This window comes from Lissotriton vulgaris, chromosome 1_1 (assembly GCF_964263255.1).
Source record: "Lissotriton vulgaris chromosome 1_1, aLisVul1.2, whole genome shotgun sequence".
NCBI classification, from domain to species: Eukaryota; Metazoa; Chordata; class Amphibia; order Caudata; family Salamandridae; genus Lissotriton; species Lissotriton vulgaris.
The window spans coordinates 1,236,630,699-1,236,702,787 of record NC_141685.1 but is presented as its reverse complement, the minus strand read 5'-3'; positions in this window follow the sequence as shown (position 1 = coordinate 1,236,702,787).

The window sequence follows — 72,089 nt, the reverse complement described above, 5'->3', positions numbered from 1 at the left end:
CTTTTTCTTTTGAGATACATATAAGAAAAGCGAGAACAACAGGAGCAACTGGTCCTGACCAAATTCCAATCAAGGTCCTCCAGTCTAATCCTAAAGAATGGAGCTAGATGTTATCCCCCCTCTTCAACTACATTTTTAGCACTGGGGAAATCCCCAAGTCTTGGAAGGGGAGCATCATTATACCTATACATAAGAAGGGATCAAGGCTGCAACCCGGTAATTATAGACAGATAGCCCTTTTGGACGCTACAGGAAAGATCTTTACGGCAGCGGGATTAGATCATCTTAAAAACTGGGCCTTTTCATCTGGATTAATTCCTCTATACCAGGCTGGATTCAGACAAAAGCATTCGGTCACTGACAATATTGCGGTGTTGCAAACTATCCTAGATAAATACGTGACGATTAGATCTCAGGCTGTATATGGTGCTTTCATCGATTCTACCACCGCGTTCGATAGAGTGGATAGAGGATCACTCTGGAAAAACTTAACAAAATGGGCATCCCGGACCAGCTATTACGTATATTAATTTCACTACATACAGACACCTGGTGCCAGGTTCAAATGGGGAGGGAAAAGGGCTTAACTAGCCCTATACCGACCCCAAATGGCCTTAGACAAGGATGCCTTCTTGCTCCCCTATTGTTTTCCCTTTACCTCAGCGATATGCCTCAATGTCTTCAGAAAGTATGCAATTTCCCACCAAAATAAGCCCTCCACAATATATATATATACTATGTTATATGCAGACGATATTATTGTATTAGATCTAACCCCATTTGGTCTACCTAATATCACAAAAACTAAAATAGTTTCATTTTCAGGAAGGAAAAAGAGCACAAAATGTACCTGGACTCTAGGGGGAAAAGTGGTGGAAGAGGTAAATGAATATACCTATTCAGGCAGAATTTTCACCAAGTCTCTCCAAAATCGGACACACATTTTGAATCTGACCCGGAAATCTGATGTGCATTCGGGAGATTTATTAAGGTTATACACAGCATCAGGACAAAGGCATTTTTCTTCCCTGCTTAGGGTCTACAGCGTCAAGATTCCGCCAGTATTGTCATAGGCCCTGGAATATATTCCAGTAAGCCAATGGAGTTTCTTGGATTTGAAAGAATGAAAAATTCTACGGAAGTTAACAAAGGTGTCTCAGGCTGTACCAGTACAAGGTCTTCGCCTTGAGTATTCACTAACCAGTTCCTATTCCTGAGGAATCGCTAATATCATCAGGTGGGCATATAATCTCCTTCACGCGGAAAAAGGAACACTTAGATCTCTGCTCAAAATAGAAACATTTGACTGGATTCTTCCAAACATGTATTTTCAAAAAACCCGTTAGCTGCATTTAAGTTATCAGAGACTAACATCAACCTGTTACTAGCTTGGACACCAGCCTAGTTGAAACTCTTTTTAAAGCATTTCACCACATGACTCAGTTACGGTCTTGACTCTCTGTATTGCTCTAAACTGCCTTTATATAAGAATTTTACTGAAACTATAGCATTTAAGAAACCTCAGCAATATATCACTTTTAATCTAAATCATGGGGTTAGGAGATTGATTGTTCTGCTCCGATTCGGGATACTACCTGTAAAAACCGTAACATCCAAATGGCACTCAAAAGAAACCTCTATGTGTAATTTGTGTAACGGCGGGGAGCAGGATTTGGAGTACTTGATGTTTATTTGCCCAAATGCAAAAGTGGTAAGGGCAAGAAAGAGGTTTTTACAACCAGTTTACACCAAGTGTAGAATTAACTCAGCAAAGGATTTGATTATTTTATGTAAAACATCCGCCAAATGAATTGTTTGTTATAATTTTTATAAATTTTTAAAATCATTCTTAACTTTGTATTAGTTTGAAAATTTTAACAAAATGGTGTAAAAAATAGAATATGATGTATTTCATATTTGTGGTTCTCAGTCGAGTACCAAATTAAATAAATAAAAATTAATTGAATTGTCATATGTTGTCATATGTTGTCTGGTCAGCAATCAATTCTTCATCACTTTCGTCACTTATTTCAAGATTTTCAAAGTCTTCCAACACCAGATAAGTCCATTCAGGACTCTGATACTTGTTGTTTAGTCTCTTTATTCGGGCACTTCTTCTCTTAGGCTTTGCTCCAGACTGGTCAACTTTACTGGAGTCTTGATTTTATTGCTCAAGTTCTTCGTCGATAATTTTTAGTCTCAGACTCAGTCTTTTTACAAATCTCGGTACTTTATCTCTTTTCTTGAATCTTTTAACTGGCACTGTAATTTCCCTTTTCAGGCTCAGAGGTTTTTGGAGGTGTGTCGGTAACCTGCTCTGTCCCTACCTGGCCTTCCTCATCATCAGATTTGATTTGGATTTCGATGACCTGATTATCTTCTTCTATTCCTGTCTCGTCCTCACTATCCCACTCTCTATCTAAGTAGGTTTGTCTTCTGGTTCTTATTGAGTCGAGTGTCAGGTCGATTACTGGGACCCAATCATCTTGACTGGAGCTCGGTTGTTCTTCTTCAGCTACTTCAGGACCAACTTCAGGAGACCCCCCAGCTGCACAACCTTCAGCCTCAGTTTCTTCTTCTTCTGTCACTTTCTTCGTATGGCTGGCATGGATCCACTGTGGCACACCTGCACACTTCACCGCTGTTGTGGTAACAAGAATCACCTGTCTTCTTTTTGCCCACTTTGGTGCAAGTCAACGCTTCCGAGTATGTTTCTTAATTACAACCCAATCACCAGGGTTCAAGTCATGGGCTGGAGTTGCTGGTCTGGCGACGGCGTCTTCTCCAATCTGGTGAGAGATAGAACGCACTTGGTCACCCAGTGGCTTGCAGTACTCTAGCACCAAATCATTAGATATGTTTTTCAGTGTGTTTCATGGCACCCATGCTTGCCGCATTGCTCTTCCCATCAGTATCACATGGGGCCTAAAGCCTGTCTTCCGGTCTGGAATACTTCTAAGTCCCATCAGTACAAGGGGCAAAGCATCAGGCCATTCCATTTGAGTCGATTCACACATTTTTCCCAATCTTGACTTGATTGTGTTATTCAGTTGTTCTACCACTCTAGAAGCCTCTGGGCGATATGCACAGTGTAGTTTTTGCATGATTTTGAATGCTCCACAGATTTGTCCTATTATTTCGCTTTGAAAATGCCCACCTCTGTCTGATTCAATTGTGACTGGAAAACCGTACCAAGGTATCAGTTCCCTCAGTAACAATTTGGCTACAGTGATGCTGTTGTTCCTACGTGCAGGATAAGCTTCTACCCATTTTGAAAATAGGCAGACAATGACGAGGACGTACTTCATTCCTCGACAGGGGGATAACTGAATAAAGTCAATTTGTAATCTTATGAAAGGACCTTATGCTTTTCCAATTGTACCTGGTAAAACTACTGTTTTCTTTCCGGGATTACATTGCTGACATATTAGGCACCTCTGACGGAGTGCCTCTGCTATGTTTCTGAATTTTGAATTGAACCATGTCTGTCTGAAAACACGGATCATTGCATCTCTTCCTAAATGGGTATCTCCGTGTATCAATCTTGCCATAGGAGCAAGCATGCAGTCTGGCAACACAGGCATATCATCAAGGTAAACAATGACACCATCCTCATTCCTCCTCCGACAACCACATTTTCTACACCTTTCCTTTTCTTTTGGTTCTGCTGCATCCTGCAAATCTCTCAGTTCTTCCCATGTTTTTATTTCTTCAAACACCATAAGTTGGCAGATGTTTCCGCCTACCCCCAGCTTAGTATTGATTGCTATTTTGTATTTAGCACAATGTTGGGCCAGTTGATCAGCATATTGATTACCTGCTGTCTCTTTGTCACCACCAGATTTGTGAGCAGCACACTTGACCACTGCCAATGCTTTTGGTAACTGGATTGCTTCCAGTAATTCTTGCACAAAATTTCCATTTCTGATAGGAGTACCTGAAGAAGTCAGGAACTTTCTTTGCAGCCACAATTGGTCAAAGTCATGCACAACCCCATAACCATACTGGCTATCAGTGTATATGGTTATTTTCATGTTTTTCCCAAATTTACAGGCCTTTGCCAATGCAACCAATTCGGCTACTTGTGCAGACTTTACTCCATACAAATAGGATGCTACTACTGGACCTCCTAAAGTGCACACCGCATAGGCAGCACTTAAGCCTCTGTTCTCATGTCTCATGCATGAGCCATCTACAAACAGCTCATAATCTTTTTCAGTTAGGGGTACTGCTCTTATGTCAGGGCCGGGTTTTGTGCTGAACTCAGTCAGGTCTAGGCAGTCATGCTCAACTTCTCCCCTCACTCCTGCTGTGAGTGAGTTTGGTAGGAGAGTGGCTGGATTCAAAATATTACTTCAGGCAATGGTTACATTTCCTGCACCTACAAGAATTCTCTAATACTTAGTCAGCCGACTAGGTGTGAGGTACTGAGTTTTGGTTCTGGTCAACAAAATTACAACTGCATGTGGAACATACACAGTTACAGGATGCCCCATAATGATAGACTCACTTTGTTCAAGACTCATGCAAGTTGCGGCTACTGCTTTCAGACATCCAGGTAATCCAGCAGCCAATAGATCCAAAGTAGAGGAAAAATATGCTACAGGACGTCTGGTTAAACCATGACATTGGGTCAGGACTGAAAGTGCACAATTGTTTCGTGTGTCACAAAACAGTGCAAACTCCTTTGAGTAATCAGGCATTCCTAATACGGGAGCTGTACACAGACATTCTCGTCATTTCACAAAAGCTGTCATGCTTTCATCATCCCATTCCACTGGGTCTTTTGCCCCTTTCTTTGTCATTTTTATCAGTGGTCTTGCTAGGGCTCCAAATCCAACAATCCACTGCCTACAGTATCCTACAACTCCAAGAAACATTCTGATTTCTTTCTGGGTATTTGGCAGATGCATGTTTCGAATTATTCTAATTCTTTCTGTGGTAACTTTCCTGATACCATTCTCTATCTGCTGCCCCAGATATTTCACTGAGGAGGTACAGAACTGTAGTTTGTCTGGTGACACTTTATTTCCCCTTTCACCTAAATGGTTCAGTAAGGCAATGGTGTCAATGACACAGTCTTTCCTGCTTTTAGACGCCACCAAGAGGTCGTCTATGTATTGCACCAGGACTGATTCTTTAGGCAATACCAAGGATTCAAGGCATTTTTTCAGAATTTGATTGAAAATCGAAGGACTCTCTGTGTACCCCTGAGGGACACGATTCCAGACATAAACATGACTGTTGAATTCAAATGAGAAAAGAAATTTGGTGTCTGGATGCTAAGGAATTAAAAAGAATGCATGGCACAAATCAAAGCCAGTAAACCATCCAGCATTCCATGGTATTTGGTACAAGATCACTGCAGGGTTTGGCACAATAGGACAGCAAGGAACAACAATTTTATTTACCTTGCGCAGGTCCTGTACTACCCTGTACTTACCACTTGGTTTCTTTTTTCCAATTAAGGGCGAATTACAAGGACTGCTCAATACCTCCTGTATGATGTCTGCTTCCAACAACCTTTTTATTTCAATAGCAAACCCTGCTTTCACTTCTGCACTCATTTTATACTGTTTAGTTTTTGGGTAAACTGCATCTTCTTTTATGGAAATTTTAATTGGGTCAACATGTGCCATTAGTCCTACATCTTTCCCAGTGAAATCCCACACTTCTGGTTTCACTGTCTGTTGGAGCTCGTCAGGTAAGTCTTGTATTGTCAGTCTTTTAATTTCCGAGTCAGGTCTTAGCAGCATTAATTTATAAATTCAGTCTTCATCTGGGGTCTGAATTTCAACGCCATTTGGTTTGCAAAAGATGCTGCAGTTCATTTTACACAGCAAAGCTCGTCCTAGTAGGTCCACAGGACTTGAATCGCAAACAACGAATCTATGCATCTCTTTGAAATTCCCTGTTTTAATTTCCATGGGTTCTGTACCTGGGGTACTAATTCATTAATAGAAACGCCCACTACTCGGATCGCTTCTCCCGAGAGGGGAAGGTTTGGAACGTCTGCTGTTCTCACAGTAGAACGGGTAGCACCAGTGTCCAACAGAAAGGTGACGTCATTCCCTTCAACCTTTCCTTCAATGTATGGCCCTGACTGGTCTACCGGCAAGGAGGCCCAAGCACGCCCTCCTCGTCCTCCCCCCTCAGGCACCATCAGAAAGGTTCATCACAGAGGAATGTATCATTCAACAGAAATTTTCGAAGTTGCTGAATTTCTATCCTCCCTTCCTTCCCAAACCTCTGCTTCCTCACCCTGTTGTGCTTTGCTCCTATTGTCTGGCCTAGGTGCACGAGGCAACTGATTCTGTTTTACCTGTTGCTGTGTCTTCCGTGGTCCCTCATTCTGCGCCTGTGGATTTAAATCATTAATTTTCACATTATCGCTCTGCACAGCCTTACACTCGTCCCTCCAGTGCTCCATCTTTCCGCACCCATGGCATGGGAACTTCTTCCTGCCCTCCTCTTGACTCATTTTTACCCTGGGTTTTCCTCCACCCCCAGTGTTCTGATTCTGAGTATTTGTCATTTTGCTTAACTGCTGTTCTTGGTGCTCTGCTAATTTTACTTGTGCCCACCTGAATTTTTCCTTTAATTCCTTTTTCTTATTTTCTAGCTCATCTTCACAGTATTTTGCATATTTAAGGACTTCATCTATAGGTTTGGCTTGCCAACAGATTTTATTATCTTTAATCTATTGTGAAATTTCAGGTCTTAATCCTAACACAAATCGATAAATGAAGTGGGTCATGTCCTTCATCTCAATATTATCCAGGCCCCTGTATGTCTTAAACACCTGTAACAGTCGTTCATAATATGAATGCACAGTTTCACCTCGATTCTGGGTAGTTCTAGCTATTCGTGTCCAATCAGTTTCTTTTGCAGGCACCTTTCCTTTCAGGTACAGCATTACCTGGTTGTACTTCCTCATCACCTCCCCTGAGGGAGCTCCTGTCTTTGGGTCTCTGGAGTATTCTTCACTTGGCCAATCAACAGCAATTTTACATTCTGTCCCTAAATCTACGGGAACTACAATGTCAAAGAACCCATCTAGATTTTTTAGGAGGCATTTTTGAACTTTAACAAATCTCTCAACTTGTCTATACCACTCTACAGGTTTCTCTCGAAATTTTGGGAAATCATTTGTAAATGACACAATATCTTGTCTGGACCATGGAACATGTACATTTCCTCCACCTGGCACTTCTCTCATAGGATATACATTTTCTGCCTTGTCAGCTTCTTTTAAGACATATTCAGAAGTCATTTGTTTGGATCTACTATCCTCTTTTTTCTTTGCCCACCTGGCTTTCCATTTTTCTAAGTCTCCCCATTTCTGTAACAGGTTTAGCAATTCTCTTATCTGCACCTTTTTTCCTGATACATTCATGTTTTCTAAATCTTTGTCAGAAATTCTGCTCTGTAGGGTTTTTGCAACACTTTAGATCTGCTAACGTCTATCCCCATGCTAGCTGCGGTGTCCATTAATTTTTTATGGAACACCCTGGTGTTTCGAGTAATACTTTTGCAAATGAATAGTAATTCTTCCTCAATAAGGGTGTTCAGCCTGTCCAATCCTACGTCCCAGCCATCAGTTCTTCCAATTCTATTTCTAATTTGTAAATATCTAATGGTTTTGGCTGAGGATTTATTTTCTCTAGTTCTCGGGAATATCGATCTATTTCTTCAGGAGTCACTACTGTGGCACTTCTAGTACCAGACGAGGACTCTATCTGGACTTCTCTTGCACCAATATGAATGTTCTTTCTCTGTGAATTGCCATCTGGTTCCCTTATGGGTAAATCCATCAGGGAAATTACAGATTCGCATTCACTTGCCTGATCATCAACTATTAAGGGCTCTTTTCTTGGCTGCACTACAGATGGAGTTACAACTGGAGTTTTTGGGCTTGCCTGTTTATCCCCGTATAGAGGAACAACTGGGCAATAGTTACTGGAATTGTCAAAGCCTCAGGACTTGTATTTAACTGGGAAATCTTCTGAATAAGTTCAGTTCTCTGTTTAATTAAAGCCTCTCTCTCTCTGTCCTGTAATACCTTTTCCATGGTGGTTTCATGTACGATCTGTGGGATCAAGGGAGGGTAAAGATTCGGTGCACTTGGATTTGCCATACTTGGTCCCTCATTACAGGACGGCCTATAATACAGAACAGTCAGATCAGACGTGCTCGACCCCTCATTACAGGGAGGCCTAAAGAATGGATTTTTCGTATTCAAGGACCTAGGTTCTTCATTATATGGTGGTGGATTTTTCTCCAGGTATTCATCCTCAGAATCACCAGCATTCATTAAGTGTCTAGTTTTCTCTGTCCTTTTACCTCCCACGAGTTCGTCTACAGTTAATACTGGGAATAGTCCTTCTACCATCATGTTCTGTCTCCATTCTTTCATTCTTTTCTCTCAGGTCTCTTTCTTTGCTTTTGGGTAACATTTTGCTAACCCTTTGTCCATTCTGGGTCTGTCTCTCTCAAAAGCCTCTATTTCCCATTCTTCTAGGGCCTCATATTGCGTTAGTCTGGGTCTGGGATGCAAATCTTCATTCTAGTCCTCAAATTAAACAAAATCCTTCCTTTAAAGGTACCTTCTAAGGGAAATGCTAAAATTCTGTCATCTTTAGTGTATTCCACCCACTTTTCCAACCATGCACAAGCATGATACTCGCTGTCAAACATCATAAATGAAACGGGAGTGTTTGGTGGTGGAATGATAACTCCTTCTCTAGTCTTAATTGTCTTGTCTTTCTTAAATTAATTCTTTACTCTGTTTACCAGAGGCATTTTTCTCTTGCTTTTGTACATTCCGTTTAGTCTACGACCTTTCCACTGATCTCTCACAGACCCTTGATATCTTGGATCAGGTCGAGTCTCCGGATGAGTCGGATACCACATATATTCCACAAAGACTTAAATCGTGTAAAAATACGTACTCCTGTTTACTATATTCTTCCAATGCTAGCGCGTCTTTCAATTTTCGACAACCAATCAACACTGTGGTTGCAAATAGTTTTGACCAATGGGAGCGTGGCCTTTCCGTGAGATGCATTCTCACGCCACTGCGCTCACCCCTCCTTTACAATACCAGCTCCGCTACACACCCGCTGCTGCGACCAATACCAGCGCGGCACAGAGTGACGTCAGCGCAGCTCCGCGACTGACTCCCTCCTTCACAAGGTAACGGAAACTCGATTTCTTTTCTTAAAGTGCAAGTGATTTATTTAATTTACAACGTATAACATTCGCCACTGTACTCGAGTGTCTAAAAGGAAAGATTTGTTTCACTGCAAGTAAACCTCTTCTGTCTACTTTTCATATACTGCAGATAGATCCCTTCTGCCTATCCTTCACAGAAGCATTATAGAACCTGCTACTTCTTTGACTCATCCATCTTTTTGGGATATATACTAAGTCTAAAATTTCACTAGCGAACTCTTTTGCTATCACTCAAGCTCAGACGAACCTACTACTCCTCCCGTGTGACCCTTACTAGGTTATATCACAATTGAAGTTTCATTAGCGAACTGGTTACTATCATTTATTCAATTATTCATACAGAAAACCCCTAATTAGCGCTTCCAGTTCTGCCTAACCATGCACTAATTTTCCTCGAGCCAGTGACCTCACTGCGAGGTGGATTCTCCTCACCACCCGCTATTCTGCCCATGGGGGATTCCAGACAAACATATAACAATCACTAACGAGTTGTGTTTAATACATAGATCAATATAACAGTATTTCATCAAAAGTATTTGAAAGACATTTCATAACATTTCAAAGTATTTTTTCATTTGATCGATCAATACTTTTAGCAGCAATAAAATTTTAGCAGCAATTATATTTTACACAGTTATCAGCAAATAACCTATCTACCTATCCTAACTAGAGGAGGGGGATAATCTGTGGAAACCGTGTCATCAGCAGGATCCCAACTCCTCCCCTAAGCCCTGCACATCAGGTAAAAATCCAAACGAGCATAAAACTCCTAAAAATAGAAGGGTACTCTTAAAGACAACTAAAATACTCCCAAAGACTCCCAAAAAGACTCCCACAAAAGACCCGCTAAGCATCTAGCGGAAACATCTGGCTGAAAACACCCTGCAGGTACAGAGAACCTTTTCATCAGTAAATATCAGAACGGTGGCCCTGACAAAGGCAGCCCAGAAACAATCGATATCGTTCTATGCGTTTCAAACGCTTCATCATCAAGAAGAGCCTTTATAACCGGTCACACTACCTAATACCTTCCGTCCTTTTCCCGCTCTCTCTCCCCCAACGGCTTGGGAGGTTTGGAATGTTAGCGCAAGCGTGAGGTAGAAGTGAGAGTGATTAAAGTAGCTAGTAGTTGTCTGGAGATTACACCATTCCTACGCAACGAGCAAACTTGCACCCAGGGATCTCAGGAAAGCAAGCAGGGTGAACTGTGAACTTTACCGCGCGTACGCAGGCATAAGAGTGGTGAACCACACTGAGACAATAACGCCATAAGCAAATCAGCAAATTAGCAATCCAGAGCAGACCAGAAAAAACCATTTTTGGAGAGTTTTGGAGAGTCGGAGCAGAGTGAACAAAAACCACAAAAAAAAAACGTATTGTGCTGAAATACGCCCAAGCCTTCAGAAGGAAACAAAAAACCGTCCAGCGAACAGTGAACAAACAAAGTAAGATTTCAAATACTAATACTAATACTAATTCAAATAGGCCGCTGGACAGAATATCATATATTGGATTATGCGGTCAGGAAAAATCCGACAAACTCCAATACAGAAAATAAAAAGAAGGTTGGTGGTAAAAGAAAAAAAGAAACAAGGAAACAAAAGCAAGTTAGAATAGTCGCTCAGAAAAGAACAAACAGATCTGATACCAGTCCCCATGGTAGAGCCTTTCAAGTTTGGGGAGGAAAAACCAAAGTACAATTTTCACTTCTTAAAAGAGCAAATGGCAGCAATTCACACCATAAGCGAAGAAGTAAAAACCCAACAAAGCCCTATAAAATCACCTTGTTTTACTTTATCAAGCAAAAAACGCAAAAAGAGAAATGAATCAGAAACAAGTTTGGGCACCAATTTCAAAGAAAAATCTACATTAAAAAACTGGTTGCTAAAAACTACGGCACACATCCATGTACCTCTTAGCCAAGCGATGTCCACACCAAACAAAATAATCACTGAGGACAACAAAAAAAGTTTAATACTTATCAAAGAAAGTAAATTAGGATCTCAAATAAAACTGCAGAGAAGCATACAAAAAATTGACTGGTCAAAATCTTTCTCAATCTTTGAAGAAGCAGAACTCCGGAAAATGCTCGAAGACAACACACAAAAGGAAGTTGAACCAGAGCAACATAGTCATGAAAAATTGAGAGAATCTGAAAATCTGGAAAGAAATGAAAATGGAGATAAAAGGGAATCAGCATCTTCTCCAAAAATACTTACATCAAGCCCAATCGGACAACCGGCCAGTAAAATTCGGGTGTCCGACATAGCGAAAGAGGTGATAAAAGAAGACTATCCAATAACCATCTCTTCCACAGGCAGCTTTAATACAACCACAGGGGTACTGACGCAACAAACTGAAGCACAGTCCGCCCTCTGGGGGGACGCTCTTTTAAAAAGCTTACAACAAGCAATCAACGCTTTAAATTTTCAATCAAACAAACTCGACGTTCAGGTAGATCTGATGAACTTAATTGCAACACATATAGTGGGAATAAATTCTACATTGGATAAAATCTCATTGTATCTTACACAAGAAAAGGAGGAAGATAAACAATGGAAAGCTAAGTTAATGGAACAAAATTGTGTCTGTGGGGACATAATAGACAAACTGGCATCATTACCTGACATTCTGAAAGAAATACTAGCGGTAACACATTAAAAAAATAACAAAGGAGATAATTCTAATGATGAGGTCATAAAAGCTGGAACACAAAAAAGAACAATTCCCCCAGTTGAAAAGGAAAAAACCCCAAACGGGTCAGATGAAAATGAACCAACTAAGAGAGGACAAGATGAAAATAAAACAATGGGTCATCAGGCACAATAGAACCCCTAACCAAAAGACAGCGCAAACGGGCAAGGAGGGCAAGGAAAAATGCCATTAAAATCAAGCAAGGAAAACAGATCTTTGCCATTTTTGAACGAAAAAAGAAAGAGGCCCCGAATGATCAGTTTATAGAAAATTCTGTCAAAGAAGTTGGTAACCAAGAGTTAAACACAGAAGAAGTGGAAGAGTACTCAAAATGTACAAGGCAGAACAAAATAATATCAATTATTCAAAGAAAACCAAAGGACGAAGAAAAAGCGAATCAAAATATATTGAATAAAAAAATTAATAAAGAAAATGAGATAGTAAAAATAGATCATGGTGAGGCCATAGAACAACAAAAAGTACAGGTAAATGCATCAACACAAAAACACGAACATGAATTATCCGCACAAAATTGTTCAAAATGGCAGACAGGAGGAAACTCATCACACAGTCTGAACATATTGGAAAAAGAACAGAGCCAAAAAACACATGAAGATCAAGCAAGGGAAACACACACACATGCCTAACCATAACGGTAGGAAAAAAAGGAAGAACATGCAATGACTTACATGGAATTCTATCAAATGACAAGACGGGGCAAAAGATAAGTAACGCACCAACGGATCGAGAATTAATGAATCTTCAAAAAGTGGTGACATTGGTGGATTCCAGTCAACCAGAAAAGACATCAACGGAAAGACAATACGGACAAATACCATATATTCGATTTGATCAAACAGAGGGAAAAAAAGAAGTTTATCAAAAACAAAATTTCGAAACGGCAAGCACAGAAACAGACTGTAAATTACTGTTTAAGCCGGAATACCAAACAAGAGGAAAACTGGACACGCTGAATCGGGGGAATATACTGAGATTGTTTGAAGAGATACCGAAATTAAGGGGAATAACAACAAGTGACCTCAAATCAGTAGAATTTATCCAAACAAATAAAGAGAAAGATGAGGAAATTAGTAGCACCACGTGGGCATCAAAAGATATAGTAGAGCTCATCTTTTCGACAAGGACATCCTTTGCAGAATGGGGAATAACACTAGAGTGCCAAATGCCAATAAAGTACCCATTCCCTTTATTAAACAATAAGGTTTCCCAATCCAATACCATAAATGAAAAAATGCACACAATCCTGAAGGGAGCAAGAAATAAATCAATCACGGAACAAGATCTGAATTGCACAAAAATAAAGCAGTTGAACCACGGTTTGAAGGAAGATAAAGACTGGTCTTGGATAGCACAAGCCCTAAATTCACATCGATCTTGATGGAAGCATTTTTGTCCCAAACAATCAAAAACAAAACATCAAGTTAGACCAGAAACCAGAGAGGAGAATAAAAATGTGCTCGTGGAACGTACATGGTTTTAAAGAAATGATTCAAGATCAAGAGACAATAGACTTCCTGAGCAATTTCGAAATAATACTTCTCCAGGAAACATGGAACAAAATTCCGAGGCAAATCATGGGATATGAGGAACATCATGTAATGGCGGAGAAATTCACAAAGTACGGACACCCAAGGGGAGGATTATCCACTTTCATAACAAATGACCTAAACTGGAAATCTGAATCGCTCGATCTAGGGGAGAACTGGATACAAGTTATCAAATTAGAGAACAAAGCAAGCAAAGACAGTTTAGGATGGAAATTACTGATCATAAATATATACATCCATCCAGACAAGGCCACAAAAATCAAAAAACTATTAACGCTATTAAATTTGATAAAAAACTTTACAAAAAACTCACCAATTCCATGGGATGTTTATCTCAGGCGATTTCAATAGTAATATAATAAGAGCCATGCAGCACAAAAATAACATCCAAAAGATATGGAACGAGCTGGAATCACTAGGACTAAGGATCTTAAATGGAAACATGAAGGGAGATCGACCTGCAAATACCACCTTCTCCAGTGGAAAGAAAAATGCCACACTAGACTTTACTCTAATTAGTAACAATCTAATAAAGATGGTTGATCATTTTGAAATAAAAACCCGACCGGAGAGTGATCACTTTCCACAAGAGACAACACTGAGAATAAATATCGAAGAAAAAACAAAGATAGAATTTTTCGCCGCTATTCCGGAAATACACAAATTGAAGAAACTCAAATCGAAAGGTCTCACAAAAAACAAGATAATGGAAATGGTGACCGAACAAGTAAAAACAATGGAGAACATTGAAAACCTATCACTCGAAAGAAAATGGGAGAACTTACACAAACTTGTGCTAGGAAAATTCTCGGTAAAAACACCAGTAAAATATGGACAAGAAGCTAACAAAGAGCCATGGTACACCACTAAATTAAGAGATAAAAAAAGGGAAATCGCGAGAAAAACTAAGAACAAAGGCTGCAGACAAGAGGTTAGGAAAAGAAGTAGATAATAAGGAAATACTGAAAATGAGAAAAGAATATAAAAAGGAATGCAGAAAAGTGAAAAGATCGCATATGGAGACAATCTGGGAAGATTTGCTAAGGACAAGCAAACTACCAAATAGTGGTGAATTCTGGAATATAATTAATAAATTATCAAAAGGAACGGGTTGACAGTATAACATTGGAATCAGCGAAACAACATGGGTTCATTATATTGAAAGCCTATATAACATTCACAGCAATCATCCCCACAAAGAAATAAATAAAGACTTCAAAAAAAGTTTGGATCAGAAAGAAGCAGAAACCAGACAAGAAAAGATGATCAGCATGAAAGTACTGACTTAGAAGAACTAACTCTTCTGACACTGTTAAACAAACAACCACCTTGATAAAAAAAACTGAAAGCGGAAGGAGCAGCAGGCCCCAATGGGATTCCAAACGCCCTATTCAAATATGATCCCGATTTTTGGGCAAAATACCTGACGCCGCTATTTAATCATCTATATAAAGAAAAAAAGATACCGCAGTCCTGGCAGGGTAACATCTTCCACCCAATATACAAAAACGGGTGTAGAACGGAACCCGGGAATTACAGATTGATAGCACTAATTGATGTAGAGGCAAAGCTCTTCGCATCTTGTATATTGATTCACCTCCGGCACTGGATAAATAAAAACAAAATAGTACCAAAATTCCAAACGGGTTTCATGGAAGGCACGGGTTGCACAACTAATCCTTCAGCACTGGCACTGCTAATCGAAGGAGCAGGAAAAAAGAAGACCAGACGACTAGCCTGCTATATAGATTTGAAATCCGCCTTCGATCGAGTTCCAAGACACCGCCTATGGAAAACACTTGAAACATGGGGTCTCCCGCTGACTTTAATTGACATTATAATAGCCTTATATAGCGGAACGTGGGCAAAAGTAAAGCTTGGGGATGGGAGACGAATATCCGCAGAATTAAAAATAAGAAATGGCGTCAAACAGAGCTGCGTTCTCTCTCCAAGCCTTTTTAACATATATTTGGCAGATTTAGAAAGTCATCTGCAGAACGTGAACGGACACCCACCAAAATTGGCCAACGAAAGCATCCAGTTTTTACAATATGCAGACGACATTGTGGTTTTAAGTCAAACACCGATAGGTCTCCAAAGAATAATAGCCAAATTAACGGAGTACTTTGACTGTGAAGGTCTGGAATGAAACATCAAAAAAATGAAAGTGGTGAGATTGGCGGGCTCAAGCAGACGATTATTCAAAAGGTATACAAAGGACAAACATCTTGAGGGAATAACTACATATAAATACTTGGGGGTTACAATAAGCAAAAATATAATAATAATATAATAATAAAGAGGTTTATAAAGCGCCTGGTGACGCCATCTCGGCGTGTCCCCGCGCTATGGAGATGAGATAAGTACAAGCGGGTTTTAGAAGGAAGGTAGGCACGATGGACCAGGTCTTTCGCTTTTTTGCCATCTATTGGAAGGCGGTTACCATCAAGAAAGGCAGTTTGTATATGGCCTTCATAGATCTCAAGACAGCGTTCGACCTGGTCCCTCGTACAAAACTTTAGGAGATACTTGGAGAGATGGGTTTTCCCAGTGGTCTTCTGAACCTAATCGTAAAGCTGCACGAGGGGAATTATGCAAGGGTTAGATGGGGATCCCAGGGACAACTAACAGATAGGATCCCAGTGCGGAGAGGAGTACGTCAGGGCTGTGTTATGGCTCCGACCCTTTTCTCCCTATTTGTAAATGGAGTGGTGGACCATCTGAAGGGGGTGGAGACGGATGCCCCATCCCTGGCGGGGGAAAGAATCCCCACACTTCTCTTCGCCGATGACACCTTATTAATCTCCAAATCCCCAGTGGGCTTGCAAAAACTCTTGAATCGGTTTAGCTCCTTCTGCACTATCCGAGGCTTAACCATCAATACATCGAAAACCAAATTGATGGCTTTCGCCCCCTCAAAAAGATTTAAAAATAATTTTGTGCTCAATAGTGCTCCCCTCGAGCTGGTTGAATCTTTTGACTATCTTGGTGTCCGGATAAACAGCCGCATGACCTGGAAGGACCATCTTTCCAAAATGTTACTCAGTCACCGAAGAGTATCCGGGGTGACGCTGAAGGAGCTCCGTGAATCAAGTAGCAAACCGGTCTCCCCAGCCATGGCCATCTACGAGGGACAGATTCTTCCTGCGGCACTTTATGGCTCCGAACTTTGGGGGTTTGAAGGTGTTTCAGATCTGATGACAGCGGAAAATAATTTCTTTAGAAAGGTGGTAGCTCTTCCCGCTTCCACCCCAATGATTCCACTAAGATTAGATCTGGGCAGAAGAACACTAAAGGACTTGGTGAGGCTACGCCCGTTGCTCTTCTGGTCCCGTTTAAGAAGAACCGAGGAGCTCGCAAAGTATGCAGAAGGGTTGGACGATCTCCTTTTACTGGACACGGGTAAAAAAATAGGATGGCTAAACAAACTGAAAGAACTGGCTTTCAATTTGGGTCTAATAGAGGCATGGGAGTCACAATCGCCGCCACCCAAAGATGTGATTAAAAAACTATACTGGGACTGGGTACAGAGTAACGCTATGAGGGTTACGAATGTGGGCTCACTTACTGATCAATTTTTGTTATTTAAATGTGTGAGAAAATTGGAACCCTTTCTCGACCTGATAACCAAACCGTTGGATCGAGCGTTGTACCTAAAACTGCGATATGGGACGCTCCCGGTGCATGACTTTACGGTGAGGTGGTCGAATTCAGATGCCCTCTTGCGCGCATGCCCTGGCTGTGCGGCACCAAAGCAATCGGTGGCTCACTTGTTTTTCGCCTGCCCAGCCTACAAAGGGGCGCGGAATTTCTGGTTGAAACCCGTCTGCAGGGAATTAGGGTTGAGGTGCCATAGCCAGGCACTACGCGTCCTCTCTTCAGATTCTTCATCTTCCATTATGATTTGTGGGGTGGCTAAATTTTTGGGAAGTGCGTGGTTGACACGCTCCCGCTTACTGAAACTGCACCCGGGGGGTCCTACAGGCTGATGATGAATACGCTGTTACCAAACTAGTGAACGAGGTGCCCATCCTTCTTTTAACTGTATTTTATAATCTTTTTTATTGGTAAATTGGAAATGTTATGTATATGTATTCTTTTATGGTGATCAATTTGCCGAATAAAGATATTCAACAACAGATAAGTACAGTGTAGGGTAGACTCCGCTCTATAGATTGTAGAGGTGTGTTTTTAAGAGTTTTCTAAACTTATCTTCTGTTTCTACTAGCCTAAGGCCAACAGGGAGTCGATTCCAATTAATGGCTGCTAGCACTCTGAAAGAGCGGCCTCCCAGTTTAGCTTTTTTTACACAGGGGATCCTCAGTAAGCCTGTTCCCTTTGAGCGAAGTGCTCTGTTTGGCTCGTAGATATGGACAAGGTCCTGAAGATACTGCGGAGCCCTGTGCCATATAATCCTGTGGCACATTAAGAGTGCTTTGAATATGATTCTCTTTCTGATTGGGAGCCAGTGTAGAGCAGCAAGAGAGGGTTTAGATGCTGCTCTTTTGGGGAGTTTTAGGACCAAACGTGCTGCAGTATTTTGGAGTACCTGCAGGCGCCCCAAGCTTTTTTCAGTGGTACCTAGGAATAGCACATTACCATATTCTATACGGGAGGTTACCAAGGCTTGAGTCATGGTCCGTCTGGCCTCCAACGGAAGTAGATCCAAGGTGCGATTGAGAGTTTTTAGCACCCCAAAGCATTTTTCCACTAGTCTATCAATATGGCCATCATAGGATAGTTTGGGATCGACCCATATACCCAGATTTTTTGCCTCTTTACAGGGAGTGGGCGTTGGGCCCAGGCAAGTTGGCCACCAATCAACCGTCCAGCTAGAGTCATTCCCTCCGATTACCAGTACCTCGGTCTTGGAGCCGTTAAGCTTCAAGCAGTGCGAGTTCATCCATCTTGCTAGGTCTTGCATGCAGGCCTTGAAGTTTTCTTCAGCACTTGTTGGGGCTTGGGACAGCGAGATCAGCAGTTGGGTGTCGTCGGCGTATGAGACTAATTCTACACCGTACGTTTGCACCACATCCGCTAGGGGGGCCATATATAAGTTGAACAAAGTGGGGCTCAGGGCAGAGCCCTGAGGCACCCCTTGCTCTAAGGCTATCATATCCGATGTACAAGAGCCCCGCTGGACCTGAAAGCTACGATCTGTAAGAAACGCCTTCAGCCAGCCCAGCGCGGATTCAGTGACACCTGCTTTGTTTAGACACTGTAGCAAGATGGAGTGTGCTACAGTGTCAATCGCCGGACTGAGGTCCAGCATGATCAGTGCCATCGTGTGTCTGGCATCTGCCCCTTGTCGCAGGGTCTCAGTCGCTCTCAGGAGGGCGGTCTCCGTAGAGTAGACCGGCCTAAAGCCAGACTGAGAGGCGTGTAGAAGGTTGTTCCTTTCCAGATGTGACATTAACTGACCTTGTCCTTATTACATCAAAAAAGAAACATAATTGCAAAAGCACAGTCGCTAAGTTTCACCTACAGAACACTTCAAAAGAAATTGCAATGCCCGTCACATGACCATCTCCTAAAAGTAATGGCAGCCCAAGTATTACCATCTCTCTCCTATGGGCTAGAAATATGGCACGGGAATGAAATTGACATTTTAAACACACTCCAGACAAAAATATATAAATTAGTGTTTAACCTTTACAAAGGATCAGCTCCAGCACAAATAAGATTGGAATTTGGCTTGCAAAATCAAACATATCAAAGGAAAGAGGTCTTAGCGAAATGGTGCTGGAAACTAAGATCAGCAGAACTAGGATCACTAAATAACCTATGTTGGCTAGAAATCAAAAAACAATATGATCAGCAAGAACCCAATTGTTGGGGTGGCGATATGCGTGCATCCTTAGAAACCCTCAAAATAGAGGAGATCTGGAACAGCCGACTGGAAGAAGCATCCTTTAAAAAGATTTGCAAACTAAATGCAAAAGTTCTATCTCTGATAGAAGACAAAATGACTTTGGACAAACGTCGACACGCATGGACTGTATTAAATTCATATAAGCGATTAAAACCGCAACCATACCTCGTCGCACACTTCCGGCTATCTTTAAAAATGAAATTCATGGCTTTTAGACTGGGCAACCATTCTTCCAAAGACTTGATTCCGTCATGGAAAGATACACACCAGGGGTCAAGATGTAGACTATGCGGGTACCATACGGAAACGTTGTGCCACCTATTATGTACGTGCGAGTCAATAAAAGACGAGAGAAGAACTTTGCTGAAACCAGTCCTAAATACCCTTCAGATCCGCACCTGGACGCAGGCTGTCATCAGCTGGATGGGAGTGGGTTCGAACATTTTAATATGTCGCGGGGTAAAATTTATGAAAATAGTAGAGACTTTGTTTTTAAAAGCCGAAAAACCTAAAAATGGGGTCTGGAAAATAATGTTTTACTTTTTAAGAATCGGAAAATATATTTTAAGAAAATGAATTTTATCCTTTTTCTACTGAATTGAAATTTGTATATTTATACTTTATGGTTGTGATAAACCAAATAAAGTAAATTTTTGACTGACTGACTGACCATCTACCTATCTTAACTAGTCCTTTACCATAGCTCTGCTACCAGAAAATTACTGATAGAGCGCGCAGGTCACCCGACTTATTTCCAAATATGCACACTTGGGCCCATACTATATTTCAATCACTTTTATTTAATCGGGTAACCTACACTCTACTACCAGTAACCCTGTTTCTTTCTATTTATCCCAATATACCTGACTTACCAATCCTTGTCACAGGTACCTAAGATCAAAATGGATCAAGGAGCTAGCTGTAAAATAAGTAGTCAACACAATACAATATCAATTTAATAATGTTTATACTCATTAAAATGACCACAGACTCAGGAAGTTTTGAAAACCTTTATCTAATCATCATCATCATCATATGGCATGAGTAGAAGATTAACACAGACCAAACTATCTATAACTAGAATTAGAAATATCGTATAGCTATGAATAAGGCAGGAAATATTAATCATTTAGAAATCGAAAATTAAAGGGAAGGAGAAAAATAAGGAACACGCTATTTTAGATCAACAGTCTTTCGCAACTTCACTAAAGGTGGGTAGAGAAAAGGACCATGCAAAATCAAAGTAGACTTTCAAAATTCAGTAACTGTTCAAAGGAAATGAAACTTATTCAATTTGATTTATCCAGATGTGCTTATTCTCTATAGGGAAGGTAAGAATGGAACATAAACTATAAAATAACGATTTAGCAGAAAAGTGGAACATGCTAATAGACAACTAATGCATGAAAATCTCATTTATAAAGGACAGGGGAGAAAAGGAACATATGCAATTAGGCTTAACAATTATTCGAGACGTTAGGAATGCAAGTTTGGATAAACAATCACCCACACAGACTTTATATTTACCTAGGATAGAGTGAAGACCAACCCTGGCCATGGGTCAGTTTGGAAAGACGGGAAAGGACCCTCAAGGACTTAGATGCCAGTAGGCGAGCAGGTACAGCTCATGGACAGTCAGGACAGGATAACCCCAGAATTTGGATCAGGACCGGGTTCACCAAAGGGGACGACAGCTTCGGTTGCAACGCCTGCGCTACTCCCTCTCTGCAAGGAATCTGCCAATACCCCCGATTGGGTTCTCGAAACTCCCAGCAAAGTGCTTCGCCAGCACTTTAAGTCTGCATAAACCCCAAATGGGTTTCTCGAACCTCCCAACAGAGTGCTTCGCAGCTCTCTGAGTTCAGTCACCTATAGAGTGCGTTGGGTCAGTAACAGGTCAGCTATTCGGACAAGTTGGACAATTTCTCTAGCTAAACCTAGGCTAGTTATACTGTTTTTCGGGTCAGTGTACCACCCCCCAATGTTGCAAGTGTAAGGATCCCTAATTTTGATTGGACAAAGGAGGAGGTTAAGTCATCACACCACCTAAATGTTAGACTTTCTCAGGCTTAATATTCAGTTTTCGTACCCACCTCTTAAATTCTAGCTTCCCATGACATATGTTTTACAGTGAACAATGGGGAATACAGCAGTTATTACAAATTTAACAAATTCTAGTACAGTTCAGCTTCTTCGGCTAGGTTGGAGTTCAGGTTCCAGGAGCATCTTGGCAGTGGCTGCCAGCTGCCAGCTGGCTGGGTTCCACTGCTGCATGGTTTTCTTTTTCCCCATCACGTGACTGGTACTATACGGGCTTCCAAAATGGAGTAGTAAGCACCTCCCAGGCCCAAAGAATACGATACATGAAAAGCAAGCAAAAACAATTTAGAAATACAGAATAGAAGATTTCACTGTATACCATGAATGGCTATACTACATCCCTTACTTTATAATAACTATAGCGTTGTGAGTAAGTGCAGAACAACCAGCTTTGCAAAAGCGGCAATGCAAGCTCAGAGCATCTGAGAACACAAAGCGGCCATATCAGCTGTATTGCGCATGAGCAACAAATTCCCACCAGAACTGAGAGTACGTCACGTCACATGGGTATGACCGATGCATGCGCAGAATAAATTCCCGAGTAGCAGCGACCATTTTAATGGAAAGCGTATTACTATTAGTAGACACATAGGCAAGCTTCACTGGGACACATCGTGTAGTGTAAAAAACATGTGCACTATTAGTAAGACAAACATGTTGATTTAGTCTATTGACATTATTTGAGGTTCTTCATACAAGAAAGTCGCTTAACGTGCAAATCCTTGCTCCATCCACCATACAGGCCGTCCATAAATCACACCTCATGAAGATTGTGAACAGCAGCACTGTGGAATATTTGCTAGCAATAATTGAGGCAGGACTACCTTTTACTCTGGTTGGACACTAATAAATACCCAATAAAGAATAAAAATATGCCTGCTGCAAAGAACGTGTGAATAAGCACTACTGGGTATGGGCTCCCAAGCAGCAAGGCCAAGCCACAGCCTAATATATCAACACTAGAAAAAAACACCAATGCTGCCTTTCATTATTTATCACATAATCTAAATCTCACCTTTGATTGAAACAAGAAGTGAGGTGATCTAAGTTCATTGAATGAATCTTTAATTTTTTATTTTCTTTTTACTTCATTTGAGTTTTTTAATTTTTCTCAAGAGTCATTTTTCAGTTTGCAGAGGCATATAACATACAAAATATGAAATACATTATATGCATTTAAAACACTCCCCTACCCACATTCTCGCATGCACTCTTTTGTACAAAACACTCAAACACTCTCACACACTCTACAATAACAGGTACAAATTAGTAATTCTACAAAAAACAATATCAATCAATAATGCCATAGATTGGCAATTTTGGGAGGAGCTACGCGGGCATCCAAGATGGTCGCGTGAGCAGAGAGCTCCCGAGACCCGCGCCGCCCTTCTTTATCTATCCTTCACCTATCCTGGTCATTTTGACGGGCTTTTGCAGCGATATCCTCACTGATACTAACGATCCTTTTTTGGTCGAAAACGGACCCTGGGGACCATTTTTCTGACATCTGCAACTTTTTGGCCTGCCCACGGGCGCGACCGGGGACTCGGCTACCTACTGTGGCCGACCCGTAATTGAACAACAACGGCTGCCTGGCATCTGGCCCACCGGAGGTGTACTGCTTTCACTTTCGGTTTCCAGCCTCATTGTTCTTGTCTCCTCCTACTCTGCCTTCGCCTGCTGCCCTCACAGCCCACACTTTCCTCCGTAGGACTGGCACGGTGGCCGCGATACTCTCACTTCACTGGCACGTCGGAGTTTCGGGATTTTTCCTCCTTCTCGCCGTTTCTCCGGCTACTTGGCCAACATTGACCGCGAGATGGCAACGAAAGCGGAGGCCGAAAAACGCCGGAAGGCTGCAACCCGGGGGGGATCGATCCAGTCTAATATGTTCGAACGCTACACCCAGCCGAGAGGCTCCCCCGGGGTCACGAGTGTGGGTGCTGAAGGACTTCAAACGGACATGCCGTCCTCTTCGGAAGTATCGCTCCAAGATCTTTTGGCTGCCATCACTGGACTTAAGGCCGATATGAGTCAGCAATTCGAAGCCGTAGTGTCCAAAATAGACACGGTGGCGGTGGATGTAACTCTTATTCGGGCCGACTTAGCTAAACAAATGAGCGGGTGACGGCTTTGGATCTTAAAACGTCGAGTCTGGTGACGGACATGGCTGAGGCGCAGTCTGAGATTGGTAATCTGCGTGCCTCGCACAATTTGCTGCTCAAGCGGATGGAGGACTATGACAACAGGGCCAGGCGGAACAACATACGCCTAGTCGGAGTGCCGGAATGTGATGGTGCTGTATCGACCGACCTGTTGGTCGAGGAACTTATTGTCGCTCAACTTGCTCCGGCAGGGCTCAGTAAGTTCTTTGCCGTAGAGCGCGCCTATCGTTTTCCAGGAGGACAAGTGAAGCCAGGAAACCCACCGAGGCCTATCATTGCGAGACTTTTTCACTACCGGGACAGAGACGCTATCCTCCAGGCCGCCCGTAAGCACGGCCCTTTGAAATACGACAATAACTCTGTCTCCATCTATCCTGATTTCACTCCCCAAGTGCAGCGACAAAGATCAGGTTTCCTTGGAGTGAAGCGTCGTTTGAGAGATCGGGGCTTGAAATACGCCATGCTGTTTCCGGCCCGACTACGGATCGAATTTCGAGAACGTGCCTACTTTTTTGATCAGCCTGAAAGTGCTGCCGACTGGTTGGACTCGCTGCCGGCAGATGACTCTGGAAGTGGAGGCCCTGGTGGTGCTGAAGGTGGTGCAACGGCCCAGGAGTAATATGGGGCCCCAGAGGTTCTGATTGAGACTATGCATTGTACTGTGTAAATTAACTTCGTGCTTTATGGTACTGCCCGTGGCGGTGCGGGAACGGGTGATTTCTCCCTTCCTCCTCGGGGGGTTCTTTGTGTAGATAATATGGGGCGACAGGCACACTGCAGTTGGGGGTGGCTTTTTAGTCAGCAGGGGTGCAGGGAGGGGGGTGTTGTAACGGGTTTCGGTTTTGGGGTTGGTTTCTGGGGACTGGGTTGTGTTTCGTTTAGTTTGTTCTGTCTTGGTTTTCATGGTATTTCACATTTTGCAATGACTTTGATCCGTGGGTTCTGCTGGGGGTGGAATGTCTTTGTCGCAATGGGGGGGGGTGAAATGCGGGTTCTTTCTTGGAACGTAAACGGATTGGGTGATAGGATCAAGCGGGGCATTGTACTGCAATTCTTGAGGCGCCACACCCCAGATGTTGTATTCCTTCAGGAGACCCACTTGATTGGAAATGCTTGCAAGGCCTTAGACCGCCGGGGTTATCGCCTGGTTGCACATGCTGGTTTCACTTCAGGTTCCCGGGGTGTGGGTATCATGATAAAGTCTTCCCTTGCTCTTGCTATTGACGAGGTTATCCTTGATGACCGCGGGCGGTATGCTGCTGTTTCTGGGAGGTGGGAGGGTAAACAGATCGTGTTTGTTGTTGTCTATATCCCCCCGGGACTGCAGGCTACCACTTATGCCGATCTTGGCAGGACTCTCCTTGGGCTTCCGGACGGATTGTTGATCCTGGGCGGAGACTTCAATTCTGTAATGTCCGGTGAATGTGACCGACTTCCCCCTAGGGTATTGTTGCAGTCCCAGATGTGGCTCAGTGAGATGGCTGATACTTTTGGCTTGGTAGATGTCTGGCGCTCACTACACCCCACACTCCAGCAATACACTTTTCACTCTGGTGCACATGGTAGTCTCTCCCGTATCGATTATTTTTTTATGTTGGCCTCCACACTGTCCACTGTTCGGGAGATGCGACATCTTCCCCGGGGCATCTCGGACCACTCCCCCTTGCTGATTACGATTTCTGTGGGCGGTCTACTTGGCAACAGGGTCCCCCCGATTCCTTCCTGGCATTTCCGAAACCCCCGGCTCCGCTCAGATTTGATAAAGGCAATAGATTGCTACTTCGCTGAGAATGTGGGCTCGGTCACTTCCCCCACTGTTCTTTGGGAGGCCTTCAAGACGGTTATTAGGGGTTCCGCCCTATCATTTATTGCCGCAGAGCGTAGGGTGAAGAGGGAGGCTGTTGTGGCTCTTGAAACTGAAATTACTGCGCTTGAAAGTGAGCTGGGTGGGAATGACACGCCTGCACTGCTGCACACTCTGGAATTGAAGCAAGCAGACTATAAAGCCTGTGTCACGGATGCTGCTAAACTGTTGCGAGCGAATCAACTAGGCCGACTGTATGATGTGGGTGACAAGGCTAGCAAGCTCCTTGCGTGGCTGGATAAGACTGAACGTGCGAGTCGAGTTGTACCGGCCATTGTTCGTGAATCTGGTGAGAGTGTCTCTGATCCGGGTGAAATTGTTGATTGCTTTGTGGACCACTTCCGGACGGTTTACACGCCTGTTAGTGATCGAGATGAGGCTGATTCCAGGCTACTGTTGCGTGACATTGCCCTACCCACTGTGTCGGATGAGGACTGTCTTGCCCTGGAGGCCCCTTTTACGGTTGATGAGATTGCCCTCGCTATCCGATCCTTGCGCTCGGGAAAGGCGATGGGCCCCAATGGACTCCCCATTGAACTTTACAAACTTTGTCCCGATAAGATGGCCGCCCACCAGCGTCACATGTTTCTCGAGGCGGTTGAGGCTGGATGCCTCCCCCTTGAGCAGCGCCTCGCTACCATAGTCGTCATTTATAAGGACGGCAAACCTCGTGACCGCTGCGCCTCGTACCGCCCTATTTCCCTCCTTAACGCGGAACCCAAAATCCTTGCCAAGGTACTGGCTAATCGGTTGCTTAAGGTGATTTGCGACCTGATCCACCCGGATCAATCCGGTTTCATCCCCCATAGGAACACGGCCCTCAATCTGCGTAGACTCCACAGCGTTCTCGCGAGAGCTCCAATTCTCGCCGAGCCGGCAGTGGTCGCTTCCCTGGACGCCACAATGGCTTTTGACACTATCGAATGGCCCTACCTATGGGCGGCCCTCGCTAAATTTGGCTTTGGCCCTAAATTCATCGCATGGGTCAAGCTCCTCTACGAACGGCCACTTGCTCAGGTCGCGGTGAATGGTAGATGCTCGGACCCCTTTCCCTTAGGCCGTGGCACACGTCAGGGCTGTCCGCTCTCCCCGCTTCTATTTGCATTGGCGCTCGAACCCCTTGCCGCATGGCTCCGGTGGGAACCCTCTATTAAAGGGATCCGATGGTCCCCAGACCTTGAGGATCGTGTCTCCTTGTACGCGGATGATATCCTCCGTTATCTCACATCCCCTCAGAAGTCGCTTAACGTTCTTTTCGACGTTCTCACGTCCTTCGGTAAGAACTCGGGACTCATCATTAACTGGACCAAGTCCTGTGTTTACGTTATAGCTGGTACTCTACCGCCTCTACCCCGCAGGTTTCCCATTCTGGTAGCGGCCGACGGCTTTAAGTATTTGGGGATCTATGTATCCATGACCTCATCGGTCCGCTATGAGCGAAATTTGTATGCTCCGCTCCGTAGACTTAAGCAAGACGTTCGACGTTGGCGCGATTTGCCTCTATCTCCATTGGGCCGGGCGGCTCTCTTTAAAATGATGTCGCTCCCCCGATTTCTTTACGCCCTACAAAATTTTTTTGACCCTGTTCCAGCTCGCTACTTCCGTGAAGTCGAGAGTTTACAGCGACAACTGATTTGGGATGGCCGTGCCCGCATTGCCTTGTCCAAGCTCACGCTCTCCTGGTATGATGGGGGTATTGCGTTGCCGGATATTAGACGGTACTACTGGGCCTCGCACCTGAGCGCTATCAACCATGCGATCTATGCTCCGGAGCCCACTCCCGCCTTTGCCTTGGATAAGCTATCGTTGCCCGGTGGCAATTTTAATAGGGCTCTGTATTCAAAGGCACCCTTTCGACTCCTTACGGGCCCGACGAAATGTGCAGTGCGGGCATGGAGGGACGCTACCGTGGCCACGGGCTGGGGTGGTAGGCTGACACGTAAGACGCCACTGTATGATTCGGAACGGTTGGGCAACCTGTGGAAGACAAAAGGGTTTGAGAAATGGGACATGATTGGGATCAGCACGGTGGAGGACCTATGGGCACGGGCGCGGTTAAGTCCTTTGAGTCGTTGAAACTGGAATACCGGCTTGATGATAGAGAGCACTTCCGGTACATGCAAGTGAGGCACGCCTTGTCTTCCGTCTTTCCACCTGGCACCGACATTCCGCAGTCCTCCCCCTTGGAGGATCGAGTTCTAGACGGCCACGTCCCGGATAGTACCATCTCCTTAATTTACAAAAAGCTTATTAACAACAGAGCTGACCAACTCGAGAAGCTCCGGACTGCCTGGACGGCTGACGGACTTGAATTAGACGACGAGGACTGGCAGTCAGCTGTGTCCTCCCCTAAGGAGGTGGCTATTCCGGCACGGCTTCGCTTTGTCCAGTTGAAGGTCCTCCACCGTGTGTATCTGACTGGAGTGCGTCTGGTGCGAATGGGTTTGGTTTCGGATGGACGATGCAGGCGTGGGTGTGGGATGGATGGTACCTTTCTTCATGTTCTGTGGGAATGCCCGATGATTGCAGCGTATTGGTCCAGGGTGCATGATGTTATGAGTCGTGTCACTGGGATCCCACTGCTTCCCGAAGCACGACGTTGTCTGTTGAATGTGTGGGAACCGTCTGATTGTAATGCTGCCCAGACACTTTGGGTTACCCTGGGCAATATGGTCGCAAAGAGGGACATCGCGCAGCTCTGGGGCTCCCCTAGATTACCATTGCTCAGTGCCTGGAAAGAGAACATGGACTGGTCCATGTTCCGAGAGAAGACTGTGTATGAGGCTCGGGGGCGTCCAGGGAAGTGGTCCAGAGTTTGGGCTCCGTGGAATACTTATCGCGGAGATATCTGCTCCCCTCTGCTTGACTATGGGGTCCCTCTCCCCTCCTCTCCATGATTTACGTTCCTCCCCCAATTTCACTACATGTTTTGTTTTCCCGCTCGTGCTCACCCCCCCCTTGCCAGAGTCCTTTTATACCGCGTCACTTTCCCCCCCCACCCCCAGCGACCCTTGCCACTATGATACCATGTGTTTGTGTGTTGTTGTTCTTCTCGACAAAAACATAAAATTAAACCTTTCTTATCCTACTTGTATGATACTATGCTCTACCCGATAATGTGGACTTGAAGGATTGCTTCGGCAACGTGCTGTCTCATAATCTACTTTTCACTCAGCCTGTTTATGTCATAGCGGCCGGCCCTGCGGGGTTGTAGGCAGACGCTGTGTATTGTGCATTCGTAAATAAAGGTTTTAAAAAAAAAAAAAAAAAAATAATGCCATAGATATTCTTTTTGACCTATTTGTAAATTTCACAAGCAGTTCTTATCTTTGTTTACAATCTCATGGCATAGAACAGTACAGGGTCTACGCGTTTCGAACTCCTCATAGTTTTCGAGTTCTCATCAGGACCATAAACTGTGAAAAGGAAGGGAGACCTGAGTTAGGTTGTGGTTCTAAACCAAATGTAGAAGTCAATCAGTGGCTCAACAGCTGTCTCTCGGCCTCTTACCTCTATCTCAGTATAACCAAATGAATTAGTCGAAGTCCTCAGGCACACGGCGTGGGACAACCTAAACAACATTCAAACATAAAGCTCTGCCGAGCTGTATATGTATACTCAATATCTAATAACATAATTCACAATCACAGTCTAGCTTACCAGTGTGTCTTGACTTATACACCACTGTATGGACAATGCGGGTTGTATTATGTGAGATTGTTATTTGGGTGAAAAATTAATGAGTTTTATCTCATAGAGTCATTCTTACCTATAGAAATCTTTTTGTTGGCAGGGGTTATTTTGTTTTAATGGTACTAAAGATCCCTCCTGTAAAGCAAAGGGGGTATTGTTATTATATTCAGATCAATCTATAGGATAACGCATACCGTTGTGTGTCCGTTGTTCATATACCTTGGGGATAAGGAGTCTTTATGGGGAGCCGGAATTTATGATGTCCTGAAATGAGAAAGAGGTGTCTCTGTATCAGTTCCCTTCCCTTTCGAGTTCGCATTAAACGTCTGTTTTCACTAACACAAGGTCCAGTTTAGTATCTTACCGTAAATTTAGACACTTAATCCGTAACGCTCCGGCTCCTTGGGGGTCTGTTTCCTCGGAGGTACTCGTACGGCATGTTCCGGGTTTACGGGCCGTATATACGCCACTTCCGGGTCGCGCCATCTTTGAATGTATTCATATAATGTGATTTCTCTTCGACAGCTTCTTTCCAAACTTCTATGTACCCGTTATATAAATCCGGCCGAAATGTGGGTCCCGAGCATTATTATGATTTGTATCCATTCAGATATTATTATATAAACGCTAGTGCCACCATCTTGGAACAGGGTCGACTTTCAACAAGGGTTAGAATGCTCTGTTCTTCCAGGTCGCGCCATCTTTGAGTGTATTCGTATGCTGTGGTTTCTATTCTACAGTTTGTATGTACCAGTTTTTTAGTTCAAGCCGAAATGCCAATCAAATTTTAATTTGTATCCATTCGAATATTATCACCTTGACTCTGTTGCCGCCATCTTGGAACAGGGTCAATTAACATTGTCAGTTAGGAAGCTCATTGGGTGTATTGTGATTGGATATGTCATCAAGCAAAGTATTCTCCTGAAATCAACTTCTCTAGCCGTAGTAGCATCTCATATCTATGATAGTTTATACATTTCGGAAATTTCATTTAACCCTTCAGTTGCTGAATTAAATTTGACAATCATCATTGCCTCATAGCGGGATAATTTGGCTTCAAGGTCTCCTCCTCTCTTATCTTGTTCGACCATTGTTATCACCGTCCAGCGAAGATCAGTTTCCAGATGATTTTTAGCTTGCCAATGTTGCACCAAAGGTGCATTGGGTACCTTCCGTTTTATTCTTGATTTATGTTGTTGGATTCTGGTTTTAATCTCTTGATTGGTTTTTCCCACATACAGTAAGTCGCATGGACATATTATGCCATATATGGTGTACCGCGACTTACAGATGGTGAAAGTTTCATGTCTCAATGTGATCTCCTTATATTTGAAGGTTGTCCCTTCTTCTGTGGTCGCACAGCAGTTGCAACTGCCACATTTATGATGGCCTTGGATCGGGGGTAGGCCCATCATAGTTCTCAGATTGACTTGCTCTTTTGCAGGCATGGACGCTCTTACGTGTTTATTTGCAATGCTTGCTTCTTTGCGAAAAGCAAATAAAGGGACTTTAGAGAATTCCTCATTCAAGTTTTTTATCACATGCCAATTGCTTTTAAACGCTTTTTTTAGCATGTTCGAATTTGGGCAGTATGTGCTGACTAGTACCATGCGATCCATTTCTTGTTTGTTTTTCTTCTCTAAGAGGCATTCACGTGGTGTCCACCATGCTCTCAACCTACATCTATTGAGTAGTTTTTTTGGGTATCCACGTTCCATCAAGTTCACTGTTAATTTCATAGCATGTTTCATGAATTCGTCTTTATGTTGACAATTTCTACGGATCCGTAAATATTGTCCGTATGGAAGGTTTTCCTTTAAGCTACGTGGGTGGTTGCTGGAAAAATGTAATGATCTATTTCGGTCGGTGTCTTTCTTGTATAAGGTCGTAATGAGGCCCCCCTCTTCTGATGCATAAATTTCCACATCAAGAAATGGCATTTTGTTTTTAGAATAACTAAGAGTGAATTTTATTTCTTGTGTTTTGTTATTCAGCCTATTGTGGAAATTTGATAGTTCTTCTTCTGGGCCTGTCCATACAAAGAAGACATTGTCTATGAAACGATTCCAATTATTTATCCATTGGGCGAAGGGATTTTGGTTGTAGATGAATTTCTCCTCGTAGGCAGATATGTATAGAATCACTAGTTGCGGCGCGAAGGGACAGCCCATAGCTACACCTTCTACTTGCAAGATGAGGGGCTGGAAATTCTGAGACAAATACTTGAAAAAAGAGACAAACTACAGAAGATACCAACAGAATTCATAATCCAACTGGCTGAGTTTGCATTGAAATGAAATTACTTTAATTTTGATGGAGATTTCTATTTCCAAGTAGGAGGTGTAGACACTGACCGAAATAGATCATTACATTTTTCCAGCAACCACCCACGTAGCTTGGACTGGTCTGAAAACATTTGCCACGGCTGCTTTGGGTTTCCTGGCAGAAGCCTTGTACTGCAAAATAAAACTAATCATTAAAAGTTAATCACAGAGATACAGCATCAACCTTTCCATTAACATTTTCACTTTTTTTTCATACTCTTTGAATATAAAATACTAAAATCCTTAGTAATTCGAGCATTTCTTTTGTGTGCAAGTGTGTTTATTTTTTGTAATTACTCTTTTAATGTTTGAAATTTAAAATCATACAAATTGCTGGGGGTCTCCAGCTTCCAGTGGTAAGTCAATGGGGTTCCTTAGGAGTAAAACATTTGGGAACTACTGCTCTAGTGTGTTACAAAGAGAGGACTCTCCACTAATAATTCCGGGACTGCCAAATTGCAAGGCTGCCTAGTCTTGGCTTTACCTGATTCCTTTTTTATCCACCACCCTGTCCTTCCTGTCTCTTTATCTCACTCTTGCAGGCTCATTTTCAAACCAGATTTCTCTCTTTGTCAATGTTCCACTAACTTTTATTTCCTCCTTATTTCTCTCTTTTCCACCTTACTGTCTTTTTCTCTGGGTCAAAGTCCGAAGATGGAAGAAAAGTATCAATCTTTAGCGAGAAACGGCAGTGTCTACCCTCAATGACCACCAGCAAAAACTAAGCTTTGTTTGAGGACATTCTGCTCCTCTCTCAGCCATGACTCCTTATGTCAAGCCGCATTCTCAGTTCCAAGATATATTAATCAGGCTTAATATGAGTAATGTCATTTACAGGAGAGGTAATGGCATTGACACGGTCATTGATCACTTTTGAAGTTGACCGTACACCTGATGTTTTTGGTTTTGGTTCTGGGGTTACTGAGGCATATTAATCCAAGCTACCTGTGCAGTGACATGTGAGTTGAAGACTGTGCGCAGCTCTGTCTAAAAAACTGTAGTAATTTAGTTCTATTAACAGACCATACTTTCTTCCATTAGGGAAAATGGGTCATATGTTCAATGATTGTGGATCACGACCAGGCATCCCAGCAGGTTCTCTTATGTTATTATACTTTGTTGTAGTGTTTAAGTGTTGGGCCTTATGAACTTTTTTATTTAAATATTTTTCTCCTATCCCTAATTATCCTCAGCTACCATGCTGAATCTCTAAGGTCCTCCGATGGATCTTGTTCAGTCCTGAAAGGGACTAGAATTATTTTAAGATGAATAATTATCAAATGAGGACCTGTAATTGTTAACATTCAATATAGTGTGTACACTTCCAAATAATCCCACCTCTAGTTTTTAGCTAAACCACCAAATCAAATTGAGTGTAGCCCCAAACAAATATTGAAACAGAATCAGCAGAGTAATTTATCTTAAATTGGATTCCTATATAGATTTATATAATTAGCATACAACCTAATTTTAAAATAGATCAGATTTAATAAGCTTTTGCAATCTCTGCAAGATCCAGATATGAAGGAACTATCTTCCTCAGCTGAGGAAGAATTTTTTCCTAAGGAAAGCGAAGTAGTAGGGAAATCAGTTGTGTCTCATACTAACCCTTTTAGGAAAGTTCAGTCAATTCCAAACGACCAGTTCCAGTTAATGGACAGAATTATCTGCCTCTGTCCATACTGCTGCGTCAATGCCAAAGCTGCTCTGAAGTAAGTCCTTTCATCCGAAAAGGTCCCACTGCATTAGCATACCAGCCGGCAGAAAAACGCAGTATTTTTGCACAGTCTGCGTTGTATCTGTAAGTCCCAGCCATCAGTCTCTGTACCGCAAGATGAGTAGGGGGGAGACGCCCTACAATTCAGAATTTAGGCAATTGTACTCCATCGATTCCAGGTTTACACGCCTTGACATCACCAAATTTGTCACACCACTTTGTCCCATCGGTTGCTCACTATAGGATGAGATGATGTAGTAGGTAAAAGTATACAGATCTAGTAGAATTAAGAAACTCATTACTCACCATTTCCTTATAGTTACAGGTGAAGGAATAGCTTGTGTTACAGGGGGAAAAATAGCGATTATATATCGTAATTATTTTAAAGTGCATTTTGAAACAATCTTAAACCTCCCGGCGGAAGCATTGCACTTCTGCATTAAAGCAAACAACTTTCAGATCCTCCAAGGGATATTGATCTACTGTCCACCTGGAAATAGAGCAGCCTTTTCCCAAGCCATATTGACAACTTTGGAACGTTACACAAACTCGCTCCCTCTTACCATTTTAGGAGATTTAAATTATCATCTAGAAGCACACAATACCACTGACACGGCCAGATTGATCGACAATTTAGATGAGTTCAATCTTAAACAATTAGCAAGAGAACCTACTCATCAGGCAGGTCATACGCTGGACGGAATTTTCACCAGTGACCCGGATGTTACAGTCCTCAATATACAGGCCTTACCAAGGACAGACCACAAAGCCATTCACTTTAATTTAAAATCTATTAAACCAGAATCTGGAGCACAAATGATATTCCTAAGACACTAATTAGACGATGGGATAAAATTAAGGAAGCAGACTTGGAGTCAGCGCTTGATTCTTTTCACATCTTTCAGGAATGTGATAATAATAAGGCTGCCCAGCATCTAGATGAGTGGTTAACGGCAGCAGCGGACAAGATCACGCCTAAGAGATTAATGGCCAAAAAAAAAGCAAAAACATCTTCTCCTTGGTACACCTCAGAATTACAAGCCTTAAAAATTGAATGTAGGAGAGCAGAACACCGATGGTGGCAAAACTACGACATCTTAAAACAAGCATTTGCAATGCAATATGTTTTGCATTAGGAAAGTTTGAGCTATTGGCATTGTAAATTACAATTTTTTTATTTATGTGTTGGTTATGAAAATAGATACATTAATAGCATTGTCATTTACAATGTCAATAGCTTAAACTTTCGCAAATGTGACACCTATTGCATTTGTAATGCAATGTGTGTTGAGAGTGAGTCAGTGAGTGAGAACGAGTGGGCGAGTCAGTGAGTGAGTGAGTGAGTGAGTGAGAGAGATTGGGTGAGTCGGTCAGTGAGAGTCTGGACAGTGAGTGAGTGAGTCAGTGAGTGAGTCAGTGAGTGGGGGAGTCAGTAAGTGGGAGAGTCAGTCAGTGAGAGTCTGTTAGTGACAGTGAGTGAGTGGGAGAGTGTCAGTGAGAGTGAGAGATTCAGTGTGAGTGAGAGTCAGTGTGAGTGAGAGAGTCAGTATGAGTGAGAGAGTCAGTGTGAGTGAGAGAGTCAGTGTGAGTGAGAGAGAGTTAGTGTGAGTGAGAGTGTCAGTGAGAGTGTGAGAGAGGGAGAGTCTGCGAGAGTGTGATAGTTAGTGCGAGTGAGTCAGCCATTAATCAAGGCATTTGCAGGTAGGGTGAGTACTCTAAAGCTCAACTTTAGATTTATAAATCCGGATGGGAATTTAATTAAATATTTTACCATTTGTTTTTTGCTTGATTTATGCTTGTTTCTTTATTTGTGCACATTGTTTTGTGTTTGAAATCATCACAATTATAACCGTCAGGGTCTCACGTTTTCAGTAAAGGCTCTGGATACTATTATAGATTCAGTGGTGTTTCAGAAAAGTCAAAAGGTTTAGAACCGCAGGTCACAGACTTCTTTTTAAAGATTAAGCAAGCATAGATAAGCAACCACGGATGACTAGGTGGTGAGGATATATGTCATGATCCCAAAGTGGAATCAGGTGCTCAATGCTTCACAGTACTGCTTTTTGTTGACCTAGATTGCTGGTCGAGGCACTCTTCTGATGGTACAAACTAGGCAGCAGCCGTGCAGGAACGTGGGAAAAACAAAATGAATCCAAGGAGAAATCAGGTCCTGGTTCATTGTGGGTTTCAGAAGAGGTACTAAAGATCAACTTTGAAATTAAAATCCTTCTCCAAAGGAAGCAAAGTGCAATGCTTTGAGTCCAACACTTAATGGCAAGAACGAAAAAAAAGCAAGCGATCAACAAATGCTACTACCATACATAAACGCTTGCTGGCAATAAAACCAACTGTAACAAAAAACAAAAACAATTGAAATAGGCCTCCCCGATACAGACAGTACTATGTAAGCCGTAATACCCATTTTAAACAAAAAACGCAGCTTGGTTTGGGAGTTGATAACAATTGTTTCCTTTTGGAATGAAAATGCTTTGCTTCAGTTTGTATAAAACCAAAAACTCGAAATGTCTGAGGTGGAGCAGGCCGTGGGTAAATATAAATCCACTGTTCCAGTGTGAACAACTGGCCAGATAATTAACGGTCTCAGAATAGTACTAGTGTCTGCATTTGCTGCCTGACAGAAAAATGTAATAAGTCTGCTTTTTGTTAGTTCCTTATCCGCCACTTTACAGACCGATATAGGATAGCACAAGTAGGTAATACTTGCTGCAAAAAGGTGATTAACCAATCCACTTTCCGGTCTACTTGCAAAGTTAGGCTTCCGCACGAGGAATAGGATCAAAAACATATTTGAAGTGCAGCTCAGCTGACAATTGACAAATATTTGGGAGATTATTAACGGTAGAACACCGAAAACAAAGCCATCAAAATGGTTCCACCGACGACATGTGTGGAATACAAATATTACAAAGCAACTCCTTGGATGCTGTCTAAAGAGCCATGTATGGAGTGCATTTTTGAAAGCGCATTTAAATTATTTTTTCCAGTTAGCCTTAGACTATCTCAGACTACAACAGTGATATCCAAATTGTCATGATAGCACCAATCCCTAATTAACTGCCTAAAACATGCTGCAGCTTCCATGCATTGCCCTGTTAACCCAACTCCAAACCAGTTCTTTGGCCATGATCAAGCATGTCTTTAAAGACAACGCAGGGGGCGTGGCCAAGATGGCGGGGTGAGCAGACGCTTCTTCCCGCAGCTTCTCCGGCCCGACTAGGCCCGAGCCCTTTTTCGTCAGCTTCTCTCCCCCCGCTGAAGCTCAGCGACCGAGGGACGAGTGGCATAGACCCTGGGGCACATATTGATGCAACTTTGGCCCGAACGATCCGGCGGAGGCATGCTTAGAAACGATAAACAAACTGCGGAGCGCTTCGGGGGCGGAGCGGAGCGGAGCGCTGGCCTGGAGGCTTGGATAGATCCTGGTGCTGATAACTGGTGGCCTGGCGTGGAATTTGCTTGGGTGCCCGCATCAGATGGTGCCCGATTGGGAACGACGGATGGCTAGCTGCCACGGGCTGCTGCAAAGAGTGGACCCTGTTGTGTGATCGTGGTGGCCCCTGGATCTGCAGCGGTGGCTTGCGACATTGAGTGAACCCTGGCCCGACCCCAGTTTGAGACACTGCTCAGAATCTGAGGCCAGGTTTATTGTTTCTCTTCGTTGGCTGGTCAGCCTTGGCTGGGACTCCTATCAGTGACACTGTTTCCTGGTGCCACCTTGATGGCGCCGTCGGGCTCGGACGGTCTACCCGGCTACGCCCACCCGCCATCTTGTCTTCCAGGCAACGGTGACGAAGCCCTCCGGCCCTCCTACAGTGTTGCCCGGGGACGACTCCTGCACCCCTGGCCCAGCAAAGCTCTTCCTTCCTGAGGGACGTTGCAGCCTGGGTCCCCCCGGTGGGGGCCAGCGTCTGACTTTTGGCTGGGCTGTGAGTTGCCTTCTACGACAGGACTAACCCGCCGTTTTGTCCTCGGTGGCGCAGGTCCCTTGGTTTCCCTACTATCACAGGCGTTCCCCCTGGCGGCGCTCTGCCGGCTGTTGGCGACTCATCGGAACCGAGTCCTGCTGCTAGTGGCCCGAGCCCGCATTCCCGACTGAATGGAGTGTGGCAGCTTACGGGGCTCGAATGTCGGGGAACCGAGGATCAAGGAAAGGGGACGCACCCTGCTGGACATGCTTGGCAGGGCCCAGCAGCAGCGGGACAGGGCGCAACCGTCCCCGAGCTCTTCTAGGGCTGCAGCGGACCCGACGGGAGGCGAGCCCCCCGTCACGAGGTCCTTCATGGAAGATCTGTTCAGCTCGCTTAAGGCCGACTTCCAGACGCTGAAGCAGGAGGTGGCCAGCGAAGTGCGCGAGGTCCGTAGAGAGGTGGAGGGCCTGAGCGAACGGGTGGAGTCGGCGGAGGTGGCAGCTCAACGAAGGGACGAAGAGATTGTCCATTTGCAGCAAGATGTTCTCCGTCTCAGGGAGCAACATGTCGAACTCCAAGCGCACAATGAGGACCTGGAGAACAGGTCGAGAAGGAACAACATCTGAGTTCGGGGTGTGCCGTCCGCAGATGAGGGGACAGACCTGACGGGCTACCTGAGGGACTTGTTTCGAGAGATTCTGGGAGAACCCGCGGATTTCCTGATCCGAATCGACAGGGCCCACAGAGTCGGCCGACAGCGGCAGTCGACGGCACCTCCACCGGACATCTTGGCCTACCTCCCGGATTTCCCGGTGAAGGAGCGCATCATGGCCGAAGCCCGCAGAAAGCAACCATTGACCTTCCGCAATCGACCTGTGGCACTGTATCAGGACCTGTCCGCTATCACGCTACAGAAGCGCAGGTCCTTCAAAATTGCAACAGATTTCCTGCGAGAGCATGAGACGCCGTACTCTTGGGGGCATCCCTTTCGCCTGATATTCCGTTGGAACGGAGTGCCCCACCAGCTGCGTTCCTTGCAAGATGTCTGCGGTGTCCTGGGCCTCACGGCCGCGGAAGAGGGAGAAGCAACACCGAACTGGAGGCGTTCAGATAGAGAAGGACGGCGGCGATCAGCAAGGAGGAGGTCGGCGGCGAGTGCTGGACGGCCGGACTCGCCCACTATTAGGGCAGACATGGCCAGTGCCCTGAGGGAAGCGGCCAGGGACTCGGTCGCCACGAACGGTGTCGCCTTGACGGCGTAAACTCACTCCGGGGGCAGATGGACATAGCTTCTTCAGTGCCAGGTTTGGGGGCTGGAGGGAGGGTCGGGGGGGAGGCGGGGAGATCGAGTGGCTGGACGTCCACTTTTGCTACTTTCCACAGACTTGTTTGTTTTGGGACTTGACTGGGACAATGGGTTGTTTGTGCATGGGTGGGGAGTTGGCCAGTTGCCATGGGTCTGTTTTGGGGGGTTGGGAGTTGTTCAGGGGTTGAGGGGGTACTGTTCAATATCTCAAATGTTATTGCTTGGCTCTATTTTGCTTGTCCTGCGCTGCTGGCCCGTGCCCCCCTTTCGCTTATAGTCTGCCCGTGGCTTGGCGTTTCCGGTTTCCCAGGGATATGTCGTCACTGAAGGTAGTGACCCTTAATGGGGTAGCAGGAACTGCCCTCGAATGGCTGAAAAACTTTCTAAGCCATAGGAGACAAGTAACCGTGCTAGGAAACTACTGCTCGGATGAAAAAACCATAAAAACAGGGGTACCACAAGGCTCAAGCTTGAGCCCGGTTTTGTTCAACCTTTATATGACCCCCCTGATAGAACTCATCACATCCTTTAACATCAGCACGATATCTTATGCTGACGACACCCAGCTTATCCTAGTACTGGATAACAACTCCTCCAAAGCGGAGAAAAATTTCAAAACCTGTCTGACGGCAACCTTTGATTGGATGCGAACGAACCATCTCAAATGTAATTCAGGTAAAACTGAAATCCTCCCTTTCGGCCAAAACAACCTCTTCTCCCCCTCCAATTGGTGGCCTCAAGACGCCGAAATTCCCCCTAACACCATCACGTCGGCCCGTAACCTAGGGATAAGGTTTGATGAAGCCTTATCCTTCAAGAAACAAGCAGGTACAGTGGCAGGGTCCTGTTTCAATATCATCAAAAGTCTTAGAAGATTCTTCGACCTCCTTCCCCTAACAGCTAGAAAGACTGTGGCAGTAGCCCTCATCACATCCCGCTTAGACTACTGCAACAGCATTTATGCAGGCTCAAACAGAGCTGTTCTGCACAAGTTGCAGATGCTTCAAAACGCCGCCGCCCGCCTGGTGCTAAGACTACCCAGGAAATCATCTGCCTCAAAAGCACTCAAAACCCTGCACTGGTTACCCATCCACAAAAGAGTGCTATTTAAAATCCTGCTCATTACGTTCGGAGCCTACCACCAGTCAGGACCGACATACCTGTCCCAGAGGTTTGGAAGATACACTCCCCCACGGTCACTCAGATCATCCAACCTAAACCTACTCGCAGTCCCCAAATTCAGACTTACCACAAAAGGTGGAAAATCCATCGGAGTACTTGGAGCCAAAGCCTGGAACAAGCTCCCATCACAAATGCGCCTGATCCATTCCGAAAAACTGTTTCGTAAAATGCTCAAAACATGGATCTTCAAAATCGAAGACTCACTTTGCTTAGCGTTAATCTAACCCACACTTTACTCATAGACCAGGATCTACATATAGGACCTACCTTAAGCAGCATCCGTACTTCTTCTCTGTCGGGACAGCGATGTCTAGCGCCAAGATGCTCCCTGGAGTGTAAGAGCGCTCTATAAAAGCCTATTCACATTCACATTCACAATGTTAAGGGTCTGAATAATCCTGTGAAGCGACGGGCGATCTTATCTCTGCTGGAGGGGACACAGGCCGATATATGCCTTCTGCAGGAAACCCATTTACTATCAAGGGATTGTCATAGGATGCGCTCTGCGAAGTTCCCAACTCAGTTTTTCTCCTCTGCTGCATCTAAGACTGCGGGGTAGCCATCCTGTTAGCGAGTTCCTTCAGGGGGGAGGTATTGTACAAATTTGCGGAACAGAAGGGGAGGCTATTGGCATACCGCCTCCGCCTGGGTGACACGACGTTCACTATTGGCTCCCTATATAGCCCAAATGACCACCAAGAGCACTTTCTGGACTCAGTGCTGGTAGATGTGACTGCCTCCCCCGATCGCCATATCATACTGGGGGGGGATTTGAATATTGTCTTTGATTCTACACTAGACAGATCAGCGCAGCGATACCCACAGACTGGGGAACTTTCACAGGCTGGGAAGGCCTAAATCACTGACATGGATTTGCATGATCTTTGGCGCACCCTCCACCCCACAGACACGGACTACTCCTACTATTCCCATGCGCACCGGACCTACGCACGGCTGGACTACTTATTGGTTAGTGGGCCGATGCGTGCCGCTGCTTCGGCGGCGGACATTGGGGTCCTCTCGCTATCTGATCATGCGCCAGTCGTGGGCTCATTTGCGTTGCCGACGGCCTCCCCCTCCCGGGGGGTGTGGCGCCTCAGGGACACCCTCCTACACAAAAAAACGGTGGTGAAGCATATTGGGGAAGCGATTCGGGAATACCAGGCACACAATGATAACTCGGACACCTCGCCAGCGACACAGTGGGCGGCACTGAATGCGGTTCTTAGGGGGGAGTTCATATCCATCTCCTCCGCAGAGAATAGGGAGAGACAGCGCAAGAGGGAGGAGTTGACTTCCCAGGTCCGGGAATCGGAACAGGTCCATCGCCGTACCGGAGCTCCAAGGGTTTGGAGGCAACTGAAGGCTGCTAGGAAGCTCCTGTCGGCATTGGACATGGATAGGGCGGAATACGCAGCGCTGCGTCTAAAACATGCGTTTTACACGGGAGGGGATAGGTGTGGCAAACTCTTGGCAAATAGGCTTCGTATCGCGCACCAACGTAACGTGGTGAAGTAACTACTCGGTGCTGACAGGGTGGCGGTCTCTGATGACGCCGCGGTGGCAGAAACGTTCTGTAGTTTCTATGAAGCGTTGTACACGGGGGAACCTCCCTCGACGCAAGATGCCTCGGAATATTTGGAGTCAGTGATCCTTCCGGCGCTGGACTCTGCTCAGGCGGAACACCTCGAGCGTAGCATCCACGTGGAGGAGGTGGTATCGGCGATAGCGAGGCTCAAACATGGGAAAGCTCCAGGCCCGGACGGTTACACACCCTTGTTCTATAGGACCTTTTGCCCGGTCGTGGCCCCTATTCTCACCCGCCTGTTTAACTCCTTTTCAGAGCCGGGAGCCATCCCACCGGACCTGTTAAGAGCAACGGAATCAGTGATCCCGAAACCTGGGAAGGACCGGGCCCTATGCGGCTCGTACAGGCCTATCTCACTCCTGAATGTCGACCTTAAATTGTACACAGGGATTTTAGCGTCTAGTCTGGCCCTGCATCTGCCGGGACTGGTTGAGGCTGATCAAGCGGCCTTTGTGCCTGGCAGACAAACGGTCGATAACACCAAGAGAGTGGTTCACATTCTAGAGAAAGCTTCGCGGATCCCGGGCGAGCGGATGCTGCTGGCGGTGGATGCTGAGAAGGCATTCGACCGGGTTCACTGGCCTTATCTCGAGCAGGTGCTCCGGAAACTGGGTATTGGAGACAAATTCTGCTCGATGGTCTTCAACTGCTACAAGTACCCGTCGGCGACAGTGAGAGTCAATGGGTGTAGCTCCCGTAGCTTTGAGATCGAACGGGGCACTAGGCAGGGGTGCCCGCTCTCCCCACTCCTCTTTGCTCTTTACATGGAGCCGTTTGCCCAGAGAATTCGTCAGAACCCAGATGCGGTCGGGATCAAGATGGGGCAGTATACCCACACGGCCAGTCTTTATGCGGACGACGTCCTGTTAACTTTGGACAATCCTAGACGGGCCCTCCCAGCTTGTATTCATGAACTAGAAGCTTTTTCGAAAGTGGCTGGTTTTAAGATGACATGGGCAAGTCGGTGGCTTTGGATGTGTCCCTGGCCGCAGATACTAGACGAGATCTGCAGCGGCTTTTTCCCATGCAGTGGTCTTCATCTCTGGTGCCGTACCTGGGGATTCTGCTAGCGCCAACGTTGCCAGCGATGGTAACGGCCAACTATGCCTCTCTCAGCAGAAAAATCAGGGAGGAACTTTGCCGCTGGAGTAAGAGCCTATTGTCTTGGCTCATCAGGATTGCTGCGGTCAAGATGACGGTTCTGCCCCAGATTCTGTACCTCTTCAGAGCCCTGCCGCTCCAGCCTCCCGTGGGCTGGATTAGACAGACACAAGCTGACATCGCGCGCTTCGTCTGGCAAGGCCGCAAACCGAGTATGAAGAGGGTTCTCTCCACGCTGGCTCCGGAGGCAGGGGGCCTTGGCATCCCGGACCTCCGGAAATACTTCCAGGCGGCGCAGTTGCGCTACCTAGTGGAGTGGAGCAGGTGGGAATCCGACAAGGATTGGCTTTTTCAGGACCAGGCAGTGGCGGGGCACACCCTCCAGGAGGTTCCATTCATGCGCCGGGCTCACCGCCCCCGTAATCTCTACGCTTCCTTCGTTACGCGAGTTCCCTTAAGGGTATGGGACACAGTCAGCGAGGTTCGTGAACTCACTACGTTCCACTCACCTTTCACACCGATAGCGGACAATCCTGACTTCTCCCCCGGGATGGAGCCAGGTGCTTTCTCTCACTGGAAGGCGGCGGGCTGCCGAGCGCTCTTCCAGATCTATGGGCCAGAGGGGGTAGTCCCCTTTCAGCAACTGAAACAGGAGTTCCATTTGTCTGAGTCGGACAGGCTGCGATATATGCAGGTCAGACAGTGGGCGCTTCAACCCCAGGTGCGGGACACTGCTGATCGCCAGATAACGCCATACGAACGGTGGTTGGTGTCACGCGCCTCTGACGCAATGCTGATCACTGATCTTTATAAATTTCTACAGCCCCCTCCGTTTCACTTCTATAACCCGGGCAGGGAACGTTGGAATAGAGAACTGGGTAAGCATGGGCGAATTTTGCGAATCTCGCGTTCGCGAATTTTGCGGATTTGCGAACTCGCAATCCGCAAAATCCGCGAATTCCCGCGAATTTGCGGATTTTTTTTTTTGTGTTCGCGCGTGTTTCTGCCAGTTCGCGAGGGTTTTTACAATTTCGCAATTTGCGAACTTACCTGTCGGGTTGCAAGTTTTGCGAACTTGTTGTTTCTACGTATCCAGCCTGTTTGGGACACTCTTCTTCATCACTGCCACTCTCTGTCACCACTGCCACTCTCTGACTACTCATGCCACCCTCTGGCCCACCCATGCCACCCTCTGTTTCATCACCACACCCTCTGGTTGTCCAGTGTACATTATTTTCGGCAAAGCAAAGCACACCTTCCCTGCCTCAAGTGACCTGAATTAATTTGGGGCTGATTAATGTGTCACAGAATATTTTTTTAGCTGGCACCTGCTTCCTTAGTGCTTCCTGATTAGTGATCTTTTGCACTTGCTAAGTGCTTTCATTGTTGCAAAATTAGTTACAACACCTGCCCTGCCCCAACTGACAATAATGAATTAGGGGCTGATTAATGGATTTTAACTTCCAGCCTGGCTCCTGCTTGTCTCCCTTAGCTGTAATTCAGGACCTTTGTGGCATATGTGTAACTATTCTGAGGTTCAGAGCAGGGTCACATAATAGTTGCAACTGGCAACTGAACTCTGGAGGGGCCCCTCAGGAAGCACTACAGGAAATGGCTACTAATGATGAGCCTGAACTTTTGAACCTGGTAAGTAGTTTCAGTTTTGCTAAGATCGTATTTCTGCAATTTAGCACTTACTCGCGGGGTGCGAAGTTGTACTGGCAAGCCGCGAACTCACGCGAACAGTGCGAGCAAGCCATAAAATCCGCTGCTCGCGGATTTGCGGATTTTGCGGGAGATTCGCGGATCTCGCAGATTGCGAATTTACGCAAAATCCGCGAGCGAAACGGATTTTCCGCCCATGCTTAGAACTGGGTAGGACGCTTAGCCATAAGGAATGGGATCAAATTGCGCACCGAGCGAGATACTCTGCATATCATACAGGCCTCACGGAAACACTCACCAAGGTGTCCACGTATTGGTATTACACCCCGGAGAGGCTCCATGAAATGAACAGGCATATTGAGCAGGCGTGCTGGAGTGGTTGCGGTCGGGTGGGGACCCTTACACATATACTTTGGGATTGTCCTTTGTTAGAAGCTTACTGGAAGGAAGTTCTTGACGAGATTGATGTTCATTTTGCAACTGAATTGCCGCGCTTCCCGGCGTATGTATTGCTAGGCCTTCCTAATGGCCTGATGTACCCGCTGAAGTCCCGTAGGGGCAGGCAAATTGCGATAGCGCTGGGTTCAGCGATTCAGAACATCCTGATCCACTGGCGTACCTCCACGGTCCCCTCCATCACAGGCTGGCTGCACAGGCTTTGGCACGTGCTAGGTATGGAGAAATTATCGCTTATGGTGGCGGGGGACGTGGACCAATTTGATGAGCTATGGCAACCCTTCCACGCGCTTCTGACTACTGAATTCAGGGAACTCACTTGCCCGAGGTACCTCAGACTTCTGAGATTAACACCACCGGTGATTTCAACCGACTAAGGAGACACAAGAGCTGGGCTCATGGGGAGGGGGGCGTGGCGGGCGGGCAGGTTGTGTTATCAGCCGAGTATTGGACGGGGGGAGGCGGGGGGGTGTTGGGGTGAGTTGGGTTGTTTGGGGGAGGGGGTTCTGGGGGTGGTGGGGTTGGTCTCCTGCATTATAGCTTTTCCTTTTCTGGTCTGCTTGATGGTGTCGACTGTACTCAGCTTTTATCATTCGCCATTGTTTTTTTCTTTGCAGTAGCCTTGTCCACCATCGCACTCATAACTTTATGCTCAGCTTTTCTCACCTGATTGTATGTAACCCTACCCCTCATGTTCCCTTGCCTCCTATTTTTTGTCCTTATAAAATGCTTTAAACCTAAAGACAACGCAGGCTTATGTATGTATGCATGATAAGCACAATCGAAAACAAGACACATTTATATGTACACAAAAGAAGTAACTATAAAACTACCTACGCTTTTGTGGCTAGGTACCGAAACATGGACCACAGGATAGGCGCGCTACAAACCTAGCAACCGGAGGTTCGGCAGCGTGAAGCCGGTCGTGGTATTTTAAAGTGCATTTTGAAACAATCTTAAACCTCCCGGCAGAAGCATTGCACTTCCGCATTAAAGCAAACAACTTTCAGATCCTCCAAGGGATATTGATCTACCGTCCACCTGGAAATAGAGCAGCCTTTTCCCAAGCCATATTGACAACTTTGGAACCTTACACAAACTTGCTCCCTCTTACCATTCTAGGAGATTTAAATTATCATCTAGAAGCACACAATACCACTGACACGGCCAGATTGATCGACAATTTAGATGAGTTCAATCTTAAACAATTAGCAAGAGAACCTACTCATCAGGCAGGTCATACGCTGGACGGAATTTTCACCAGTGACCCGGATGTTACAGTCCTCAATATACAGGCCTTACCATGGACAGACCACAAAGCCATTCACTTTAATTTAAAATCTATTAAACCACAATCTGGAGCACAAGTGATATTCCCTAAGACACTAATTAGATGATGGGATAACATTAAAGAAGCAGACTTGGAGTCAGCGCTTGATTCTTTTCACATCTTTCAGGAATGTGATAATAATAAGGCTGCCCAGCATCTAGATGAGTGGTACTTCGTGGGACTTCCACCTTCTGCGTGAAGCCCGCATCCACGGAGTGCCAGAGAGCAGCATTTGTGACGCGGGCGGGGCTCCCATGCCTGAGGGAGAGCCCCGCGGTGGCTGCCGAAGTTAGGAGTGGCGGCGATGCGGTGAGTAGGACTTAGTTGTAAGGGGGGCAGGGTGTGTGTCTGTGTGTGTGTGTGCAGGGGGGGTTGGGGGCTGCGGCGGGTGTATGCATGCGTGTCTGTGTGTGCGTGTCTGTATGTGTGTGTGCAGGGGTGGTGGGGGTGGCAGCGTGTGCATGTGTGCACGCGCCTGTGTGTGTGCAGGGGGTGGGGGCTGGCTGTGTGTGTGTGCGCCGTGTTTGCATGCAAGCCAAGCGAAAGCAGGGGCTGTGTGTGCGTCTGCACAAGCGCGGCTCGCTCCCGCTGTGAAAACTGAGAATGGAAAAGCACGCGGCACACTTGTGTCTACATTCCCAGATACGGGCAACAATAGGTCTCGAGCAGACTCTGCTGCTCGACCTAAAAAGACATCTATAATGTGACTATGGCACATTATAAAGAAGCAATTATTTCCACAAAGAAACAATTCTTTACCGTGAAAATAAAAGAGGCAGACAACTCTGTCAGGGAATTGTTTAGAACTGTTAATTTGTTAGTCAAGCCACAACAAGACAAGAGATTCAAGACTGATCAAAAGCTATGCAATACAGTGGCAAACTACTTCCAAGAGAAGGTGTGGGAGATTTACAATAACTACCCAAGTTTGCCTACTTTTCAGAATACACTAACATCTAATATTAGTCTACAATGTACGCTGTCCGGTTTTCAGCCCATGAATAATAAAGAGGTGCAAAAGTTACTTCTCTCTATAAAATCAGGTGCACCCACTGATCCTTGCCCCCCTCCATTATACATCAAGCAGCTCAGAAAATTGGCGAAAAACTTACACCTATTTTAAATCAAGTTATAGCCACTGGTGTATACCCGATTATCTGGAAAAAGGCAGCTATTCAACCTCTATTGAAAAAAACAAATTTAGACCCTAATGAGCCCAAAAACTATCGACCTATAGCTGGTCTACCTATCATGGCAAAAGTATTGGAAAAATAACTCAGCAGAGAGTTAACTGAGTACTTTGATGTAAACAACTTACTCGATAGCTCGCAGCATGGGTTTCGTCCACGTCATTCTACAAAATCAGCACTAATTCTAGCAGCTGAGGAGATCCGTAGAACAGTGGATGGTGGAAAGAGGGCGGTCCTCGTACTCTTTGATCTCTCCGCCGCTTTTTATACTGTAAACCATGTGGTTTTGCTGCAGCGGCTGAGGGATGCAGGAGTTGAAGGGACTGCTCTGTCCCTAATGTCCCCTTTTCTGGAGGCTAGAGAGCAAAAAGTGTATTGGGATGGCATACAGTCTGAGAGTTTTCATCTGCCTTGTGGAGTGCCTCAAGGATCTGGGCTGTCTCCAATCCTTTTTAATCTGTACATTTCCCCCTTGGCCAGTCTAGTTAAAAAACATGGTTTTGGACTCGTATCATATGCTGACGACTCTCAGCTTATCATCACCGTCACCGATGATCCAGAAGTCACTGCAGGCAGGTCCCATGCCTGCTTTACTGACATTATGAGATGGATGGGCCAGAACTATCTAAAAATAAATACAGAAAAGACAGAGGTGATGGTGTTTGGAAAAGGGCAATCTATTTGGAGTCACACCTGGTGGCCAGTGGAGGCCAGAGAATGCCCTTATCCTATTGACAGGGTTAGAAACCTGGGAATAATTTTCGATAATAAGCTGAATTTTGGCGCCCAGGTTAACAGCCTTGTCGCTTCATGTTTTTTCTCCTATATATATTGAGAAAAATTCTCCCTTTCATTCCTCAAGTACTCCAGAAAACTGGTAGCGCTTTTTCTATCAAAGCTGGACTATGCTAATGCATTGTTCCAGGGTATTGATAAATTTCAGCTGTAAAAACTGCAATCGTTGCAAAACGCGGCTGCCAGACTTTTTCTGGGGCTGCGGAGAGGACAACCGACAGAAGCTGGAATTAGATCACTACACTGGCTCCCTGTGAATGAATGAATGAATGAAATCCGACTTATATTGCGCTACTTAGCCCATAGGGCGTTAAGGCGCCTTATTAAACAACGTATTGAATTTAAAGCGCTATCTTTGGTATATAAAGCAGTAAATGGGGGGAGTCCAGCTGATCTTCAAAAGCTTTTTATAACTTATGCTCCCCCACGAGCATTGAGATCGGCTACTCAAGGATTAATAAAAACTGTAAAATTTAGAAAAGCTAGATGGGGCGGTCGAGCCATAACACACTGTGCAACTATGCTCTGGGAAAAACTACCGATATCCTTGAGACGTCAGCCAAATCTCCAGTTTTTCAGGTAGAATTTGAAAACCTGTTTTTTTACAGCTGCATAGGTCATAAGCTTTCTCACTGTGTTTTCACCCTCTCACTTCTGCGCCAAGACACTTCGGTATTCGTGCGCTTTCCAAGAAAAATAAACATAAATATAAACATAGTTTAGTCATTCGATTATCTGTCAGACTTAGAAAGAAGGCAAATTCATGCTCTCATCTCTTGCCTATCTATTATCAAGCATTTGCTCTAGGACGTATCACTTTGTTGCAAGTTTAGTCAAGCAAGCTACAAACATCAAAGAAGGCGATTGAGTATTAGAACAAAAGTGGTAACTTTACAAAAAGGTTTCCATAGGTTTCAAACTATTCCATTCATAAGTTCATATTAGGAAAGGAAGCAAAGTTCGGGCCTTCATGAAATACAGCTTATGCAGGATGAAATTGTGCTACAATATTAATCTTGCAGTACATAGAACAGCACATTAATTCTTCAATTAAGGATATTATTATTACTTCATTGTAAATTGCAATTAGTTCATGTAAGTACAAGGTGCCCATCACGTTTTTTTGTGTTCACTATCACTTCACATATAATTTTGTTGTCTGTTTTGCACTTTGTATTTTATCACAGTAAACAGGGTTTAAAGGCACATCAATGACAAACTTTATTAAATACAATCTTTACATAACCACCAGTGGCACATGCTTTTTGTCAATGTTGGTGCTCACGTTTATGCATTCTAGTATTGCTATCCGTCTTTTAATACAAGAAGCATTTTATTCTCATTTACCAGTTTTCTGTTTTGTTGTTTATTTATCACATTTATCTAAGCATAAGCACACGTGCCACTAAAATTTCACATTTCACATCTACTTATTGACTGTCATGTGTTATCAGAAAACTACGTCTAACATTCTGCATGTTTTATCTAAATCAGACCTTCATTGCATGTCGTTTTGAAACGTGAGGCCTAATACACTGTTTGCCATTTTTATATAAAATTGTGTCCCAAACCATTTCTATATAAAATTTTCATAAAATGGTAAAGGTAACATCTATGCTCTATCAACTTGTTGTGTTGTCGTACGTCATTTACTGAGCTACAAACTGAATTATTTAGTTGTATATATATCAAGCAATCTACTTCAAATCTTCATACTTCTTTCCAGTGTCTTTTTTCTTCTGTCTAGCTGATCTAAAATCCGGACTTTACCTGGGAGAACAACAAAAAGTCAGATGTGATATCCATATCTTATCATGTGTTTAAGCATCTTTTTCTGCTAACTTATTGTCAGTATTGATATCAATCGAGTGTGAGTTAATGAGGATAATTGACTATTGTAGTCATCAATCATTTACTTTGTCTTCTAAAATAATGTGCTTGTCAAACACTATGAGGGGCTACGGGACAGGCTGAGCCTGCTGTCCCTCAACCACGGTGATTGATGTAGTTTGCAAATGGTGTCCTAGACAGTGCTTTAAATGGGCCAGTAACTCACTGGTACTGAGTACCGGCACTTCCAAATTTTCTGGCCCTCAGTACTGGAACTTTTCAAAGGTCAGGGAGAGTACCGGTACCCTCATTGAGAGCACAGCAGGCTCCGGTAAGGTATGTCCTCCAGCTCAAGGCAGATGCTGCTCTGCTTTGGAGGAGCTTGCAAGTCCCTCAGTGGCCTTTTGCAGAGTAGCTGCAGGAGATTCTAGCAGCGCTCACTTGAATGGCCCAGACTGCAGGGGTCTGAGACGGCCTGCCTTGCGTCATGCTGTGGTCAACAGCACAGGGTCTAGACAGACCCTGCACTGTCGATCAGGTGTGCAATGGCTATTAGCGTTAAAGTGTTAAGGCCCCCCTACCCCCTTCCTCCATCAGGCATGTGAAATGGGCTGGGGTTGCAAGTCAGTAATCCTGCCCCATTTAGGGAAATGCACTGGCTGTACTAAAGTGAGCGGCAGTGCCACATAATCCTCTACCTTCCCCAAAGCCATTTTCTTCATCTTTTTGTTCAGCACAGAGGCTGCTTTCCTTTGTGTGCCCCTTCAACACTAATCACTGCCTTTGCATGACAACATGACTGACCTGGGTACTGGCTCCATGAATGTAAAGTTAGCCCTTCCCAGTGCTTAATTTGTGTCTGTGGTTTCTGGTGCTCAGCACCAGCACATATTTTCCAGGGTGGGCACTATAGCTGTCTTTTATGCGGGTAGATGCGGTGCAGATAATTTTTAAAAGAGGAATGCACGCATCAGGTTTGCTGTATTTTCCTAAACCATCTTCTGAGCTGCTTTCACTTTTACCCTTTTCGTAAAAAAGGCCTGCACCCTGCACAAGCCTCTAATTAGGGATAATTATTGCTAGGGGCTGGCTCGAGACTCAGCTGGGGCGAGACAAGCTTGGAAACAGAAAGACCAGGATGATGAAGGAACGTGACAAACACACGAAAATGTGTACATTATGCTAGCCTGTGTGCTTAGCGCCTAGCAATAAAATATTGCACAGAGGCCTAGGGCTGTGTCTCCCCAGCTAAGCCGGCAGTAGGACAGAGCCCACAGATCTCCTCACCACTCAGACACTGCCTGTGTCAAGAGTGCTACAAAATGTACGCAGTGGGTGAGGGTAGGTAGGAGAATAAATATCACTTTGCCTTTTTTTTTCAATTATGAATAGTTCCTTCACTTTGGATATCTAGTTTCCTTTGCCGTCTTGTGCAGAGGTGACCTGTCATTGCATTTATCTAATTCCTGGGACAGACTCGTGGGCACTTTGTTGCCTGGAACTGGGCTGGATGGGACAGCTGGGATACACTTCACTGTGAATCTGCCAGTGAATGCCCATTTCTGCCTCCTCCTGTACCTGGCATTGTTGCACATGCTCGACTACACAGAAAGAGAGACTTTCAATAACTAATTATTGTCAACTTAGCTCCGATAATGTGCATTTTCTTTTACATTTAAAAATCAAGACCGGTCCAGCCAACATCTAGGCCCACACTAACACCACAAATCCTATCTCCAGGGCTTAATTTGAGCTGGTGTTTCAAGATGATGCCCAGTAGCATTTATTTTTAGGGATTGGGTCAGAACGAGAGAGAAAGGTACAAATGGGTAAAGATGCAAGAAGGTAACAACTATAAAATAGAGACAAAGGGAAAAAGTAGGAGTGAAAAGTACCTGCCAAACTGAGATAAAGAGGGAGAGAGTTTCTGGTGGTAGATGAACCAAATGTCAACCTCTCATTCTGCAGCGCTGGAAACGGGGTTCTGGGGTAAAACTTTGAGCCCTGACAATTATTTCTTTACAAATTAAGTACTGGCCCTTCCCATATAGAAATGAACAGCAGGGGACGCTGCAGCCCTCCAGGAATGAGCTCCAGGACAACTTGCAAATCGATATTGGTTGAGGGTAAGTTAAGATGAACATAGAAGGAAGGGGAGGGATGAATGTATAGAAGTAAGGTGACCCCTGAAGTTAGGATTGCCACTTTTTTCACATCAAAATACTGGATATTTGTTGAGTTCTGAAATCAGGAATTGGCTTTGGAATGGTATTTTACCACAAATGTGTGTACTGTCAAAAGTCCTGTGCATTTCTTGTTAACTTTAATAATCATTTATACATACATATGTATATGTGTGCTTGCCAACCTGTGTGCTTCTTTTTGTGTGAGAGAAAAGTGAGGGAAGGAGGGAGAGGATCAGGACACTCTCAGGAGATATTTTAAAGGGAATGCGTGGAATGCTTTGTGTTTATCTTAGCTTGTCTCGCTCTGTGTGTGTATGCGCGCTTGAGAATATATAGTGTTGTGCCAAACAACAAAACATAACATATGGCATTAGGAAGCAGAAAATATTACAAAACAAGGAAATATTAACATATCATCCTGTTTGGCTTTTATTTTGTGTAATGAGTTAACCTGATTTGTTTACATAAACACATTTCTCATGCTTTTTGATATATGCTACAAGTGGTACAGAAGTCATTATGTGTCATCAGTGAGCCACACCACCAGTGGAGTGGTGTGGCTCACTGGTAGTGGAGTGGTGTGGCTCACTGGTAGTGGAGTGGTGTGGCTCACTGGTTAGAGGCAGCAGACCCAAGAGCAGAGGACAGCCTGGGACCAGGGTTAAATTCCTGACGTGGCAGGGTCGTGGACCAGGGTCAGCGGACTCGATAATTCTCAACTCGGTGCCTACTCTAACCAAGGATCACACTCGGCAACTCTGGGCATTAGCTTGCTTCATCTCCACAATGGCCCCCCACAAACGCCGGGGATGCCTGGTTTCACCTTGGAGATACCCAGTAGGGACCATCTCACAGGGAAAGCCAGGACGGGTTCCCCAGCGGTCTAGTGCGCAGAGATACTCCTTCGGGAGTCGATTCTAGCGCATTAGAAACCCCCAATTAAATTATATTAATTAAATTGCCCACCCCTATCCCTGCCCATTTGCCACACCTCTAACTCATTTCAATGAGTACCAGCACTTATTTCTTCCCATTTAAAGCACTGGTCCTAGAGTCTGTCATACTCTGGCTCAACTGAAAGGGCCAAGTACACATTTTCAGCAATTGACTCTCTCAGTAGCAAGTCAAAGGATTCTCTGGAAAGTAGTGTGAGGCAGGATAGGAGCTCAGAACTATCTACAAACAGAGTAATGTATTGTTCAGCCTATATGATATAGGTAAAAGAAAATACTTTAATCTTTCAGCAAAATAAAATACTATACTGTTCATTTAGTGTTTTCAGTCACAGGGTTATATCCTCTTTGCAATCTTCAGTGAGTTATTATATCCATTTTGTACCATCTCACTGCTGTAAGCATTTTCTAGTTTCTACAGCCTTTGGTATGTAGCATGAGTGTAGGCATGGATCTGGCACATATGTAGTTCACTCAAAAGTACCCTGATGTCTAGATGCACAAATTAGTTCAATTAGCTTTGATTACTTCAAGTTAAACTGCTAAAAGTCTGAAGTTTTGTAAGGAAATTCTTTTGCCCTCTAAGTATCTAATTTCATGCTCAGCCCCCTTGTTATATGTGTCTCTGCAGGTTCAGTGGCAGTGCAAGCAGGCATGTAAAGTGTTCCTGCTCCTGTGGCGGGGGCTCTTGCACTGTACGGTTAGCAAAGTCTTCCTTACTTAAAACTTGCCAGCTGGACAGAATGGGGCAGCAGAGGTAAACAGCTGCACTTGTCTTTAATAGTTGTGACCTTGAACACATTTTGCAGACAGGCACTTGGATGGCACAGGTTTGGTATCCAGGCCTGTCATCAGTGGGTGGGCATCTTTGATCGTTGTGGCTCTAGATCAATCAGGTCTTCTGCTGTGGCAGGACCATTTTTGTGGGCACAAACAGGATGGTGAACAACACATATATGCTTGGCACTTCAACATCATTGCACAGTTCATGTCAAGAACTGCTTGAGGAGACAGAGTAATCACTTCCTAAAACTATCTGTTCCTGGTGTTGGTTCCTTTTGGTCTCCTGCTTTCTCTAGCCTTTCTTCACTTCACAGTCCCTTCTTCTAAAATGCCATGCACTTTCCTTCTATCTCTCAGTAGGCATGTATCGTTTAAGCCTCTAGGCAGACCATCAGCTCCTCCAGCAGAAAGTACAGACTTCATAGGAAAACTTCTTATCTCTGTGAAACTGGCTATCATACCTTGTGGAGAACTCCATTCCTTGGTATGGAAAAGCTTAGAAATGGAACAAGGAGGGGTGGTTTGGAATGCACTGTTGTACACATTCTGGCTGCATCTCAGATTTATCATCTGTGCAAATTGATGACTCTCACAGCAAGTAACAAAGATGCAAACCAATGGCAAAATTAATTGCTAGAGATCAGCACCTGGCTGCTATCAGCCTTTGTGTACAGTAATCAAGAGTAGGCAAAGGGCCCACCATGCCTAGAATCTTCTTCATCTTGAACATCAGAAACAACAGTCCTACTCTTCTACAATCTACCAATTGGCAGTGATCAGGAAGAACTGATCATCGGCTCTTTTCTAACACGGACTTCACTGAATTTCTATTGGTAACTCCATCTCCAGCCTCCTTCACATCAATGTCTCTTTCTTCACGCTCCAGCCAAAGAAATGTAGTCAATCCACTTCCACTGCCTAGGGTAGCTATATCCTCTCTCCAGCGTCACCCAGGGCCATAAAAAATGGATCCTACCGGCCTCAGAACTCGGATTCTCAACACAGCAAGTCCTACCACCATTTATATGCCATGCACTCATTAAGCACACAGGCACTTGGCAGGCGCATTGAATACCAGTGCAAAAATCTGGAGTTTGTATACAAGTGGAGCTGTACACAAGAAGGGTCAGGAAACCACAGTCTCTCCTGACACAGAGAAAAATGTTTTGTCAAAGTACTGATTCACAACAATTCAGTATGCAACCATGACCTCTTTATGTGACTTAACTGATCAAGCACGGTAGTGATAGAGCGCGCAGGGACCGACTACTTCAGTTTTACCATACTCACCTGGGCCCATAAACACATTCCCACTGGGAAATAGTAGTCCTGCCTAACTAATTACTAATTTTAATCACCCTATCAGCACTTTAAGTCCTTTTAGGACTTATACCTGTAAACCATGACTTACCAATCCTCGGCACTTTTACTATAAGTCCTAGGGATCGAAAGGGAGTTAAGTTTAAAATAGGCAGTAATTAAAATACATTTACTTTTCCTGTAAGAAACCACAGACTCAGGGAAAGTTTTAAAACCTTTATCTATAAGAGACTTTCTGAGTCAAATTGATAAAGCCACAATCTTGTGACTTTGAATTTTACAAGCAAGAATATAACCAGTATGATAAAAGGTCTGTAAGAAATCACAGTAAGACCTTTAGACATTGGTACCTGGGAAGGGTGAGAATGGGAAATAGCACAAGGTCATATCACATGGATTATACTTACCTAGAAGGGTGCAATGACCAATCCTGGCCACAGGCTGGGGCAAAACAGGGCCAGGCACCCGACTAATCAGGCACCTATGGGACAAGACAGGTGCAGATCAGGACAGGAGACCTCCTCTAAGTGCAACGCCAGCGTCACACCCCTCTCTCTAGGAAAAGCCAATTAGTACCCCAATTGGGTAATCGATTCTTCTGACAGATTGCTCCTCCAGCACCTCTGCTCTCGATCGCCTATTGTGTGTGTTGGGTCAGTGACAGGTCAGCTATTCGGACAAGTCGGAGAATTTCTCTATCTAAACCTACCTTAGTTATACCATTTTGAGGGCAATGTACCACCCCTAAATGTAAATCTATGTGTTCCCCTTCAGTGATTGGTTGGAAAGATGAGGAGAGGTCATCACACCATACTAAGATGTAATCATTCTAAATTTACTTGAATTGATCAAGTTCCCACCCATAATTTATTTTCTCATGGTTTTTTTCCGCCCACCAATATGATTTCATTTTAGCATACACTATTGAAACATTTTGTCAGTCTTCTTCCTTTTCCCAGGTCATGGGGTGAGGTTCTCAGGCGCATTGCGGGTAAGACAATCCCTGGCACAGTATCAATGCCACAGTTCGAGGTCTCTCGTTTCTCCGGGTACATGTGCAGTATGTATTCAAAATGGCGATTCAAGACACCCCTCAGGCCCAAATACGAGCTAGTAACAAAGTCAAAGAAAAGCACATTAGAATACAAAAATGAATGAATGCACTGTATACCACGTATCTCTATTCTAACCCCATTACTTTATTTTAACTTTTGCATTATTGGTTAAGCAAGACGAACAAGCTTAGTACAAGCTGCAGTATAAGCATTGGTATGTGAGGTTTGAAGCGGCCATTTCTGGCACTAGTGTGCAGAAGCAAAGATTTCCCACCAAGCGGAAAAGACATCACACCATGTGAGTGTAGCAGACGCAAGCGCAGTGAAATTCCCACGTTGCAGCTGCCATTTCAATGCATTAGAGTTACTGTTAGTAAAAGCACATAGACAAGCTTCCCCTAGATACTAGAAATATCGTGAAATGCAAATATTAGTTAATGAAACATGGTGGTTAATATTTTACACGTTATTTCGAGAGGGTTGAGCACAAGCACGTTTCTGTACTTATGAAACCTTGCTCCATCAATCCCCTCTTTGATGATATTTTATATCATCACAAATTAAGGAACCAGATGCCAACTTCAACACTCTCCCAGTTCAATTTCTTCAATTACTGTGGGAGTTCTTTTCCCACTCTCATTCTGTAACACTTTCATTCTCTTATATATGTCCCCTTTTAGTTCTTCCATTTGAATTTCATCACATTTTTTTCTTCTTTTTCTCATTTACTGTATATCTTTTTCTATTTCTGCAGCATTTGCACCAGATCATTATCACTAATATTATTAGTGATATTCCCATTATTGGCATCAGTATTTTACCTACAATACTTCTACCTACATTAGAAATCCAATTACCAACAGAGGAGAGACCATCAGTTAGTCTCTTTCATGCACTATCAACTTCCAGTGATAGTGTTCCTCACATACCTTCCAATTTCAACACTTTTATCTGGTATGCAAGTGCAACAATGTTGCACTTTCAACATTCTACAGACTCAGCCCTCTTTTGCCAATAATATGTCAAGAGCAAGTCGATTTTTTGTAAAACCATTGATCTGATGGCAACCAATTTGGTATAGATCAATAGGAATCCTCCAGCAGTGTCAGTCGATAAGCGATCCACGACTGTAACTAGCTCTTTTACATCGGGTTTGTTCATTTTCATGTTCATTGCTTCCAGTGATTCTTTTTACATGGTATACCTTTGGGAATACTATTCCAAAATAGCAACTCCCATACCAATGATCAGGCAGCCTAAAGTAAGCGTTGTTCCCACAAATGTAATATACTCAAGGAAATACTGGATCAGGTCCCCCTTTTAGTCCCCAACCCCCAATCATGAGGAAATTGTGTTAACATTCACTGCAACAGATGAATACATTGTTATACTCTTCTTTCTATGAAGACAGATTTCCCCTTCTTTTCAAAGTCCAGAGACATAGCAGCATGAGTCTTGTCAGTTGCCACAAATTCCTCCCTCTCAGCTCATTTGGGTATCTGGGGTTTCGTTTCAGTAGCCTTTCTATGGAAACCCTGTATCCTTTTCTCTACTAAATTCAAAAATATCTTCTCTTCTGCATGTAATCTGCAGGTTAAATTGTCTTTATGTACTTCAGCTATATTGCTTTCACCAAAAAACTATGCATCTTTAGCCCTAAGGACGGGATTAATTTTTCTACGTATAGGAATTTCAGGAAAAATGACATCTATGTTAGAATAAAAATACTGTAACCTTCTGGTTCTATAAAACAAACTAGTTAATATACTACTGGAAATACCATAGGTCAATGGTAAATGGTGGTAAGTAACCCCTTCAGCTACTGATGTCGGAAATTTCATACAGACTTAACAATCACTAATTTGCATTGTTTCTACATATTTTACTAATAGGTTAGCAAATGCATGAATTTCTGTTTCATTTTTATCTCTACTGTGTAATTCTACCTCATCTGGTGCTTCTAAGTCTACTCTAACTTCTTTGTGGTGCGCTACCTTTCCATGTATGCTACTGTCATTCTGTTTAGTAGCCATCAAATAAGGTATTGCTATTGTCAGTCCGAACCATACTACTAGTAAGCATGGGCTGAAAATTTGTTCCGCTCGCGAAATTTGCTGATTTTTGGCAATTTCGCTATTCGCGCGAAATTGACAAAAATCCGCAATTCGCAAGTTTGCGAATTTTTTTTGCTTGTTCGTGCTTCAAAAATACAATTTTGCGCGCTCTGCATTGAGACCTTGATTCTGAGTTTGCCAAGTGGTTTTCCTCCCGCGCCCAAAAACGACCAAATGGGTAAATTCGCGGTAGCCGCGCCTAAAAAAAACCCTGCGAACACGCAAAAATAAAAAAATTCGCAAGTTCACACAAATTTGCGGATTTTGAGGACCGCGAATTCGCAAATTTCACCCATACTTAACTACTAGTACTATCAATACACTACAGATACATATCCTGCAGCATGTCTTTATACAACTGATTTTCTAGTTTCCGGTAACTCTTTTATCAGCCAATTTCTACCAAGGAGGCTTAACCCCTCTTTGAGAATTTTACAGAGAATACACCTGTGTTTTATCTCAAGTTGGCCTCACTTCTTCAATATCTTGATCAGCAATCAATTCTTCACCACTATAATCACTGATTTACAGATTTTTAAACTCTTCAAGGATGATGTATGTCCATTCAGGACCTTTGAATTTATTGTTCAGCTTTTTCAGGCGTGAACTTCTCTTTCTTTGAATGCTTGTAGATGGTTCAGTTTGACTTGCCACTTCATCTACTTGTACTGGCTCTTCATCTATTGTGACTAGGCGATATTTCAGTCTTTTAACAAAACCAGGCGATTTATCACCTTTTCTGAGTCTTTTAGCTGGCACTGTGCTTTCTGATTCTTCAAATGTTCTTTTGTTTTCTTTAGGTTGTGGCACAACTTGCTTTTCGTCAACTTCAGGTTTCCTCTCTAACTCACCTTGTCCAGGGCTTATTTCTGTTGACTTTTCGGCCTGGATGGATTCTTCTAGACTAATCTGACCTGATTCAGGATATGACTTTGTTGGGCCTAGAGTTTTTTCTTCGTCCTGAACCTGTTTTACTAATCCTGTCTGGTCCTGCACAGGTCTTGCAGATTCTTGATTGTCTTCCACCTATGCGTTTTGACTAGTACCCATCTGTCCCTCCTCAGACAATGGAGTTCTGGTAGGGGTTTCATTGGTCTGAGTATATTGCTCTTTCCTTAACTGGTCCTCCTCACAATTACCATTAGCTTGTATTTCTGTAATCTGAGTACGTTCTTCTATACCTATCTCGTCCTCACTATCAGTCTGACTATCTAAATATGTTTGACTTCTTGTTCTCACTCTTATTTCAGGTATATCAATCACTGGGATCCATTCATCTTGACTGGTGCTCGGTTGCTCTTCGCCAACTACTTCAGGATCAACTTCTTGAGATTTTCAGCTGCACAACCTTCAGCTTCAACTTCGTCAGGTTCTGGTATCTGTTTTGTGTGGCTGGCATGGATCCAGATGGGGATTCCCTTGCACTTTACAGCTGCGGTGGTGACCAATATTACTTGCTCTGGCTTTCCCCACGTTGGAGCTAGGTAAGATTCCCGAGTGTGATTCTTTATCACTACCCAATCTTCTGGGTTCAAATCACGTGCTGGAGTTGAATGTCTGCCTTCATTGTCTTCCCCAACCTGGTGAGAGATAGAACGCACTTGGTCAACCAACTCTTTGCAGTACTCCAACACTAAATCATCAGATATAGTTAACAGCTGATGTCCCTGCACACATGCTTGCCTCATTGCTCTTCCCATGAGTATTGCATGGGGACTCAAGCCTGTGATCTTGTCTGGAATGCTTCGAAGTCCCATCAGAACAAAAGATAAAGCATCAGGCCATACTAATTGGGTATATTTGCATATCTTTCACAGTCTTGCTTTAATTGTGCCATTCAATTTTTCTACCACCCCAGAAGCCTCTGGACGGTATGCACAGTGCAGTTTTTGCTCAATTTTGAATGCTTCATAGATCAGACTAATTATTTCATTATTAAAATGTCTTCCTCGGTTTGACTCAATCCTTACTGGAAAACCGAACCTAGGTATGAGTTCTCTTAAAAAGAGTTTGGCTACAGTTAAGCTAACATTTCTGAGGGTAGGGGATGCTTCCAACCATTTTGAAAATAGGCAGACAATGACCAAAATATACTTCAATCCTCGACAAGCAGGTAACTGAATGAAATCAATTTGTAATCTAATAAAGGGGCCTTCTGCATGCCCAATTGTTCCAGGGCAGACTGCAGTTTTCCTACAAAGGTTTAATTGCTGACATGTAAGGCATCTCTGGTAAAGACTCTCTGCTACGTTCCTGAACTTCACATTGAACCAGTCCCTTCTAAACAACCTCACCATTGCATATCTCCCTATGTGCGTATCCCCATAGTACATTCTGGCCATTGGTGCAACCATACAGTCAGGTAACACTGGTCTCTCATCTAGGTAGACTATTATGCCATCATCAGGTCTCATTTGACACCTTATTTTCTGCCAGTCTTCCTTTTCTGTAGTCTCTGCTTCACCTTGCAAATCTCTCACTTCCTCCCATGTATTCACAACACTCATTAGCATAAGTTGGCTGCTGTTTCCACGTGCTTCAATTTTCTTGTTTATTGCCATTTTATACTTGCCACAATGTTGAGCCACTTGGTCAGCATATTGGTTACCGGCTGTCACTCTGTCAGTTCCAGATTGGTGAGCAGCACACTTGACCACTGGCAATTCTTTGGGCAATTTAATTGCTTCAAGTAATTCCTTCACATATTGTCAATTTTTAATAGGAGTTCCTGAAGAAGTCATGAACTCTCTTTGCATCCATAGATGGAAAAAGTCATGCACAACCCTGTAACCATACCGGCTATCAGTGTAAATGGTTACTCTCCAATTTTACCCAATTTTGCATGCTTTTATTAAAGCAATCAATTGGGCTGCTTGCGCAGACTTGACTCCTGATGAATAGGATGATTCAACTATATTCAATAGTGTGCATACAGCAAAAGCTGCGATTAGTCCTGCTTCCTCATGGTGCATACACAAGCCATCTACAAATAACTCATGCTCTGGGTCTTTTAAAGGTTCTTCCTGTATGTCTGCGCGAAGTTTAGTACTGAATTCAGTTAAGTCAATACAATCATGTTCGACTTCCTCTCTTACTTCCTCAAAGTGAAAATTTGGCAATAAGGTCGCTGGATTTACAATAGTGCATCTCACTATTGTCACATTTTTTGAACCAAGAATAATTCTTTCATATCTAGTCATCCAACTAGGAGTTAGATGCTGGGTACGTGTTCTGGTTAACAGAATCACGACTGAATGTGGAACATACACTGTTATAGGATGTCCCATGACAATAGATTCACTTTGCTCAAGACTCATGCACATTGCAGCTACCGCTGTCAGACAACCTAGCAGTGCTCATGCCACTGGGTCCAATGTAGCAGAAAAATATGCTACAGGTCGTCGCATCAATCCATGGGTCTGGGTTAGAACTGAAAGAGCACAATTGCCTCTTGTGTCACAAAATAGTGCAAACTCTTTTGAATAATCAGGCATCCCTGATGCTGGAGCTTTACGTAAACTGTTACGCAGTTTCAAGAAAGCAGTCATGCTTTCATCATCCCACTCGACTGGGTCTTTTGCTTGCTTCTTTGTCATCTTAATCAATGGCTTTTCAAGCACTGCAAATCCCACAATCCACTGCCTGCAGTAACCGACAACTCCCAGAAACATTCTGATTTTGGGGTAATTTCATGTTTTGAATTATTCTGATTCTTTCAGATGTTATTCTCCTAACCCCTCTTTCTATCTGGTGTCCCAGATACTTTACTGAGGTTGTACAGTATTCCAATTTCTCTGGATATACTCTATGTCCACCTTTTGTTAAATGGTTCAGTAATGCAATGGAATCAATCACACAGTCATTTTGTGTTCTCTATGCCAACAATAGGTCATCTATATTCTGTTCTGCACCAGAACAGATTTTCCGGGCTGTACCAGTGATTCAAGGTACTTTTTCAGAATCTGATAAAAAATGGATGGACTTTCCGTGTACCCCTGAGGAACACGATTCCAAACGTAAACACGGTCGTCAAACTTCGAACGAAAATAAAAACTTGCTATCTGGATGCAGCAGGATGGAAAAGAAGGCATGGCATAAATCAATTACAGTGAACCATCCGGCTCTCCAGGGTATTTGATACAAAAGCACAGCTGGATTTGGTACTACTGTGCAACATGGGATGACAATATTATTAATTTTACGGAGGTCTTGGTCCACCCTGTATTTCCGTTTGGTTTCTTTATGCCAAATATAGGTGAATTACAAGGACTGCTCATTATTTCTTCTAGAATGCCTTGTTCAACCAAACGCCCTATTTCTTGTGCGACTCCTGCTTTTACCTCAGGACTCATTTTGTACTGTCGAATATTTGGGTAAACTGCACCTGCTTTCACTGTCACTTTTATGGGATCGACATCTGCCATTAGGCCTACTTCTTTACCTGTAAAATCCCATACATCAGGATTCACAAAAGTTTTTAGTTCTCCTGGTAAGTCTTCTTGGTACATCTTTTTAACTTCTGCTTCTTGTCTGGCTAGCATAATTTTATACACTCCGTCTTCATCTGGAGTCTGAACTTCAACACCATTTGGTGTACAAAATATTGTACAGTTCATTTTACACAATAGATCCCTCCCTGGCAAGTTTACAGGCCTAGAATCGCACACTACGAATTTGTGCATTTCTCAGAAGTTGCCAATACAGACTTCCAAAGGTTTTGTGACAGGGGTCCTAATTTGTTTATTAGAAACGCCCACTACTTGTATCGCTTCTCCCGAGAGGGGTAGGTTTGGGATGTCTGCTGTTCTCACAGTAGAATGGGTAGCACCAGTGTCCAACAAAAAGGTAACATAATTTCCCTCCACTTTCCCTTCAATGTAAGGACCTGACTGATCTACCGGTAACAATGCGCCAAGTACACAATCCTCTTCCCCCCTCTCAGGCACCGTTAATCCTCTTTAAATTTAAAAACTGTCTCCTGCAAAAATAAACTGTGGTGTTACCGTATTTTTCTTACCATTTCCCTCCCGAAATCCGGTGTCCACACTGTATTTGGGTTGACTCAAAAAATCTGGCATAGGGGCTTGAGGCAACTGATTCTGTATTACCTGTTTTTCAGAACCCCATGGAAGGTCAAGCCAATTGTTGGTGCTATTATCATGATAGTTGTGACCAAAAGTGGAGAAATCAGCCAAGGAGTAATGGCTGGATGGTACTAATACAACTAAGGAATTACAAGATGGCCGCCGGTGCTAAACACTAGCAGCAGTCTAGTTTTTTCCCACACAGGTGTTTGTTCTGAGGTAATGTGAAGCTCGCGCTCCTAATCGAATGCGCACTTCACCAAGATGCTTCCCGAGTACGCATCGAAGATTAAAGCTTCCCAAGTTTTAGTCAGGAGAAAGTACTGTTTGACAGGGTTGTTCGAACCTCAAGTCGTTTTTCACTCGCCGGAGAAAGCTGCGGCAACTGGTAGGAATCATAAAAGAACTCTTAAATTACAGGTACTTATCTGAGGAGAGGATCCAAATCCGGACCTGTGATAAAACAAGAGAAAAGAGAGAGAAGAAAAAGATAATAATTAGACAAATCCAACTCATAGAAGACTTGTGAACTTACAAAATTCTTATTTTGGAGAAAACTAAAAAGAGACTAACAACATAGGAGAAGTAAGTGAAGAGAGATCATTGGGAATATTTAAGTGGCAAAAAATAAGATTCCATACTAAACGATTGTGTATTAACAGGTGAATCTCCATGGTGCAGTAAAACTGCCACAACGAAGAAGAAATAAAATATAAAAAAACAGAGGAGAGGCTCAGCTCTTGGAACTTAGGGTAGGTAGTAGTAGTTATAGATTTAAGTCAGACAGTATAGAGTAGAGTAGGTTAATAATTGCGTTATTTACATTTTAGATTCTCTCTGAAGATTACACTCAGCTGAACTGGAGAAGAAGTAGGCGAGTAAAGAGAGGACAGAGTTTCAGGACCAGTCTCTTTTTGATTTGTTATTTTATCCACTCCCCCTTCCCCCTTGGAGGTAGCATTGGAGTCTATGTTAATTGCTGGACTTCCGGGACACCTTTGAGTGGGAGTTGGGAATCAGCATCTCTGTTCCTGTGTAAACTCTTGGTAAGACTAATTTAGAGGTCTTGACACTGTTGCGGCTGTCTCATTGACACCTCATTCTGCGTCTGTGGATTCAAATTTTGATTTTGGACATTATTATTCTGTATTAATTTACACTTGTTTCTCCAATGTCCCAATCTACCCCACCAATGACAAGGAAACGTTTTCTTTGGCTCTTCTTTACTCATTTTCCCTCTTGGTTTACCCCCACTTCCTTCACTTTGACCTTCCCCTCTTTTCTGACTATTTGCTTGCTGACTTAACTGAAGTTCCTGTTGTTCTGCCATTTTACCTTGAGCCCACATTACCTTTTCTTCTAATTTCTTTTGTTAATTATCAATTTCATCCTCACAGTATTTTGCATACTTGAGAATTTCGTCGACAGGCATTGCTTGCCAACACAGTTTATGCTCTTTAATTGTTTGGGAGATTTCAGGTTTTAGTCCAGACACAAAATTATAAATAAAATGTGTCCTTATTATCAATATTTTCTAAACCACTGTACTGTTTAAATACCTGCAAAAGGCGTTCATAATGTGCATGTACAGATTAATCTTTATTTTGGGTGGTTCTGTCTATTTTTGTCCAATCAGTTCCTTTCAGAGGAATCTTTCCCTTTAAGTAAGTTATCACCTGATTGTATTTCTTCATCACTTCCCCTGAAGGGGCTCCTGTCTTTGGGTCTCTAGGGTATTCATTATTGGGCCAATCTACTGTGATTTTACACTCGGACCACAAATCAGCTGGAACAACAATATCAAATAATCCATCTAAATCCTTTAACAGTACTTTCAACACCTTCACAAACCTCTCGACTGGTCGATACCATTCTACAGGTTTTTCTCCAAGCTTTGGGAAATCATTAGTAAATGATAAAATATCCTGTCAGGACCATGGGTCATGTCCCTAACCTCCTCCATTGCACTTCTCTCATTGGACACAACCTTTCGACTTTTTCTGCTTCTTTTAGTAAATACTCAGAAGACATGTTATTTGCCTGTGCCTCTTCCCTTTTCGTTGTCCATCTTACTTTCCATTTGACCAAATCTCCCCATTTTTGCAACAATGACAATAATTTCTTTATCTGCAATTTACGACCTGACACATTCATTTTTTCCAAATCTTTATCAGAAAATTCAGCTGTATATGGTTTATGCAATACCTTTGTTTGCCAATATAATTTCCTATTTCCAACGTAAAATTCATACATTTTTCATGATATATTTTTGTATTTCGAGTAATACTTCTGCAAATAAACAATAATTCATCTTTATCAAATAAGTTCAGTCTGTCCAGTACCACATTTCCTGCTACCATTTCGTCTAATTCCACCCTAAATTTGAATATGTCTAATACCTTTGACTGTGTTTTCGGCTTCCCTATGTTTCAGGTCCATCTATCTAATTCATCTGGACTACTACAGTTGCATGCCTCGTTCCTGAGAATGTTTCAATCTGTACTTCTTTTGAACTTGGGGGTGTCATTTTCCTGATTGAGTCAATTACTGGTTCTCGTATAGGTAAATCCATTAGGGAAATTACCGACTGGCATTCACTTGCTTGATCTTCAACTATTAGGGTTTCTTTTCTCGGCTGAACTATGGGTGTTGTCAGAACGGGAGCTTTAGGATTAGCTTGCTTATCTCCATATAAAGGAACTACAGGACCTATTATTACAGGTATTGTCAAAGCTTCAGGACTTGTATTTAATTGGGAGATTTTCTGAATTAATTCATAAGCTGTTTATTTAAAACTTCCTTTTCTCTTTCTTGGAGTACCTTTTCTAATACGGTTTTATGGATAACCTGCAGTACTAAAGGTGGTTGCAAAAACGGAGCAATAGGAGTAACTCTCTGAGTTTCTTCTTGGTAAGGTGGCAGATTTTTCATTAATAAGAAATCTAAATAATCATCATCCGAATCACCAATAGTCATTACATTTTTTTTTCCCTGTACTTTTACTTCCTGATGGTTCTTCTGCAATAAAAACAGGATATAATCGACAGAGGCAAGATGGCGGCGGCTCACTAGACCGCTGTGAGGCTGCTCCCAAGCCAGCTCATTGTGGGAACAGCGTGGCGAAGGAGAAATGTAAAATTGCCCGGTATAAAAAAAAAGCAATTACTGCATTTGGGGCACTTACCCCTCTGTAATGTCTGTGATCGAAGGTGTCGGTGATCAGCGGGACCCGATTGTGCTGCAGCAGCGTTTATTGTTCTGCACTTCTTTAATCGGCGTGACTGTTTTGCGGCTCTTTGCCCGCCTGCAGGCCAGTGGAGGAGCTGTGCTGGTGGGACGGGATGGATCTCCAGAGTCGGAACAGCCGGCTCAGCATTCGCACACAGCATCACCTCTGGCGAGTCTGTCTGTCACTTGTGGTAGAATGGCGCCAAAAAACGCCGCTGCTGTGGCCGCTGCTGCTGCAGCCAAGACAAGGGCAGCGAAGCAGGCTCTGCTTAGAGAAAGGGAGCTGGCTGCAAAGCGGGGCGGCTCACGTTTGGAGAACGGTGGTGATGTTGCTGATCTCGACACGGGCAGAAGCTGGTAAAGTAAAAGCCCCGAGACGACAGCCGAGTACATCCATTGCTGGTCCTTCCGTGATAGAATTGCTCCGGAAAGCCCCTGTTTCAACCTCTGCTCCGGGTATGAACTCAGCTCCTGCACCACAAATCCCAGCAGCCCTGCCGGTAACTGACACTATTCTGAGTGTTTATCCAAGGCCCACAGTGACATCTAGTGGGCAAAGAGAAAGTGGCATAGTCAAAGAAAAAGAGAAGAGAAATGTTAATGTCAATATAAATAGTTCATTAACTTCAGGAGAGGATTCCTCAGTGAAAAGCGTAGAACCTACAGTCATGGCAGCTGGAATTTCAGACCCTAAGACTAGGGCGGATTCAGATGCAGGAATACAAGGTATGGAACATCTCTCCTTGTGCGAAACTCCTGTTTCTTCTTCTTCTATTACGCTAACTTCTTTGACAGTGGTACAACCCAGTCCAGCAGGCATAATAGAATCAGCGCCACTAACAGAAACAGTGCTAGAAACCACACCAACAGTCTGCGAAGCCGTTAAGTCTGTGATTGTACAGGAGATATTGCAAAATCAATCACCAGACCATGTTCTTGAGAGTGATTTCGCGGCATCAGATTTTAGAGATATCACAAAAAATCTGGGGGGCTTGCTGGAGATCACTGATGGTAATGAGAGGAGTCACAGAGACGCGATAACTCCCGATCCTACTGATACCGATAGGGATCCATCAGACTTTTATTCACTATCAGAGGGGATAGAAGATGCAAGATGGTCAGAGGATTCTGAACTCGAGATTGAAACTGACACAGGCTCCGAGACGGAGAGTGATCAAGAGACGAAAACGACAGAATCCAGGGAAAATAAAAGGACTATCATACGAAAGAAAAAAGCCCAGGGGCTTACGTGGGACTACCCAACTTCGATCGCCTTGGGGGCTCAAGAACATACCAATGTATCTCGTCCAGTTCAACGAAGCTCTACACACCAACCAGATGCCACACTCTCCAAGGTAATGGACACAGTCCTCCAGGCCATTGCCTCACATCGAGAAGAGACATCAAGGGATGGGCGCAAAGCACAATCAGCGCTACACAAGGTTCAGGGTGTAGTGCGCAAATTGTCAAGATCAGTAAATGCCTTCAACACTAGAATGACGGAGATGGAAGAACGAATAGTTCTTAATGAGGCAGAGGCCACAGTCACACAGGAAAAAGTAGAATCTCATGAAGCAGAACTAAGTGATGTCAGATGGAAGCTCGAGGACATGGAAAATCGTCTACGGCGTAACAACCTGCGTGTACTTGGGATACCAGTAAATATTGAAGGTTCCGATATCCGAGCTTTCATCATTCAACTCTTTAAAGACACTCTTCCAGAACTCTCTTCGTGGGACTGGGAGCTTGAAGCACAACAAGTGCATAGAACTCCATTTACCTTGAAACCTACTAGCAAGCAGGGGAGCTATGCACGAGCTGTCCTTGTATTTTTTGGAAATTTCCTCCTCCGACAAGCCATCTCGGAAAAAGCCAGGCCAGAAGCTCGCAGGACCAGGGACACCATTTCCTATTTTGTAAGACCTGACTTCTGCCACACGACGGTGGAAAGGAGGTGGCGTCTGCGATGACTATATGTTTTTATTGTCATCTATATTCATGAATGTATTGCTTTTGTCACTATATATATGATTTTGAGAATTTATAGTGGAATATGATATGTGTGTTGTGGTTTTTATGAACTGATTTTTTTAGCCTTATCATATAGTTTGCCTGTCTATATGATTTTTAATTAATACATATTAAATTTATATACTGTATACAATTTTGGTCTTTGTTTACTTTTCACACTTGCTATTTTATACGAATTTGGTCGTCTATAATATGCAGATGTCCTAGGTTTTGTACACACATAGGTCTGCGACAACTTATCAAACCCTTTATGGAGAAAAAAGCACAAGTCTACTTAAATAACCCAGCTAAACTGAAAGTTATATACAATGGCCATACTAAATTCTTTACCTCTGAAATCAAAGCCAAAGAATTTCTAGATAGCCTCTCTTAATGACACACTAGCGATAATACTAGAATAGATGATTCTATGAGTAGATATTGAGTGAGAAAAAGAGAAAACAGAGAAGTCTGATATTTGTTTTCAGCTAATCTAGTGGAGTATAGAAAGCATATGGGTCTATTCGGAAACTATATATATATATATATATATATATATATATATATATATATATATATATATATATATATATATATATATATATATATATATATATATATATATATATATATATATATATATTACCTACTGGCGATAGCCAGTAGGTATATATAGTTAGGATTTTTTCTCTATGGGACTTCTGAAAATTCTATGTCTAATAACTTTGGCGTTTGTGGACGGAATCGGCTGAAATTTTCAGGAAAATGGCACATTTTGATTCTGAGCAGCCCCTGAAAATTTGGTGGAGTTTCGTCAAGGGGGGGCTGAGAAAAAAGGGGGGTCCCAAAACGCGTTTTTCCCATGTTAATTTCAATAGGGCGGTTGGACTCACTTTTAGCTCGAACGGCTGAATGGATTTGCACGAAACTTGGCAAAATTGTAGGGACTGTTAGCCCGATGTGCCTTTGCTAGGTCTCAATATATGTGCTCCAGTAGTTTTTGAGAAATTAACGTTCAAACCAAGATATATATCTGTAACAGCGCTCTGGGCAGCGATCCGGTCCGCTTACTTTTCGCTTATCGGAACTTTGCGCGCAGAAAGCTGATTGGCTCTCCGGTGTCTGTCAACATTCTAAACAGTCCGGAGCGGACGCCATCTTGTCTCTCGGTAGGATCGAGAGAGAAGAAGAGGTGGAAAACGAAAGGGGAATTTAATGAAAGGGGGCAAGGTATCCCCCTCTTGACCCCCTAGGAATGTTGTTGGGGTTATTAAAGGGTCCCGTGGGGAAAATAAAAAAAAAATGATTTTTCACGGTAGAAGCGCGGCCGCGAACTGGTAGCGAAACGGGAATTCGCCATTTTGTGCTTCGTTAATTAAATTACTAGTTATAAGTGGGTGCGGGAGACGTATCCTAATCCCCTATGTTTCCTGAGGGTGGCTGAGGAGGCTGATATATGTTGATACATCTCTTCCAGCGGCTGTGCGTGAGCTTTTTTTTTTTTTTTGCTGCGTGACAGTCCGGAGCGGCCGCCATCTTGTCTCTCGGTAGGATCGAGAGAGAAGAAAAGGTGAAAAACTAAGGGGGAATTTAATGAAAGGGGGCAAGGTATCCCCCTCTTGACCCCCTAGGAATGTTAGTGGGGTTATTAAAGGGTCCCGTGGGGAAAATAAAAAAAAAATGATTTTTCACGGTAGAAGCGCTTCACGGGCCGCGAACTGGGCCGCAAACTGGTAGCGAAACGGGAATTCGCCATTTTGTGCTTCGTTAATTAAAGTACTAGGTATAAGGGGGTGCGGGAGACGTATCCTAATCCCCTATGTTTCCTGAGGGTGGCTGAGGAGGCTGATATATGTTGATACATCTCTTCCAGCGGCTGCGCCATCTTGCCTTTTTTCGAATGCCACAATTTTGTCGTGCACGGCAGCCATTTTAGATGCCAGGCTGGTCCCAGGCTATCACCTAACCCTGCGGATGTAGTTTATGGCCCCAGCTGTAGAGAATTCAGACATGCCAATCCTCCTGATTCAGGCGTGTGAGTACTGATTTCAGTGCTAGTCTCCCGCCTCCCGATTTCTGCAAGCAAAAACCCGGGGGCATATTACGAACAACTAGCGATAATTTTGTCACTGACCATGTCATGAATGATGTAATATGTGACATCATCAGCAGTGGATTGCGGGTGCGCGATATATAGTTAGCGCTTCTAACTATATATGGAATTTCAATGGTTTTATGCGAGTAAAATAAGGTTTTGTAAATGCGAATTCCTAACTATATATGGCCTATAACCTATGGTTTTTTGATGGAATATATATATATATGGATATACTAGATTAATTTGCCTCAATTTTTTTCTCTATGTTAATCTAAAAACTTTTCTTATTTCCGTCTTTCTTTCATTCCCACCTCTCCTTCTTTTTCTTTTCTTTACTGTGTTTAGTTTGAATCTGGGCCTGGCTTGGGAGTGTCTCTCCATCACCAAAGACTCTAATAGAGTCTAATTGCCTCATATTGCGGGGGGATGTGGGTTGCAGGGGTCTGGAGGGAGTGGGAGGGGGAGGGGGAGGGTAAAAGGGGGGGAAATGAAAAAAAGAGTGTGATCTGTAGAGTGATTTGTAGTATCAGAAATTGTGAAGAATTTTTTGCAATTTTTGTTTTTGTGAGTAACTGAAGTACTTTACCTTGTATTTTGATTAACCTAATTTGGGAGAGGAATGTCAATCTATGGTGGTGGGCTAAAATACATTATAGAGATGGTACTGGTTCAATTGGAATATATTTTAAATGGGGAGAGTAAAATTGCGATGTTGGAACATAGCAGGTCTTAATGATGGGAGAAAAAGGGCCCAACTTTTTCAACTGCTACGCCAAGACCCTGTAGACATCCTTTGTATTCAGGAAACTCACATAGCTGGCTGCGATAAAAATCTGTTAAAAATTCCCGGGTTTAATCTGTTAGCAGCAACATCACAAACAGCTAAAACACGAGGGGTCGCAATCTTGGCTAGACCAGGATTAGGGAGTCCTAGACGCCAACTAGTTGACAAACATGGCAGGTGGGCTGTGGTTCAATTGGAGTCGGATATAACCATTTGCTCACTTTATGGTTCAAACTTGGACAATCCACAACTCTTTACTGAGCTAGAACTAGAACTGGCCTCTTGGATCGGCCCACTAATTCTGTGTGGGGATTTTACTATAAATATTGAAAAATTAGTAAATAATCAACTCCCGCAGAATTATAGTGGCCGTAAACCCAAAGTATATAAGGCGGTATCTCATCTGATGGATAGTCACGATTTATTTGATGTCTGGGATATGCTGAAGCATAACGCGAACGGCTATACTTATTATTCGTATCCCCACAACAAATATGCCCGGTTAGATTATATTATGACATCATTACACAAGACAGCCTTAATAAACATAACCAAATCCCCCAAAACCATCTCTGACCACAATGCATTAACACTAACCTTTGAACTGGATAGTTTTAATAGACCTAATATCCAATGGACATTTGACCGAAAGCTTCTTACCAATCCAGACTACATTAATCATATTTCACTATTCGCTCAATCCTTTTTCGATAATAATCAATACAGTGCACCCAGATTTAGTGTATGGGATGGTTTTAAGACAGCAATCAGGGGAGAGACGATTGCATTTGTAGCAAATTATAAGAAAGCTCAGGATCGTATTAATAAACAACTAAATACAGAACTCATCAATCTGGAAATAGACCATGCC